The sequence below is a fragment of the Desmodus rotundus genome, chromosome 12 (assembly GCF_022682495.2).
Source record: "Desmodus rotundus isolate HL8 chromosome 12, HLdesRot8A.1, whole genome shotgun sequence".
In the NCBI taxonomy this organism is placed as follows: domain Eukaryota; kingdom Metazoa; phylum Chordata; class Mammalia; order Chiroptera; family Phyllostomidae; genus Desmodus; species Desmodus rotundus.
In genome coordinates, this window is record NC_071398.1 from 51,612,583 (window position 1) to 51,682,934 (window position 70,352).

Genomic DNA, 70,352 nt, shown 5'->3' on the forward strand with positions numbered 1-70,352 from the left:
CTGTCCAGCCCTCCTGTAGACGGGCCCATCCAAAAGCCCCTCCCACAGCACCAGGCCTGTGGGTCCGGCTGCCCACTGAATTATTGCACTCAGCTCTTCTATCAACATTAGTAACACTCAATCAAATCTGTGGAGAATTTCAATGAATTTATTTGAGGCAAACTGACGACCGTTGTCTGGAAGCAAAACCTCAACAGAATGAGAAACTGTTCCAGAGAATGGCAGTTATGCACCTTGTTTTATACGTTACAATCGAAGGAAGAGCTGGAAGTGGGTTACATAAATCCAGTGGAGATAGACGACGGGGGTGGGAGGAAGCAAAGGGGGAAAATCTCTGGCATTGGACAAAAAGTAAAATGATAGACATGTACTTCCTTCACACAGGTGGGTACAGAATAGTTAGCAGTCAACAGATAACATGATGACGATGATGATGAAGGGATCTGTGATCTCTGGTGTAGTGCCTCTGCTTTGAAGGGTCTGGAAAAAGAGAAATTACTTTGTTTTTGCGAAGGCATGTTTGTCAGGTAATGTATCCTAGATGAGAAAAGACAACACATAGGCGTAAGTTTATGTGAAGTACGACATTTGTTAGGAAAGATTTCAGCCTAGGACATGACAATCTGCTATCGACTTATTTTATTTTATTGATTTATTTTATTGAAATATTTTGTGTATTTTTTATTTTTTAGAGAGAGGAGAGGGAGGGAGAAAAAGGGAGAGAAACATCAATGTGCAAGAGGTAAATTGATAGGTTGCCTCTCCCATGCTCCCTACTGGGGGCCTGGCCCACAACCCAGGCACGTGCCCTGGCTGGGAACCAGAGTGGTGACCCTTTGGTTCATAGGCTGGCACTCAATTCACTCAGCCACACCAGCCAGGACTCTAGTCATTATTTTTAAAAAAACAATATAAATTCGGCCTTCACGGCCCCGAGAGTGGCGAGGACCGAGCGGGGAGGGCGGGCAAGCGCTCCAGCCTCGGCTGCATTACACCGTTTCCCATCTGCCCGCGTCCGCCGCCAGAGCTGGAGCCGGCATGTTCAGGATGCCGGGATGTTCAGGATGCTGAGCAGCGGTTTTGAGGATGATCCCTTCTTCTCTGATTCTTTTAATGCTCACCGAGAAAGTATGAGACAGATGATGAGAAGTTTTTCTGAACCTTTTGGGAGAGACTTGCTGAGCATCTCTGATGGCAGAAGAAGAGCTCACAATCGCACAGGACGTGATGATGGGGAAAATCACTTGACTCGTACAGATGTCAACCCTTTTCAGGCCATGGACCGAATGATGTTAAATATGCAAAACAGTATGCAGGAATTACAAAGAAATTTTGATCACCTTTCAATGGATCCAAATGGACATTCGTTTACTTCTTCCTCAGTTATGACTTATTCCAAAGTAGGAGACGAACCACCAAAGGTTTTCCAGGCCTCAACTCAAACCCGTCGGGCTCCAGGAGGAATAAAGGAAACTAGGAAGGCATTGAGAGATTCTGACTGTGAACTAGAAAAAAATGGCTATTGGCCATCATCTCCACGACCGAGCTCATGTCATTAAGAAATCGAAGAACAGCAAGACTGGAGATGAAGAGGTCAACCAAGAGTTCATCAATATGAATGAAAGTGATGCTCATGCTTTTGATGATGAGTGGCAAAATGAGGTTTTAAAGTACAAACCAGGGGGACAGTGGCGCAATCTAGAAAACACCAGGATGCGAGGTGTTGGGCGTGAGAATTCAGGATCTCGAGAACTTAAAAGAAGGGAGAAACCTCATCAAAGCCCAGCCATTGAACACGGAAGAAGAGCAGACGCTTTTGTGGACAAACTCAACGTCAAAGGCTCACCTGTGAAAATCAACAAAAAATAAATAGCCCTGCATTTGAAGTGTTTAGTTTGGGTTGTTTTAACAGAGAAAATAATGGTGCTGGGTAATACACATAAGACCAATCTCTTGTTGTTAAATCAATGCTGTATTTCACAACTTTCTTCTGATATCTCAATGTAAAGGAAGTGCTAGCTTTATAATTGTCCCTACTTGAGGAATAAAACTTTGATTTTCAACAACATGGCAGAGTTGTTAAACATTCTATCGAACTCTTTACTTTAAAACATACTAGTTTTTAAAGTCCTCGTGCTTGATTTTGCTTTCCCAGTAATTTTCCAATTGGCTAGGTATTCTTTTACACAAGACTGAATGTGGGGCTAATTCTATATAATTAATTATAAGAAAGTTAAATTGTTAAAAAGTGGTCTCAATTTTCAGTAATATTACACTAGAGTCATGTTAATAAAGGTTAAAATTATTTAGCTCAAATTTTGTAATGTGTTGTATAGCCAGCTAGCTTAAAGAGTTTTTTAAAAAATAAAGCAAAACTATACTAGTACTGCCTTATGAGAAAATAGTTCTTATTTTGATAAAGAAAATAAAGGACAATCAAATAGTTTGTTTTTAAAGAAATATTTTCAATGGCTAATTTTCATGAATTTCCTTCTTGTAGTTTTTTATATAGTATTTTTTGTTCTATATTCTTAACATTCATTAGACTTCACATGACCTTTCTGAGTAACTTCTTAAGGTAGCATATTTCTACGCTCCTTTCTCACAAACAGCTTAATCTGGCTCCGCGGTTAACACTCCAAAGCTGGAGCGTCCTTGAAGAAACTCTGCTCAGCCTTTGTGTGACATTTAGGAAACGCATTTGGTGTCTGCAAACCCAGGTGGTGGGTTGTCTCAGAATTTCTTAGGTGATGTGTGTGTCTGAGCAAGGTATTTAATAATTCAGTTGTTCCCTTTTAATGATACCATTCACAAATTCAGCTCTAGCATTTTTATTCTAGAATTCAAACATTAATTTGTTCTTATAAAAGTTAGGTTTGAACTTTATTAAAATCTAAAACTATCCCTTATGTCTTTGTTGTTTCAAGGGGAAAAATAAAACAGAAAATCCACTATCGCTCTATAAAAAAAACAAACAAAAAACACAATATAAATTCTATGTAAATAGTTTTTATAGAGAGGACTATAAAAAACTATGTAGAATTTATATTGCATCACATATCATAGGTAGTACAGAAGATTATAATGTACAGAAAGATATGTGTAGGCTATATGCAAATCCAGTGCCATTTTATATGAGGGACTTGAACATCCACGGACTTTGATATGTGCAGGGTCCTCTGCATTGAACCAATCTCTGGTGGATACTGAGGAACAACTGTATATCTAAGAATATGGAATAAGGCCCTGGCTGGTGTACGTAGCTTAGTGGATTGAGTGTGGGCGTGTGAATCATAGGGTCGCTGGTTCGATTCCCAGTCTACGGCGCATGCCTAGGTTTCAGGCCAGGTCCCCAGTGGGGGAGCATGTGAGAAGCAACAACACATTGATGTTTCTATCCCTCTCTTTCTCCTTCCCTTCTCCTCTCTCTAAGAATAAATAAAATCTTTTTTTTTTAAGAATATGGAGTAAGAAATATGTATACAGTAGTGTTCTTCAATGGGTAGGCACTGACTCTATAGGAAAGAGAGAGGTGTCTATGGGAACTGTTGGTAGAATGTGTCATCATACGAAATTCCAACGCTATAGAGAATTTGTTTTTTATCTTCACCCAAGAACATTGTTTTCATTGCTTTTCAGAGAGAGAGAAAGGAAGAGAGAGAGAGGAGATAGAGACATTGATGTGACCAGGGAATCAAAGCCACAACCTGGGTGTTCCCTGACCTGGAATCAAACCCATGACCTTTGGTCTACTGGAAGATGCTCCAACCAACTGAGCCACAGCTGCTATGGCAAGAATTTTTGTAAAAGTTTATTTGAGTCAATATTATGAAATATGCCTGGGAGGAAGATCTCAACTGATTCCTGGAATAAGAGTTTTTCAGTTTCTTTATGCTGTAGAAATTAAGGAGGGAATGTAAGGACAATAACATGGAGTTTGAGGACAGCAAAGTGGGAACTGGATTACAGGAAAGTTACCAAAATTGTGTGCTCCCTTGACAGTTTCTGCTTCCTTCAGCATTATTACTGCTGGTATTTCAAAGGTGTCTTAATCTACATGGACAAGAACAATTAACTGGGTTGTCCTATAACATTTCACTGAAATTTCAGGCCTAGGGTGTGACTACCCACCATGCCATGCTCAGTTAGGCATTTATGATCAGAACACCCAGAAAGACTCCTTACCATAAACTCTCTTTTTTCCAGCACTTACTGCTGTTTGTTCACCTAATTTGGAATATCCTTCTTCTTTCCTTCCAGCCACGGCTCTGTATGGAGTCATTTCCATTGCTTTTAGCCAATCATTAAAAAAAAAAAAAGACATATTAATCTCAGACTCCATGCATTTGAAGAGCCACAGCAATACCAACGTGGCCAGGAGTACAGATGGACATGGGGTCCAGGTTATTGGTGGCTGCAAACAAAGAATTGAATGGACTACACGAACAGAATTAAGTGAAGCAAGTGAGATTTATTAAGAAAAGTATGCTTCCAAAGATACCTGAGTGGGCCACCTCTGACCAGAGACTGGCCCCCTTCCGCCAAAAGGCTGTAGGCTCCTACTGCATGTGTGAGTGGTTATATAACTTCTTCGTTACTTTGCGTGTGTTTTCCAATAACTTTCCTTGATTGCCCACTCCGGGGCATCAAACTATAGTGCTAATGTATTATGATGATATTAGGCAAAAAACGTGCAACTTTGGGCTCTCGGTGTCCTTAGGCACAGGTGCTTCCTGCCTCGTGCTTTCGAAAAGCCAGAAGTGTCAAAGGCTATCAGGGCACAAGGTTCTTGATAAATCGGATGCGCAGCTCTGCAGGTGTCAGCAGGCCTAGTCCCAGAGACTTCCTCTTCCCTATTCTCTCTCTCGCCTCACAGCGATGCCTGGACTATTTATGCGTGTGAATGACTCTATAGAAGGATATAGAGAATGACTCTATACATAGATATGCCCTTTTAGATTAAAGATTTGAGAACATCTCAAATTTTTTTAAAATTATTTTTTATTGATTATGCTATTACAGTTGCCCCAATTTTTATCTTCTGGGAGCAGATGAGCTTCACGCATCATTAAATTATGTCTTTGGCTTCAGTAAACAATAAGCAAAGCCTCTCTCTGTAGATAAGAATACTTAACTTTTGCGTGATTCCTAGCATAGCAAACATTTTAGTGGCTCAGGACGAAGTTTTTTCTTGAGGCCTCTGGATCCCTGGAAACTACATTACCCAGAAGATTGGGCGCTGAGTTGATCCAATGAAAGAGTAGGAAACAGTATTTCCTGAGAGTTCAGTTATTGGGAGGGACATCCGTTGTCCTTCTTCTGGCGGTATTTTTTACCTAAAGAGGTTCATCGGGCAGGTTTGTCAGACCTCGGAGGCGAAAAGGGGTCCAGTTCCCTTCACTCGCGGGTGGAAGGCTCTGCGACGCTCCACCCCTTAAAGTGACTGGCACCTGGGACCAAACAGACCCAAGTCCCCTGCACCCCATCCGCACCCGCCCAGCTCCGCCCACAGAGCCAGATGGCTGCTGCTGCGCTGCAGCGCCGGACTGAGGTGAGTGCGTCTCCCCCCCCACCCATCTCCGATCCTCCCCTCTCACCTCACCGAGCGCTGCAGCCGGGATGCGGATGCGGGGCGTCTGTCACTTCCTGCAGCCCAGGCCTCGGTGTACCGGACGTGAGGGAGGCTGAGTGGAGACAGGTGTGTTGTGGCTCCTGCGGGGACAGCAAGTACAATGCAGAGGGGACCAGGGTTATTTGCATCTGAAATGTACGTGCTCTTCTGGGTGTCTAACAATGAAGTGAAGGTCAGAGGCTGGCAGGGAGGACTGCAGAGTCTCATTGGGCTTTCCCCGGCTGTGGGACCCGGCAGTGGATGGCGTTGTGCTGGGTGGTGGTGGAGTTTCTCCAGCACTCTCTCTGGGTGCCGTGGGCCGCCCACCGGGTGAGTGGAGAGAGATGCCGGTGATGCAGAGCAGAATGGTCGCAGAGCTGTGGGGGTGGGACTGTGGGAACCCAAGGTGTTAGAAGGTAGTGTGTACACAGTGGTGCACACATGTGTAGGTCGTGTGAGCTGATGGCCCCAAGGCCCTGGGGTGGGACCAGGTGAAGCAGGAGCCCACGTTTGCTGAGTGTAGCAGGTACAGTCTGAGAGACTTTGGGGCAATTGCTCTGCAGGAAGGATGGGGTCCTGCAGGTATGGCCCGCAGCTTGGATGAGGTCTGTGTGTCCCCACTGCCTGTTGCTGAGGGCTGAATGCAGTCATTACTGGTCCCTGAGCAGTGAACAGGCATCCCAGTCTCCAGGGCCTGATATCTCCTCTGATGCGGGAGCCCTGGAGGAGGATGAACAGGCAGGAGATGTGTGAGGTGGTGGACTGTGAGGTTCTCAGAAAGACAAAGTTTGTGGTTTCCTCTGTCCCCATCTTGACAGGCCAGTGTGACCTTTGTCGACGTTGCCGTGCACTTCTCCTGGGAGGAATGGAGGCTGCTTGACGAGGCTCAGAGACGCCTGTACCTTGATGTGATGCTGGAGAACTTTGCTCTTACATCCTCACTGGGTAAGACTTTTACAGTTTCACCAGTGATGTGGACTGGGCTCTGTCCTGCCCCACTCTCCTCTCCCCAGAGGGTGCTCTGTCCTTCTCACATGTGGACCACAGGCCCTGCTTCCCTCTGCAGCCCGCTGTGTTTCTAGGGCTGGGTGGCTGCACTGCCCTCTTCTCTGGGCTGCAGCCCCAGTACCTGCTGGACTGACCTCTTCTCCTAGGGACGGATGGCAGTGAGCCTGATGCATTCCACTGCGCTTGCCCCTCCCTAGTCGGCTCACTGTGGCTGGATCCCTGGTACTTGTTTTGATCCCTTCCTTTAGCTGACATTTCCTAGGGCCTCCCTTTGACACAAATCTCAGGCATTGTCATCATCACCATTTACCTGAATCATGGGCCTCTTTTCAAGACCCTTTTGCACAGTTTTTAGAATTTTCAATAGATATCTTTTCTTTTTGTTTTTGTTCCAGCATTGCTGATATGTAAAATGGTATAAATTTGAGGTATAAAATGTGACCATTCTCTATATGTAAACATGGTGAATTAATTGTGAAATCAAGTTAATGAACACTTTCCTCACCTGGTATAATCACTTTTTTTTTTGTAATAGCACTTAAAATATACTTTCCTAGTAAATTGTATGTGTAAAATATAGCATTATTAACTGGAGTCACAAGGCTTTACATTAGATCCTCAGAACTTACTCATCTTAGATATGAAGTTTTGTATCTTTTGACTGATAACTACCTATGTCCCCCTTTCCCTGACCCTCTCATTCTATTATTCCGCGAGTTCAACTTTTTTTTCAAAGATTTTATTTTATTTTTTATTTTATAACGAAGGGAAGAGAGAGGGAGAGAAACATCGGTGTGGGAAATGAACATCAGTCTGTTGCCTCTCACGAGCCGCCAGCTGGCATCCTGGCCCACAACCCGGGCATGTGCCCTGCCCAGGAATCAAACCCGGGACATATTGGTTTGCAGATTGGCACTGAGTCCACTGAGCCACACCAGCCAGAGAGAGTTCAATTTCTTTTTGTTTAAAAGACTCCGCTTCTAAATGATATCATCCAGAATTTATCTTTCTGTGACTGGCTGATTTAATTTAGCATAAGGGTGTCCAGGTTCGTTCAACTGGTCATATACAGCAGGATTTCTTGTCTTTTTAAACTTTTTCTTATTTTGTTAAATTCTTTTTATTTATTTATTGAAATTTCAGGGGAATTTCCTTTATTAAGGCTAAATAGTATTCGAAAGTCGTGTGAGCACTTGCTCGTGCGGGCGTGTGAGGAAGCATGTTAGTTTGATGCCGTGCTACTCGGTTATTTTAGATGCCTTTTCCTCCGTTACTTGTGGTGTCATATCCAAAAAAATCTTTGACCAGGACACCAGCAAGTTTCACCTGGACAACTCTTGTTAGTATTTCCGGTAAGGCATGATGAAATTTCTCAGCTGTTTTTAACCTAGAGAAGTATGTATTTCGCCTACATTTCGGAAGGACAGCTTCCTGGAAGTATTCTTTTTTTTTTTTTTTTTTTTTTTAATATATTTATTGATTATGCTATTACAGTTGTCCCATTCCCCCCCCACTCCACTCCATCCTGCCCACCCCCCTCCCTCCCACATTCCCCCCCATAGTTCATGTCCATGGGTCATACTTATAAGTTCTTTGGCTTCTACATTTCCTACACTATTTTTACCCTCCCCCTGTCTATTTTCCACCTATCATCTATGCTAATTATTCTCTGTACCTTTCCCCCTCTCTCCCCCTCCCACTCCTTTAATGACAACCCTCATGTTCTAGTTGTTTGCCTAGTTTGCTCTCGTTTTTGTTTTAGGTGTGGTTGTTAATAACTGTGAGTTTGCTGTCATTTTTACTGTTCCAATTTTTGATCTTCTTTTTCTTAGGTAACTCCCTTTAACATTTCATATAATAAGGGCTTGGTGATGATGAGCTTCTTTAACTTGACCTTATCTGAGAAGCACTTTATCTTCCCTTCCATTCTAAGTGATAGCTTTGCTGGATACAGTAATCTTGGATGTAGGTCCTTGCGTTTAATCTTGGGTAATGTAATTATGATGTGCCTTGGTGTGTTCCTCCTTGGGTCCAGCTTCTTTGGGACTCTCTGAGCTTCCTGGACTTCCCGGAAGTCTATTTCCTTTGCCAGATTAGGGAAGTTCTCCTTCATTATTTGTTCAAATAAGTTTTCAATTTTTTGTTCTTCCTCTTCTCCTTCTGGCACCCCTATAATTCGGATGTGGGAACGTTTCAAGGCGTCTGGGAGGTTCCTAAGCCTCTCCTCATTTTTCCAAGTTCTTGTTTCTTCATTCTTTTCTGTTTGGATGTTTGTTTCTTTCTTCTGGTCCACACCATTGATTTGAGTCCCAGTTTCCTTCTCATCACTATTGGTTCCCTGTACATTTTCCTTTGTTTCTCTTAGCATAGGCTTCATTTTTTCATCTGTTTTTCGAATAGATTCAACCAAGTCTGTGAGCATATTGATAACCAGTGCTTTGAACTGTGCATCCGATAGGTTGGCTATCTCTTCCTCGCTTAGTTGTATTTTTTCTGGAGCTTTGAAGTGTTCTGTCATTTGGGCCATTTTTTTTTTTTTTTTTTGTCTTGGCGCGTCTGTTACTTTAAGGGGCGGAGCCTTAGGTGTTCACCAGGGCGGGGTAACGCTGGTTGCTGCGCTGTGACGCTGTACGAGGGGGAGGGGCCGAATGGGAGCAATGGCGCCCGCCTCACTCTCCTCCGGATTTCAATCTTTCACTCCGTTACCCACAATCAAACTGGGCCACTCTGGTGCTGGTTCCCGAGTAAGTGGGCCTGTACACACTCTAGGCCCCTGTGGGTCTCTCCAACAACCTCTTCTGTGAGGCTGGGAGTCTCTCCTGCTGCCGCCCCAGGGGTGCTTTCAATCAGAGGTTTGAGGCTTTATTTCCGGGAGCTGGAGCCCTGGGTTGCACGGTCTGCTTCGTTGCCTGCCGTTCGTCAGGTTTATCTGTGGGCGAATTTGGTGCCGCAGGGTGCTACCCGCTGCTCTGCCTGCCCCACTCTCCGCCACTCTGAGTCCGGCCCTCTCGGTTTATCTGCGCAAATGTGGGGCTGCAGGGTCTGCTAGTGCTCGGACTGCCTGCGCCATTTGTCCCACACTCCGCCAGTCTCAGTCCCGCCACAGCCACGCGAGTCATCTCCACCCCGGTGCCCGTCTCCGCCCCTCCTACCAGTCTGGATGAATGGTTATTTTCTATTTTCTTGGTGTTGGTCCCCCTTGCTGTTCGATTCTCTGTCAGTTCTGGTTGTGCGAGGAGGCGCAGTGTGTCTACCTACGCCGCCATCTTGGTTCTCCGGAAGTATTCTTATTTGGCATTTTTTTCTTCACTATTTTAAATTTATCACCCATCCCTCCAGGTGTGCAGTTTCTGCTCATAAATTCACTCGTACCTGATAGAGGTTCTCTGTGTGCAACCAGTTTCCTTTTTCTTCAGCTTTCAAAATTCGGTTTTTGATTTTTGAGGGGTTCGTTATAAAGTGTCTCACTGAAGTCTCAGCGAAGATCTTTTTGTTTTGAATTTGTTTGTGGACCTGTCGGCATCTCTCCTGATTTGGGAAGTTGTCTCCCTCCCTCCCTTTTTTTTTTTTTTTTTTTGGAGAGAAAGGGGGATGGGAAAGAGAAGAGGAGGAGAGAAATGATGATCTGAGAGAAAAACATTTGTTTGTTGCCTTTCTTATATGCCCTGACCAATAACAAAAGCAGCACCCTGGGCGTATGCCCTCACATGGAATCAAACCGGTGAACTTTGCAAGATGACCCCCAACCGACTGCAACACAGCAGTCAGGCTCGCCATTATTTCCTTAAATAAGCCTCCTGACCCTTTCTCCCTCACTTCTCCTTCTAGCGCTCCCACACTGCCAATATTATTTCCCTTGATGACATCCATAAACTATGTAGTCTGTTTCCAGGCTTTTTTCCCCCTTGACTGGATGATTTGCAGTGACCTGATGATGGGTCACATCAGAGATTGTTCTCCTGCTTCAGTAACTTGCCATTGACGTTCTCTATTGTGTTTTTCATTCCATTCTTTGTATTTTGGGGTCCTGAGTTTTTTCGAACTCCTTGAACTATATATTTTTTTTGTCTCTGAACTTGATGTGTTCATGCACTGTTTTCTTGATTTTCCTGAGTTGTCTCTCTGTGGTCTCTTGGACCTTGGTGAGATTCTGTAAAACAGGTATTTTGATTTCTTTATCCAGAACTTTGTTGGCTTCACTTGGTGGAAACTTACTGTGCTGTTTTGGTGATACCATGGTTCCATGATTCTTTGCGTTGCTAACAGCCTTTTATTGCTGGCTTTCATTTGACAGATCAGTCACCGCTCCTGTCTTTAACTGCTTTTTTCTCGGTGTAGAAAGGTCTCCCCATTGGGTCGGTTGCAATGTCATTGGACTGCCAAGGTGTGGCAGTTTGGGCTCTGGGGAGGAACCAGCATGTTACCGCCAAGCGGCTCTGTGAGCTGAGGTCAAGCATGGCAAATAAAGTAGAGAATCTCAATGCCGAGGCAGCAAGGTTAACGCTCAGCTATTTATTCATGTTGAAGCTGTGTATGGTGTGAACCAGGACTGTGTTCTGATCATACCAGAAACATTTTCCATTTAACAAGTGTTTTTGTCATGGCCACTTTGCTGACTAGTCCATTTTAGTACTTTGTCATCTCTATTCTCACTTTTAGCCCATAAAGAATCTCCGCCTCTCTGGGCTTCGTATCTCACACATTTCTCTCATCTCTCTGTTTATTGCTCTGTGACATCAGTGCACAATGGGCATCCGTACATTGGCCTTGAATGACAGCTACTCTGCTGCAATTGGTTTTTCCTAGGTTTGGACAAGTGCTTCTACATGGCCTCACATCACCAGTCATAGTTTTTACAGGAAATTTGGCAGATGAATAAGTTTTAGAGCATGCTTCTCTTCCTTGTGATGTACATTACACTTGTGTCTTCTCTCTGTGAGGTAATGCTCAGGAGCCACTTCACCAACCAGATTTTAACTCCCCTGATTGAAAACCATTCCATAGACTCAATCCCAGATGTGACAAATGCACATCTGTGGTGACATTGCTCCATTCCTATAGTCAGCATGTACTTCACCATCATTTATTTATGTTCAGGTTGCTGCTCTGGACCAGAAGATGTAGAAGCCCCCGTTGAACAGAGTGTTTCTGTGGGAGTGTCACAGGCCAGCACCTCCAGGGCAGCTCTCTCTTCCCTGAAGACCCACTTCTGTCAGACTTGTGGTCCAGTCTTGAGAGACATATTCCAATTGGCTGAGCACCAAGGAACACCACACAGCCACACAGTGTTCAGGTGTGGGGTGTGTATGAAACAATTTAATTGTAGTACAAACCTCCAAACACACCAGGAGCAGCACCTGGGAGTGAAACCCTTAAGAAGCAGTGTGGACAGGGCCTTGTTTGTGAAGAGCCATAGATTCTATGTTTCAGAAAAGCCCTTCATTTGTGATGAAATCGGGAAGAACATCCTGGCCACCTCAGAACATCTACAGCAGCAGAACACTCGGGTCAGAGAGGAGCCCAACAAAGTCACCCAGCGTGGGGCAACAGTACAAAAGAGAAAAACTGGTTCCACCCCGGCAAAATGTAGAAAAGCCTTCAGCCACAAAAATTCACGCAATCCAAGACAGGATGTTCGCGCTGGAACACAGTGTTTTCTGTGCCGTGAATGTGGGAAAGCGTTCAGGTATCGATCCTCATTACTTGTTCACCAGAGGATTCACACCAGTGAAAGACATCATGCGTGTAGCACATGTGGCAAGTCTTCCAGGCCAAACTCAGCCCTCAGTCAGCATCAAAGAATTCATCGTGGGGCAAGGCGGTGCACATGCAGCAAATGTGGGAAGTCCTTTAACCAAAAATTTGTCCTCCTGTATTCCAGGAGGGGTCATAATGGAAAAACGTGTGACTTGTGCCATGAATGTGCACAATCTTGTAGCCGTAGATCCATCCTTATTAGAGAACAGACGGCTCACTCTGGAGAACAGCATTATGAGTGCACGCAATGCGGGAAGGTCTTTAGACGAAAATTTTGCCTTATTGTGCATATGAGAGTTCACTCTGGAGAAAAGCCTTATCAGTGTAGTTCATGTGGGAAATGTTTTACCAATAGTTCTGTCTTTCATTATCATAAGAAAGTTCACACTGGAGCGAGGCCTTATCAATGCAGTGAATGTGGGAAATCTTTTGCATTTGGTTCTAATTTCAGGGCTCATCAGAGAGTACACACAGGAGAAAGACCTTATGAGTGCAGTGACTGTGGGAAATCCTATTTCCGAAGGCATCACCTTCTCACACACCAGAGAGTTCACACTGGAGAAAGGCCTTATCAGTGTAATGAGTGTGGGAAATGTTTTACCACTAGCTCTGGCTTTTATTGTCATAAGAAAGTTCACACTGGAGAAAGACCTTATCAGTGCCATGAATGCGGGAAATCTTTTGCATTCGCTTTCATCCTCAGTAATCATCAGAGGGTACACACAGGAGAGAGACCTTATCAGTGCAGTGAATGTGGGAAATCATTTATTCAGAGACATCACCTTCTTCTGCACCAGAGAGTTCACACAGGAGAAAAGCCTTATCAGTGTAGTGAATGTGGGAAATGTTTTACTACTAGCTCTGTGTTTCATTATCATAAGAGAGTTCATACTGGAGAAAGGCCTTATCAGTGTACTGAATGTGGAAGATCTTTTGCATTTGGTTCCAACCTTAGGGCCCATCAGAGAGTACACACAGGAGAAAGACCTTATAAGTGCAGTGACTGTGGGAAATCCTTTTTCCGAAGGCATCACCTTCTTACACACCAGAGAGTTCACACAGGAGAAAGGCCTTATCAGTGTAATGAGTGTGGGAAATCTTTTGTATCTGGTTTTAGCCTCAGAAATCATGAGAGAGCTCACACAGGAGAAAAGCCCTACAAGTGCAGTGTGTGTGGGGCATCTTTCGCCACTAAGAGGAAACTCCGTTACCATCAGGAAGTCCACAGTGGAGAAGGGCCTCATGAGTGCCGTGAATGTGGAAAGTCTTTTACCTCTCGTTACGCCCTCCGTGATCACCAGAGAAATCATACAAGCAAAAGGCCTTATGAGTGTACTAAGTGTGGGAAGTCCTTTACATCAAATTCTAACCTCATTGCACACTGGAGAGTTCACACTGGAGAAAAGCCTTATCAATGTACTGAATGTGGGAAATCTTTTTCCTCGGGCTCTGGCCTCCGTTATCATCAGAGTGTTCACACGGGATTAAGTCCTTATGAGTGTAAGGAATGTGGGAAATCTTTTCCCAGGAGCTCAGCACTCATTCGACATCAAAGAACTCACACGGGTGAAAGGCCTTATGTGTGCAGTGAGTGTGGGAAGTCTTTTATCCAGAGAAATCACCTTCTTGTACACCAGAGAGTTCACACAAGATGAAGGCCTTATGATTGCAACAAATGGTCAAAATCCTTTAAGGATAGTTCCCAGTTCACTGGTCAGTTCACAATGGTTTAGGGCATGTGAGTGCAAAAATGTAGGAAATCCTTTAGCCACAAATCTCATATTCTTACTACCTTAGATTTCATATTTGAAAATTGTTTTTGGGTGTGGGAATTGTAGGGAGTGTTTTAACTGTATCTCTGGTGTTTGTTATCGTCTGAGAGTTCGCACAGGATGAGGCTTGAGGTAGCAAAGATGAAAAATCTTTTGCTGGCTCTTGACAGTCTCTTCACCACCATAGAGTTCACTCAGGGGCAAGGCCTTATAAGTAAGTGCATGGAATATGAGAAATCCTTCGAGTTTACCTCATCATCCAGCACAGCATTTACACTGGAGAAAGAACTCACATGCGCGAGGGAATACTACGCACTTCCGTTGTTCAGTGCGGTGACACTGGAAGAAACCACTAGGAGCCGTCCCTCTGAATTCGTTCTCGTATGTCCAGTTGTCCACAGGTGGGAGCATATTGACGAGTAGTTTCTTGTATTTATTAGCTCTCTCTGCATGTGGTAATATGTCTGCTCATACTTTTCCCTTTTATGAACTGTCATTTTCCTTTAACAGTAGGACAATGAAAAAACATATGTATATTGGAATTTTACTCATTTTTGAATATGAGTGAATTTTTTGCTTAACAGATTGTTTTCAATATTAGAAAAATGTTAATTTTTTAAAAATTTTATTTAGTTATAGAGACTGGGGAAGGGAGGGAGAAAGAGAGAGAAACTTCAATGTAGGAAAGAAACATTGATTGGTTGCCTCCCACACTCCAAACCCGGTACCAGGCCTGCAACCCAAGGCGAACGTCTTGACTGGGATCAAACATGCAACCTTTAGGTTTGCAGGATGACGCCGAACCCACTGAGCCACCTCAATCAGCACTATTTTTTTATTCAACTTTTCTTTAATCCACAGGTTGTTCAGTAATGTATGGTTTAATGTCCACATATTTGTGAACTTTCTAGCTTTTATCCTCTTAGTGGTTTCTAGTTTCCAACCCTTGTGTTCAGATAAAATTCTTGAGTTAATTTCAGTCTTATTAAATTTATAAGTAGTTTTTTTAAATTTACAAGTGTTTTAATGAAACCTAGGATCTCTCCTAGAGAATGTTTTCTGACCACTTGAGAATGTACATTCTGTGATAGATCTACGAAAATGACCTATATATACATTTATTAGGTCCATTTTCTATAAATGTTCAAATAAAAAAAAACCTGTTGAAATCAAATATCTTTTTACCAATTTTTCTGTCTGGATTTTCTACTCACATTTGAAAGATTAGTATAGGAGTGTACTATTATGAATCCATTCGCTTTCTTTTTTCAAAAATTTTTACTTATTTAATTACTTTTTTGGAGAGGGGAAGGGAGGGAGAAAGAGGAGAGAAACATTGATGTGCAGTGAAACACTGGTAACATCGATTAGTTGCCTCTTGTATGTGCAGCAACCGGGCACCGAATCCACTATCCAGGCATTGTGTCCTGATCGTGAATTGAACTCGGGACTTTTCCTTTGCAGGATGATCCCCAGCCTACTGAACTACACCAGTTAGGGCTTGTTAGCTGTCTTTTTTTCATCCTCACCAAAGGAAATGTTCATTTTCCCTAGAGAAAGATGAGGGAGGGGGAGAGAGACAGAAAAACATCAACTTGAAAGAGAAACATTGATTGTTTACATTCCTTTTATACCCCAGCTGGGGGTCAAGTCAACAACCTAGGTTTGTGCCCAGAGCGGGAGTTGAAGCTGCACCCTTTTGTACTGGATGATGCTCCCACCAACCGAGCCATCAGGCCAGGGCTGTCTTTTCTATAGACCAGTCTGTTAATATTTGCTAAATATAATTAGCAAGTATAATCAGTCGCATCTGTGTTTGGTGCATATACATTTTAATTGTGATATCTTCTTGATGAATCAATTTCTTATTTTTTTATTTATTGAATTCAGAGAAAGAGAGTAACATCGATCTGTTGTTTCACCTGTTATTCATTGATTGATTGATTCTTGTGTATGCCCTGACCAAGGACTGAACGCGCAACCTTGCTGTATCGGACTATGTTCTAAGCAGCTGAGCCACCTGGCCAGGATCTGAATGAATTTATCTTTTTTTTTTTTTGGATATTTTAGTTATTTATTTTTAGAGAGAGGGGAAGGGAGGGAGAAGGAGACAGATATATTAATGGATGAGAAATACATCAATAGGTTGCCTCTCACATGCCCCCAACTGGGGACCTGGCCTGCAACCCAGGCATGTGCCCTACTGGGAATTGAACGGTCAACCTTTCAGTTTGCACACCAGCAATCATTCCACTGAGTTGCACCAGCCAGGCCATCTTTATCTTTTTTTTTAAAATAAAATTTATTTATATTTAGAGAGAGGGCCAGGGAGGGAGTAAGAGGGAGAGAAACAATGTGAGAGACACGATCAGTTGCCTCTCATATACCCCCACTCAGGGAACTGGCTTCCAGCAATCACCACAATAACAGGCAAAAAAAACATCCTCTCTTTCGGCCTCAGTCTTCTTGTGTAAGATGGGGGTAAAGATTTGTCCTTCTCTGGGCCTCATTGCCCATTCTGGGAGTAGTGGCTACACCACAGCCATCATATATGGGTACCGACCCCACTGACAAGTATCCTCCCTGTTAACCTCCCGTCTCAGTGACAGAGCTTCCATCCTTCTAGCAGCTAACAATATAAATCCTGGAGTCATCCCTGACTCCTACCTTTTACTCCCTCACTGTTACAATCAGAAGATTTGCGTTGCCCAGGCTGCTGTGGCTCATTGGGTTGAGTGCTGGCCTGCAAACCCAAAGGTCACCAGTTCCAGTGCTGGTCAGGACACATGCCTGGGTTGCAGGACAGGTTCCCACTAGGGGGCATCTGAGAAGCAGCCAATCAATGTTACTCTCCTCCTTTCTCCATTCTTCTGACTAAAAAATAAATCTTAAAAAAAAATTTTCTTTAATTTTCTTTATTGATTTTAAAGAGTGAGAGGAGAGAGAGAAATACCAATTTGTTGTTCCATTTATTGATGCATTCATTGGTTGACGCCTGTATGTGCCCTGACCGCGGATCAAACTTGCAACCTTGGCGTATCTGGACAAAGCTGTAACCAACTGAGCTACTCAGCCTGGGAGAAAAAAGACATCTTTAGGGAAAACTTTGTGTTACTGTACTTTTAAAAACTGATTAAAAATCCATTTATTTTTCCTACCTCCATTACAATGAGCCATACATACCATCAACATGTACCTCAAATTCATGTGGATGGAACGGTTGTGGGAAAAACTCAGTTCTTGCTGACACAGTAAAGAATTACAAATTAGCAAGTCAGTTAGTACACAATCAGGGTTCATTCGTGTGAGAACCAGCCTTGCCAAGGTGGGGGAGAAGGGTGTAGGCAAAAAGCAAGGCAGGCAAGGATGGCAAGGCACCAGGTCCTTTGTCCTGAGGGCTTACACAGTTGGGATGGGGTGAGGGAGTTCCATGTTGATTGGTGGGTAACTAATGCCAGCTTCCCCCCGGGGGGTCATCACCACCTAAATGTAGGTATGTGTGGGGGTCTGTTAGCCCAACTCTTACCTTGCTCCAGACCACATTTGTTCATCTTGTAAACCAGATGTGTGACAGGAGGCAGTTAATTAAAGTTGAAGCAGTTACACAAAGTCGTTCATGGTCTCTTTCTGTGAGCACTAGGGACCTCCTTGTAAAACACAGTGACCAGAGGCAGGCAATTAACCAAAGTTGTTTTGTAGGCTTCTCCTTTGGACACTGGGGATCCCCTCTGACTGTCCCCCTCCTGCATTTTCTAACTTCTACCTAACAGAACCAGCCGGTGCATGTGCACTGAGCCCTGGGTGTAGGATTCCACCAGGCCAATCGCTGGGGGCAGGGACAGGACCACTGTCCCTGTGGGTCTAATGGAAAGACCTTTAAGTTAATAAAGATTATTCAAGAGCCATATGATCTCATGAAGTTTACTTTTCTTGATTTTGAATCTTCTTTGGACACCTCATCCCTTCTTTATTTTTCATTTTCCCTTGTTGGGAAGAAAATGTTTATCTCCTGACTGCTCCACAGTTGTCTTTGGAAGCACGTAGCTTTTGGTTTCACGTGTTTATAGCTGGAAGGGAATTTTGCTCAGGATGAATTAGATCTTGATTCTCACTCCTACCTGACAGAGATGATATTTAGATGTTTTGATTTCTTTATATCAAATTTAACTTACTGTACAGTCACACACTTTTTCCTTTATGTTTCCTGTCTTTGTCCACCGAAGAATTTAAGTTGCTTGTGCTCAGGGGTCTTTGTGACATTTCACATGTTCCTACAACAATGTCTGATGCTGAGTATTTGCTCAGTGAACATTTATTAGAACCATGTGTAAACATGACACCGCAAGTTCTTGTGCATTTTTACTACTTGGGTTGCTCTAAATGTGATCTGCAAATTCTTAAGACTGGTACTGCTTAATGTTTTGGGGAATCAAAACCCTTCTGAGACTTTTCTCATATGTGAACATTCTTCAACATCCTCTGTTATTTCCCTGAAACTATTTCTGCCACAGTTTTTTACATAACTATATAAACATGTTAATATGTTCCTGAAACTAGCATTTCAAAACGGTTTTCCTGATATAAACTCAGTTCTGCATTAAGAGCTGTACCTGCAATCAAAGGAAAATGAGCCACTAGCGCCGGAGAGGGAATGCTTTGCTTAAGAGGGTCCCTCCATGTCAGTGTTCAGATGCTCCCTTTGCTCACGTTCTGTGGCTGACAGTTGCACCCACTGACCTGTACCAAAATAGCATTATTTTAGTCACTCTCCATTTGTAGATGTTTGTTCCTAAAACAAAATTGAGTACAGTAATCCCATAGTATCCATGGATTTTGCATCCTTGGATGAAACTAACCTTGGATGAAAAATATTCTAAAAAATATCACATTGCTGCTGAGGTGCACTACGTGGTTAGGCCATGGTGCCCATGATGGTTGCTTGGTTGAGTGTGTACTGAACATAGACAGACATTTTTTTCTAGTCATTTATAAAAAATACAATATAGAACAATTTACACAAAATTTATATTGCATCACATGTGATAAGTAATATAGAGAGAATTTAAAGTATGTCCAGAAAGATATATGTAAATCCTATGTTATTTTATATAAGTGATCTGAACATCCACAGACTTTGGTGCGTGCAGGGTCTTGGAACCAATCCCTGGTGGATACTGAGGAACGACTGTGTATCTCAGAATATGGAAAAGAAATATGTGGAGCCCCAGCTGGTGTGGCTCGGCGGGTTGAGTGCCAGCCTGTGAACTGAAAGGTCGCTGGCTTGATTCCCAGTCAAGGCATAAGGCTTAGGTTGTGGGCCAGGCCCCCCGGGTTTGGGACATACCAGGGGCAACCAATTGGTGTTTGTCTCACACATTGATGCTTCTCTCCCTTTCTTTCTCCCTCCCTTCCCTTCTCTCTAAAGAATAAATAAAATCATTAAAAAATAAAAAGAAATATTATGTGGATAAAAGCGTTCCCCAATGGGCAGTACATAATCACTGATAATACAGGAAACAGGGTTTCTATGAGAACTAGGGGTAGAACTTGTCAACATAAGAAATGTCCAAATTGTAGAGAATTTGTTTTACACAGTTCTTTTAAAAATCTTTACCTAAGGATATTTTTTTCATTGCTTTTTAGATAGAGAGGAAGGGAGAGAGAGGAGAGAGAGAGATCTGTGTGTGACAGAGACATCTCTTGGCTGCTTTGTTGTGTTTACCACAAACGGTGACCGAACCCACAGCCTGTTTATGTGCTGTGACTGGGAGTTGAACCCGTGACCTTTTTGTCTACCAGAAGATACTTCAACCAACTGAGCCACACCAGCCATGGCGAAAATTTTTATAAAAGTTTATTTGATGGGGTGGAGGGATGGGGAGAAAATGCAGACAATTGTAACTGAATAAAACTAAAAAAATTTTTAAAGTTTATTTCAGCCAATAATATGCCATGCCTGGTAGCAAGATCTCAACTACTTGTAGAATAATCATTGTGCAGCTTCTATCATGCTGTTGAAATTTAGGAGGGAACGTAAGGACAATCACGTGAGTTTGAGGACAGCAAAGTGGGGATTGGATGGCAGGATAGTTAACAGAACTGTGAGCTCTCATTAGGGTTTATGATTCCTTCCACAGTTACTACTTTTGCTATCTCAAAGCTGTGTTAACCACGATGAACAAGAACAATAGACAAGACTGCCCTAAAATCTTTCACTAAAGTTTTAGGCTGGAGCCGTGACTATCCACCAAGCCATGCTCAGTTAGGAATTTATGATCGGGACACCCTGGGCGATTACTTTCCATAGAACGCCTCTTATCCCCACCCCGCACATACTGCTGCTTGTTCACCTGATTCAGAATATCCACCTTCTTCCTTCATAACCATGGCTCTGGATGGAGTCATTTCTACTTTCTCGACCAATCATAATACAACAAAAGACAAGTATTCACCTCACACTACGTGCATTTTGAGAGCAATAACAACGTGTCCAGCTATGACTGCACTTTCGTGTGTGAATGTCTCCATAGAAGGATACGGCCATTTAGATCAGTAGATTTGAAAGCATCTCAAAAATTATGTCTTTAGCTGCAGTAAACAATGAGCAAAGCCCCTCTCCTGGAGGTAAGAATACTTACTTTTGCGTGATTCTTGGCAAAGCAAACATTTTAGTGGGTCAGGATGAAAAACGTCTTCCTTGAGGCCTCTAGATCCCCGCGAACTACATTACCCAGAAGACATGGAGCTGAGTTAAGCCAATAAAAGAATAGGAAACATTTTCGTGACTTTTAGCATTTAGGAGGGACTTCTGGTGTCCTAGCGGCGTTTTTTTGTGTGTGGGTTTTTTGTTGTTGTTTGTTTTAACCTCACGGGGTTCAGCAGAGACATTCGACAGAAGATAGGAGGCGCAAAGCAGTTGCGGTCTCTCACACGTGGCTGCGAGGCTCCGCGACGCCGCACCCCTTAAGGTGACCCGCGCCTGGAACAAAACACACCCAAGTGCCAGGCTCTTCCCTGCTGCTCCCGCCTCCCCTGCCCACAGAGTCCGATGGCCTCCACGCTGAGGGGCCTGGCTGAGGTGAGTGCGTGTCCCCTGGGCCCTCCCTCCTACCCCCAATCCCTTATCCCTTACCCCTTACCCCACCCCATGGAGCCCTGCAGCCCCGGTTTCTTCTGTCCCCATCTTGACAGGCCAGTGTGACCTTCGACGATGTTGCCGTGCACTTCTCCTGGGAGGAATGGAGGCTGCTTGACGAGGCTCAGAGATGCCTGTACCTTGATGTGATGCTGGAGAACTTTGCTCTTACATCCTCCCTGGGTAGGACTCTCACAGTCACACCTCTGACGTGGACTAGGCTCCTTTCTGCCTCACCCTCCTCTCCCCAGAGGGTGCTCTGTCCTTCTCACATGTGGACCACAGGCCCTGCTTCCCTCTGCAGCCCGCTGTGTTTCTAGGGCTGGGTGGCTGCACTGCCCTCTTCTCTGGGCTGCAGCCCCAGTACCTGCTGGACTGACCTCTTCTCCTAGGGACGGATGGCAGTGAGCCTGATGCATTCCACTGCGCTTGCCCCTCCCTAGTCGGCTCACTGTGGCCGGATCCCTGGTACTTGTTTTGATCCCTTCCTTTAGCTGACATTTCCCAGGGCCTCCCTGTGCCACGAGTCTCAGGCATTGTCATATTCACCTTTTACCTGGACCATGGACATCTTTCCAAGATGCTTTTGCACATTTTCAGAATTTCCTGTAGATCTCTTTTTGGTTTTGTTCCAGCGTTGCTGATATGTAAAATGGTGTATTTGAAGTGTAAAATGTGATGATTTGATATATGTAAATATGGTGAATTAATTGTGAAATCAAGTTAATGAACACTTTGGTCACCCGATACAACTTTTTTTTGTTGGTAATAGTGCTTAAGCTATACTTTCCTAGTAACTTTTAGGTGTAAAACACAGTATTATTAACTGAAGTCACATTACAGTTAATAAATTCTGAGGTTTTACATTAGATCCTCAGAACTTATTCATCTTATAAATGTAGTTTTGTATCTTTTGACCAATAACTACCCATTTTCCCCTCTCCCTGGCCCTGTCATTCACTGTTTCTGTGAGTTCGACTTCTTTTATTTTACACTTCACATCTGAGTGGTATCATACAGCATTTGTCCTTTTTTGACCGGCTCATTTCACTCAGCGTAACGGCACCCGGGTTCATTCCAGTTGTCACATATGCAGGATTTCCTTTTCAAAAAAATATTTTTCTTACTCTATTATATTCATTCTATTTATTTATTTTTTAATTTTGGGAGGATTTCCTTCTTTATTAAGGCTAAATAATATTCAAAGGGTGTGTGTGTGTGTGTGTGTATAAAGAAACATTTTAGTTCGATGTAGTTCCTCTTGGTTATTTTAGATTTTTTTTCCTCTGTTACTTTTGGTGTCATACCCAAAATAATCTTTGACCAGGACACTGTCAAATTCATCGTGAAGAACTCTTGCTAGTATTTCTGGTAAGGCAGGCCAAGCGGTGTAGTACTTTTTCGGCTGTTTTTAATCTAGAGAAGTCTTTATTCTCCTACCTTTCTGAGGGACAGCTTTGCCAGGAAAAGCATTCTTAGTTGGCATTTTTTCTCTTCAGTTATTGATTTCATTTCCCATTCTCTCCTGGTGTGCTCAGTTTCTGCTGACAAACTGACTGATAACTAATTGTGGTTTCCTTGTATTTAATGACTTTCTTTTCTTTTTCTGCCATCAAAATTCTTTTTTAAAACATTTTATTTATCTATTTTTTAGAGAGAGGGGAAGGGAGGGAGAGAGGGAAAGAAACATCAATGTGTGGTGGCCTCTTGTGCACCCTTACTGAGGACCTGGCTGGCAAGCTGGGCATGTGCCCTAGACTGGGAATCTAACCAGTGACCCTTTGGTTTGCAGGCCGGCACTCAATCCACTGAGCCACACCAGCCAGGGCTCAAAATTCTCTTTGTGTTTGATTTTGAAAGGTTCATTATGAAGTGTCTCAGCAAAGATCTCTTTGTTTTGAATGTGTACATGGACCTGTGAGCATCATGTACCTGGATGTCAGCATCTTTCTCCTGATTTGGGAAGTGTTCAGCCATTATTATTTCTTTTTCTTCTTGTTCTTCCTTCTTCCTTCTTTCTTCTTCTTTTTGTTCTTCTTCTTGTTCTTCCTTCTTCTTTCTCCACCTCCTCTACCCCTTTCCCCTCCTTCCCCTCCTCCTTCTTCTTCATTATTATTCTTCCTCTTCTTCCTTTCTCCTCCTTCTCCTTCTTCTTCCAGGAAGACAGAGAAGAAGAGAGGGAGAGAAACATCAGTGTGAGAGAGAAACATCCATTTGCTGTATCTCTACAATGCCCTGGCAAAGAACAGAACCAGCACCCTGGGCGTGTGCCTTCATGTGGAATCAAACCAGTGAACTTTTCTTTTATGACACCCAACCAACTGAGACATACTGGTCAGCGCTCAGCCATTATTTCTTTCAATAAGCTTCCTCGTGGCTGGTGTGGCTCAGTGGACTGAGTGCCGGACTGCGATCCAAAGGGTTGTGGGTTCAATTCCCTGTCAGGGCACATGCTTGGGTTACAGGCCAGGTCCCCAGTATGGGGCATGCAAGAGGCAACCACACATGATGTTCCTCTCCCTCTCTTTCTCCTTCCCTTCCCTTCCCCTCTCTCTAAAAATAAACATATAAAATATTTGTAAATAAATAAATAAATAAGCAAGCTTCCTGACCCTTTCTCCCTCACTTCTCCTTCTAGACCTCCCACACTGCCAATATTATTTCCCTTGATGACATCCATAAACTATGTAGTCTGTTTCCAGGCTTTTTCCCCCTTGACTGGATGATTTGCAGTGACCTGATGATGGGTCACATCAGAGATTGTTCTCCTGCTTCAGTAACTTGCCATTGACGTTCTCTATTGTGTTTTTCATTCCATTCTTTGTATTTTGGGGTCCTGAGGTTTTTTTCGAGCTCCTTTAAAAATGTTTTTTTTTGTCTCTGAACTTGATGTGTTCATGCACTGTTTTCTTGATTTTCCTGAGTTGTCTCTCTGTGGTCTCTTGGACCTTGGTGAGCTTCTGTAAAACAGGTATTTTGATTTCTTTATCCAGAGCTTTGTTGGCTTCACTTGGTGGAAACTTACTGTGCTGTTTTGGTGATACCATGGTTCCATGATTCTTCGTGTTGCTTACAGCCTTTTATTGCTGTCTTTCATTTGACAGATCAGTCACCGCTCCTGTCTTTAACCGCTTTTTTCTCGGTGTAGAAAGGTCTCCCCATTGGGTCGGTTGCAATGTCATTGGACTGCCAAGGTGTGGCAGTTTGGGCTCTGGGGAGGAACCAGCATGTTACCGCCAAGCGGCTCTGTGAGCTGAGGTCAAGCATGGCAAATAAAGTAGAGAATCTCAATGCCGAGGCAGCAAGGTTAACGCTCAGCTATTTATTCATGTTGAAGCTGTGTATGGTGTGAACCAGGACTGTGTTCTGATCATACCAGGAACATTTTCCATGTAACCAGTGTTGTGTGTGTGTGTGTGTGTGCCATTGCCACCTTGCTGACTAGTCCATTCTATTACTCTGTCATGTTCACTCTGATTGTAATCCATAGAGAATCTCCACCTCTCTGGACTTCATATCTCACACATTTTTCTCATCTCTCCCCCCACTGCTCTGTGACATCAGTTCAGTACACCATGAGGTTAGCATGCATCTGTGCATTAGCCTTGAATGGCAGCTACTCTGCTGCAGTTCGGTTTTCCTGGGTTTCGACATGTGTTTTTATACAGCCTCATGTCACCAGCAGTAATGTTTTTACAAAAATATTGGCAGAGGGCTTTTTAAAACCCTTTACTAGTATATATTTTATGCTGCATTTACTCCTTGGCCATACGCTTTTTTTTCTTCAGTTTCTTCTGGAATATCTTTTTGTTCTGTGCAACTTCCTCTTTTGGTTTAGGAACAGTCTGCTGTTTTTCGGTAGGAATCATCTCCATGTGGCAGGGAGCGCTCATGTGTGTGCTGATCCACCCACGGGCTCTGTAGCTTCAACTCTGCCTCTTGCGAGCTTTGTTCACCTGGATGTGCACAAATCACTGACCGGATAATCTACATCTAAACCTTTAAGTTCAGCATTACTCTGTATTTTAAGCACGTGCAGCAAAAAATCAGTACTCTTTTTGGGCCACTGGACTCTGTGTCCAGCCCTACTGTCTGGCCCGGGCACACCTACCAATGGCACTATTGTAACAGTGGAAGGGCACACATTGTGTTTGCAAAACGACATCCTTCAGGTACTTGGTGGCTTTTCATATACACATAACCTCGATGACCTGGGCTGCTGCGTGGGTGTTCTTAGAGTAAACACAAAGATTTGAATCTCTTGATTTGTATGATTTTGTGGGGGGTTCTGGGTCAAGTGAATAGCAAACCATTTTCAGAGGTCACGTCTGGTGGCTTTTGGGAGGGAGAAAAATAAGTTTTAGAACATGCTTATTTTCCTTATGTTATACCTTATTATTGGGTCTTTTCCAACATGAGAACTTCACCATTTTTTTGTCTTAGAGGTGTAGTAATGCTCAGGAGCTACTGCCCCAACTGGATTTTGACTCCCCTCATTGAAAACTGTCCCAAAGACTCATTCCTAGATGTAACAAACACATTTGTGATGACATTGCATTCCTCTAGTCAACATGTGCTTCACCAGCATTTATTTGCATTCAGGTGGTTGCTGTGGACTGAAGGACAAAGAAGCCCCTTTTAAACAAAGTGTTTCTGTGGGAGTGTCACAGGCCAGCACCTCCAGGGCAGCTCTCTCTTCCCTGAAGACCCACTTCTGTCAGACTTGTGGTCCAGTCTTGAGAGACATATTCCACTTGGCTGAGCACCAAGGAACACCACACAGCCAAAAAGTGTTTAGGTGTGGGGTGTGTATGAAACAATTTAATTGTAGTGGAAACCTCCAAACACACCAGGAGCAGCACCTGGCAGAGAAACCCTTGAGAAGCAGTGTGGACAGGACCTTATTTGTGAAGAGCTATGAATTCCATGTTTCAGAGAAGCCCTTTACCTGTGACAAAGTTGGGAAGGACTTCCTGTCCACTTCAGAACATCTACAGCAGCAGAACACTCAGGTCAGAGAGGAGCCCAACACAATCACCCAGAGTGGGGCAACGGTACAAAAGAGAAAAACTGGTTCCACCCTGGGAGAATGTAGAAAAGCCTTCAGCCACAAAAATTCACACGATCCAAGACAGGATGTTCGCACTGGAAGACAGTGTTTTCTATGTGGTGAATGTGGAAAAGCGTTCAAGTATCGATCTTCATTAGTCGTTCACCCGAGAGTTCACGCTGGTGAAAAACGTTTTGTATATGGTGAACGTGACAAGTCTTTTAGGGAAAACTCAACCCTTGATCAGCATCAGAGAATTCACTGTGGGGCAAAGGATTACACAAGCAGCAAATGTGGGAAGTCCTTTAACAAAAAATTTGTCCTTTATCCCTGGAGGAGTTATATCGGAAGAAAATGTGACTTGTGCCACGAGTGTGCGCAGTCGTTCACCCGTAGATCCATCCTTATTCCACAAAGGACATGTCATAAGGGAGAACGGCGTTATGAGTGCAGACAATGTGGGAAATCCTTTAGACGAAAATTTTGGCTCATTTTCCATATGAGAGTTCACACTGGAGAAAGGCCTTATCAGTGTAGTGACTGTGGGAAGTCTTTTACCTCTCACCATGCAGTCTGTGATCATCAGAGAAATCATACAGATAAAAGACCTAATGAATGTACGGAATGTGGCAAGTCCTTTACAACAAAGTTTAACCTCACTGCACACTGGAGAGTTCACACTGGAGAAAAACCTTACCGATGTACTGAATGTGGAAAATCTTTTTCATATGTCTCTGGCCTTCATTATCATCAGACTGTTCACACTGGGTTAAGTCCTTATGAGTGTAGGGAATGTGGGAAATCTTTTCCCAGGAGCTCAGGACTCATTCGACATCAAAGAACTCACACAGCTGAAAGGCCTTATCAGTGTAATGAATGTGGGAAATGTTTTACTACTAGTTCTGTCTTTCATTTTCATAAGAGAGTTCACACTGGAGAAAGACCTTATCAGTGCAGTGAATGTGGAAAATCCTTTCTTCAAAGACATCAACTTCTTCTACACCAGAGAGTTCACACAGGAGAAAAACCTTACCAGTGTAGTGAATGTGGGAAATGTTTTACCACTAGCTCAGTCTTTCATTATCATAAGAGAGTTCACACTGGAGAAAGGCCTTATCAGTGTACTGAATGTGGAAAATCCTTTATTCAAAGACATCACCTTCTTCTACACCAGAGGGTTCACACTGGAGAAAGGCCTTATCAGTGCAGTGAATGTGAAAAGTCTTTTGCATGTGATTCCCACCTTAGGGCCCATCAGAGAGTACACACAGGAGAAAGACCTTATGAGTGCAGTGACTGTGGGAAATCCTTTTCCCGAAGGCATCACCTTCTTACACACCAGAGAGTTCACACAGGAGAAAGGCCTTATCAGTGTAATGAGTGTGGGAAATCTTTTGTATCTGGTTTTAGCCTCAGAAATCATGAGAGAGCTCACACAGGAGAAAAGCCCTACGAATGTAGTGTGTGTGGGGCATCTTTCGCCACTAAGAGGAAACTCCGTTACCATCAGGAAGTCCACAGTGGAGAAGGGCCTCATGAGTGCCGTGAATGTGGAAAGTCTTTTACCTCTCGTTACGCCCTCCGTGATCACCAGAGAAATCATACAAGCAAAAGGCCTTATGAGTGTACTAAGTGTGGGAAGTCCTTTACATCAAATTCTAACCTCATTGCACACTGGAGAGTTCACACTGGAGAAAAGCCTTATCAATGTACTGAATGTGGGAAATCTTTTTCCTCGGGCTCTGGCCTCCGTTATCATCAGAGTGTTCACACGGGATTAAGTCCTTATGAGTGTAAGGAATGTGGGAAATCTTTTCCCAGGAGCTCAGCACTCATTCGACATCAAAGAACTCACACAGGTGAAAGGCCTTATGTGTGCAGTGAGTGTGGGAAGTCTTTTATCCAGAGAAATCACCTTCTTGTACACCAGAGAGTTCACACAAGATAAAGGCCTTATGATTGCAACAAATGGTCAAAATCCTTTAAGGATAGTTCCCAGTTCACTGGTCAGTTCACAATGGTTTAGGGCATGTGAGTGCAAAAATGTAGGAAATCCTTTAGCCACAAATCTCATATTCTTACTACCTTAGATTTCATATTTGAAAATTGTTTTTGGGTGTGGGAATTGTAGGGAGTGTTTTAACTGTATCTCTGGTGTTTGTTATCGTCTGAGAGTTCGCACAGGATGAGGCTTGAGGTAGCAAAGATGAAAAATCTTTTGCTGGCTCTTGACAGTCTCTTCACCACCATAGAGTTCACTCAGGGGCAAGGCCTTATAAGTAAGTGCATGGAATATGAGAAATCCTTCGAGTTTACCTCATCATCCAGCACAGCATTTACACTGGAGAAAGAACTCACATGCGCGAGGGAATACTACGCACTTCCGTTGTTCAGTGCGGTGACACTGGAAGAAACCACTAGGAGCCGTCCCTCTGAATTCGTTCTCGTATGTCCAGTTGTCCACAGGTGGGAGCATATTGACGAGTAGTTTCTTGTATTTATTAGCTCTCTCTGCATGTGGTAATATGTCTGCTCATACTTTTCCCTTTTATGAACTGTCATTTTCCTTTAACAGTAGGACAATGAAAAAACATATGTATATTGGAATTTTACTCATTTTTGAATATGAGTGAATTTTTTGCTTAACAGATTGTTTTCAATATTAGAAAAATGTTAATTTTTTAAAAATTTTATTTAGTTATAGAGACTGGGGAAGGGAGGGAGAAAGAGAGAGAAACTTCAATGTAGGAAAGAAACATTGATTGGTTGCCTCCCACACTCCAAACCCGGTACCAGGCCTGCAACCCAAGGCGAACGTCTTGACTGGGATCAAACATGCAACCTTTAGGTTTGCAGGATGACGCCGAACCCACTGAGCCACCTCAATCAGCACTATTTTTTTATTCAACTTTTCTTTAATCCACAGGTTGTTCAGTAATGTATGGTTTAATGTCCACATATTTGTGAACTTTCTAGCTTTTATCCTCTTAGTGGTTTCTAGTTTCCAACCCTTGTGTTCAGATAAAATTCTTGAGTTAATTTCAGTCTTATTAAATTTATAAGTAGTTTTTTTAAATTTACAAGTGTTTTAATGAAACCTAGGATCTCTCCTAGAGAATGTTTTCTGACCACTTGAGAATGTACATTCTGTGATAGATCTACGAAAATGACCTATATATACATTTATTAGGTCCATTTTCTATAAATGTTCAAATAAAAAAAAACCTGTTGAAATCAAATATCTTTTTACCAATTTTTCTGTCTGGATTTTCTACTCACATTTGAAAGATTAGTATAGGAGTGTACTATTATGAATCCATTCGCTTTCTTTTTTCAAAAATTTTTACTTATTTAATTACTTTTTTGGAGAGGGGAAGGGAGGGAGAAAGAGGAGAGAAACATTGATGTGCAGTGAAACACTGGTAACATCGATTAGTTGCCTCTTGTATGTGCAGCAACCGGGCACCGAATCCACTATCCAGGCATTGTGTCCTGATCGTGAATTGAACTCGGGACTTTTCCTTTGCAGGATGATCCCCAGCCTACTGAACTACACCAGTTAGGGCTTGTTAGCTGTCTTTTTTTCATCCTCACCAAAGGAAATGTTCATTTTCCCTAGAGAAAGATGAGGGAGGGGGAGAGAGACAGAAAAACATCAACTTGAAAGAGAAACATTGATTGTTTACATTCCTTTTATACCCCAGCTGGGGGTCAAGTCAACAACCTAGGTTTGTGCCCAGAGCGGGAGTTGAAGCTGCACCCTTTTGTACTGGATGATGCTCCCACCAACCGAGCCATCAGGCCAGGGCTGTCTTTTCTATAGACCAGTCTGTTAATATTTGCTAAATATAATTAGCAAGTATAATCAGTCGCATCTGTGTTTGGTGCATATACATTTTAATTGTGATATCTTCTTGATGAATCAATTTCTTATTTTTTTATTTATTGAATTCAGAGAAAGAGAGTAACATCGATCTGTTGTTTCACCTGTTATTCATTGATTGATTGATTCTTGTGTATGCCCTGACCAAGGACTGAACGCGCAACCTTGCTGTATCGGACTATGTTCTAAGCAGCTGAGCCACCTGGCCAGGATCTGAATGAATTTATCTTTTTTTTTTTTTGGATATTTTAGTTATTTATTTTTAGAGAGAGGGGAAGGGAGGGAGAAGGAGACAGATATATTAATGGATGAGAAATACATCAATAGGTTGCCTCTCACATGCCCCCAACTGGGGACCTGGCCTGCAACCCAGGCATGTGCCCTACTGGGAATTGAACGGTCAACCTTTCAGTTTGCACACCAGCAATCATTCCACTGAGTTGCACCAGCCAGGCCATCTTTATCTTTTTTTTTAAAATAAAATTTATTTATATTTAGAGAGAGGGCCAGGGAGGGAGTAAGAGGGAGAGAAACAATGTGAGAGACACGATCAGTTGCCTCTCATATACCCCCACTCAGGGAACTGGCTTCCAGCAATCACCACAATAACAGGCAAAAAAAACATCCTCTCTTTCGGCCTCAGTCTTCTTGTGTAAGATGGGGGTAAAGATTTGTCCTTCTCTGGGCCTCATTGCCCATTCTGGGAGTAGTGGCTACACCACAGCCATCATATATGGGTACCGACCCCACTGACAAGTATCCTCCCTGTTAACCTCCCGTCTCAGTGACAGAGCTTCCATCCTTCTAGCAGCTAACAATATAAATCCTGGAGTCATCCCTGACTCCTACCTTTTACTCCCTCACTGTTACAATCAGAAGATTTGCGTTGCCCAGGCTGCTGTGGCTCATTGGGTTGAGTGCTGGCCTGCAAACCCAAAGGTCACCAGTTCCAGTGCTGGTCAGGACACATGCCTGGGTTGCAGGACAGGTTCCCACTAGGGGGCATCTGAGAAGCAGCCAATCAATGTTACTCTCCTCCTTTCTCCATTCTTCTGACTAAAAAATAAATCTTAAAAAAAAATTTTCTTTAATTTTCTTTATTGATTTTAAAGAGTGAGAGGAGAGAGAGAAATACCAATTTGTTGTTCCATTTATTGATGCATTCATTGGTTGACGCCTGTATGTGCCCTGACCGCGGATCAAACTTGCAACCTTGGCGTATCTGGACAAAGCTGTAACCAACTGAGCTACTCAGCCTGGGAGAAAAAAGACATCTTTAGGGAAAACTTTGTGTTACTGTACTTTTAAAAACTGATTAAAAATCCATTTATTTTTCCTACCTCCATTACAATGAGCCATACATACCATCAACATGTACCTCAAATTCATGTGGATGGAACGGTTGTGGGAAAAACTCAGTTCTTGCTGACACAGTAAAGAATTACAAATTAGCAAGTCAGTTAGTACACAATCAGGGTTCATTCGTGTGAGAACCAGCCTTGCCAAGGTGGGGGAGAAGGGTGTAGGCAAAAAGCAAGGCAGGCAAGGATGGCAAGGCACCAGGTCCTTTGTCCTGAGGGCTTACACAGTTGGGATGGGGTGAGGGAGTTCCATGTTGATTGGTGGGTAACTAATGCCAGCTTCCCCCCGGGGGGTCATCACCACCTAAATGTAGGTATGTGTGGGGGTCTGTTAGCCCAACTCTTACCTTGCTCCAGACCACATTTGTTCATCTTGTAAACCAGATGTGTGACAGGAGGCAGTTAATTAAAGTTGAAGCAGTTACACAAAGTCGTTCATGGTCTCTTTCTGTGAGCACTAGGGACCTCCTTGTAAAACACAGTGACCAGAGGCAGGCAATTAACCAAAGTTGTTTTGTAGGCTTCTCCTTTGGACACTGGGGATCCCCTCTGACTGTCCCCCTCCTGCATTTTCTAACTTCTACCTAACAGAACCAGCCGGTGCATGTGCACTGAGCCCTGGGTGTAGGATTCCACCAGGCCAATCGCTGGGGGCAGGGACAGGACCACTGTCCCTGTGGGTCTAATGGAAAGACCTTTAAGTTAATAAAGATTATTCAAGAGCCATATGATCTCATGAAGTTTACTTTTCTTGATTTTGAATCTTCTTTGGACACCTCATCCCTTCTTTATTTTTCATTTTCCCTTGTTGGGAAGAAAATGTTTATCTCCTGACTGCTCCACAGTTGTCTTTGGAAGCACGTAGCTTTTGGTTTCACGTGTTTATAGCTGGAAGGGAATTTTGCTCAGGATGAATTAGATCTTGATTCTCACTCCTACCTGACAGAGATGATATTTAGATGTTTTGATTTCTTTATATCAAATTTAACTTACTGTACAGTCACACACTTTTTCCTTTATGTTTCCTGTCTTTGTCCACCGAAGAATTTAAGTTGCTTGTGCTCAGGGGTCTTTGTGACATTTCACATGTTCCTACAACAATGTCTGATGCTGAGTATTTGCTCAGTGAACATTTATTAGAACCATGTGTAAACATGACACCGCAAGTTCTTGTGCATTTTTACTACTTGGGTTGCTCTAAATGTGATCTGCAAATTCTTAAGACTGGTACTGCTTAATGTTTTGGGGAATCAAAACCCTTCTGAGACTTTTCTCATATGTGAACATTCTTCAACATCCTCTGTTATTTCCCTGAAACTATTTCTGCCACAGTTTTTTACATAACTATATAAACATGTTAATATGTTCCTGAAACTAGCATTTCAAAACGGTTTTCCTGATATAAACTCAGTTCTGCATTAAGAGCTGTACCTGCAATCAAAGGAAAATGAGCCACTAGCGCCGGAGAGGGAATGCTTTGCTTAAGAGGGTCCCTCCATGTCAGTGTTCAGATGCTCCCTTTGCTCACGTTCTGTGGCTGACAGTTGCACCCACTGACCTGTACCAAAATAGCATTATTTTAGTCACTCTCCATTTGTAGATGTTTGTTCCTAAAACAAAATTGAGTACAGTAATCCCATAGTATCCATGGATTTTGCATCCTTGGATGAAACTAACCTTGGATGAAAAATATTCTAAAAAATATCACATTGCTGCTGAGGTGCACTACGTGGTTAGGCCATGGTGCCCATGATGGTTGCTTGGTTGAGTGTGTACTGAACATAGACAGACATTTTTTTCTAGTCATTTATAAAAAATACAATATAGAACAATTTACACAAAATTTATATTGCATCACATGTGATAAGTAATATAGAGAGAATTTAAAGTATGTCCAGAAAGATATATGTAAATCCTATGTTATTTTATATAAGTGATCTGAACATCCACAGACTTTGGTGCGTGCAGGGTCTTGGAACCAATCCCTGGTGGATACTGAGGAACGACTGTGTATCTCAGAATATGGAAAAGAAATATGTGGAGCCCCAGCTGGTGTGGCTCGGCGGGTTGAGTGCCAGCCTGTGAACTGAAAGGTCGCTGGCTTGATTCCCAGTCAAGGCATAAGGCTTAGGTTGTGGGCCAGGCCCCCCGGGTTTGGGACATACCAGGGGCAACCAATTGGTGTTTGTCTCACACATTGATGCTTCTCTCCCTTTCTTTCTCCCTCCCTTCCCTTCTCTCTAAAGAATAAATAAAATCATTAAAAAATAAAAAGAAATATTATGTGGATAAAAGCGTTCCCCAATGGGCAGTACATAATCACTGATAATACAGGAAACAGGGTTTCTATGAGAACTAGGGGTAGAACTTGTCAACATAAGAAATGTCCAAATTGTAGAGAATTTGTTTTACACAGTTCTTTTAAAAATCTTTACCTAAGGATATTTTTTTCATTGCTTTTTAGATAGAGAGGAAGGGAGAGAGAGGAGAGAGAGAGATCTGTGTGTGACAGAGACATCTCTTGGCTGCTTTGTTGTGTTTACCACAAACGGTGACCGAACCCACAGCCTGTTTATGTGCTGTGACTGGGAGTTGAACCCGTGACCTTTTTGTCTACCAGAAGATACTTCAACCAACTGAGCCACACCAGCCATGGCGAAAATTTTTATAAAAGTTTATTTGATGGGGTGGAGGGATGGGGAGAAAATGCAGACAATTGTAACTGAATAAAACTAAAAAAATTTTTAAAGTTTATTTCAGCCAATAATATGCCATGCCTGGTAGCAAGATCTCAACTACTTGTAGAATAATCATTGTGCAGCTTCTATCATGCTGTTGAAATTTAGGAGGGAACGTAAGGACAATCACGTGAGTTTGAGGACAGCAAAGTGGGGATTGGATGGCAGGATAGTTAACAGAACTGTGAGCTCTCATTAGGGTTTATGATTCCTTCCACAGTTACTACTTTTGCTATCTCAAAGCTGTGTTAACCACGATGAACAAGAACAATAGACAAGACTGCCCTAAAATCTTTCACTAAAGTTTTAGGCTGGAGCCGTGACTATCCACCAAGCCATGCTCAGTTAGGAATTTATGATCGGGACACCCTGGGCGATTACTTTCCATAGAACGCCTCTTATCCCCACCCCGCACATACTGCTGCTTGTTCACCTGATTCAGAATATCCACCTTCTTCCTTCATAACCATGGCTCTGGATGGAGTCATTTCTACTTTCTCGACCAATCATAATACAACAAAAGACAAGTATTCACCTCACACTACGTGCATTTTGAGAGCAATAACAACGTGTCCAGCTATGACTGCACTTTCGTGTGTGAATGTCTCCATAGAAGGATACGGCCATTTAGATCAGTAGATTTGAAAGCATCTCAAAAATTATGTCTTTAGCTGCAGTAAACAATGAGCAAAGCCCCTCTCCTGGAGGTAAGAATACTTACTTTTGCGTGATTCTTGGCAAAGCAAACATTTTAGTGGGTCAGGATGAAAAACGTCTTCCTTGAGGCCTCTAGATCCCCGCGAACTACATTACCCAGAAGACATGGAGCTGAGTTAAGCCAATAAAAGAATAGGAAACATTTTCGTGACTTTTAGCATTTAGGAGGGACTTCTGGTGTCCTAGCGGCGTTTTTTTGTGTGTGGGTTTTTTGTTGTTGTTTGTTTTAACCTCACGGGGTTCAGCAGAGACATTCGACAGAAGATAGGAGGCGCAAAGCAGTTGCGGTCTCTCACACGTGGCTGCGAGGCTCCGCGACGCCGCACCCCTTAAGGTGACCCGCGCCTGGAACAAAACACACCCAAGTGCCAGGCTCTTCCCTGCTGCTCCCGCCTCCCCTGCCCACAGAGTCCGATGGCCTCCACGCTGAGGGGCCTGGCTGAGGTGAGTGCGTGTCCCCTGGGCCCTCCCTCCTACCCCCAATCCCTTATCCCTTACCCCTTACCCCACCCCATGGAGCCCTGCAGCCCCGGTTTCTTCTGTCCCCATCTTGACAGGCCAGTGTGACCTTCGACGATGTTGCCGTGCACTTCTCCTGGGAGGAATGGAGGCTGCTTGACGAGGCTCAGAGATGCCTGTACCTTGATGTGATGCTGGAGAACTTTGCTCTTACATCCTCCCTGGGTAGGACTCTCACAGTCACACCTCTGACGTGGACTAGGCTCCTTTCTGCCTCACCCTCCTCTCCCCAGAGGGTGCTCTGTCCTTCTCACATGTGGACCACAGGCCCTGCTTCCCTCTGCAGCCCGCTGTGTTTCTAGGGCTGGGTGGCTGCACTGCCCTCTTCTCTGGGCTGCAGCCCCAGTACCTGCTGGACTGACCTCTTCTCCTAGGGACGGATGGCAGTGAGCCTGATGCATTCCACTGCGCTTGCCCCTCCCTAGTCGGCTCACTGTGGCCGGATCCCTGGTACTTGTTTTGATCCCTTCCTTTAGCTGACATTTCCCAGGGCCTCCCTGTGCCACGAGTCTCAGGCATTGTCATATTCACCTTTTACCTGGACCATGGACATCTTTCCAAGATGCTTTTGCACATTTTCAGAATTTCCTGTAGATCTCTTTTTGGTTTTGTTCCAGCGTTGCTGATATGTAAAATGGTGTATTTGAAGTGTAAAATGTGATGATTTGATATATGTAAATATGGTGAATTAATTGTGAAATCAAGTTAATGAACACTTTGGTCACCCGATACAACTTTTTTTTGTTGGTAATAGTGCTTAAGCTATACTTTCCTAGTAACTTTTAGGTGTAAAACACAGTATTATTAACTGAAGTCACATTACAGTTAATAAATTCTGAGGTTTTACATTAGATCCTCAGAACTTATTCATCTTATAAATGTAGTTTTGTATCTTTTGACCAATAACTACCCATTTTCCCCTCTCCCTGGCCCTGTCATTCACTGTTTCTGTGAGTTCGACTTCTTTTATTTTACACTTCACATCTGAGTGGTATCATACAGCATTTGTCCTTTTTTGACCGGCTCATTTCACTCAGCGTAACGGCACCCGGGTTCATTCCAGTTGTCACATATGCAGGATTTCCTTTTCAAAAAAATATTTTTCTTACTCTATTATATTCATTCTATTTATTTATTTTTTAATTTTGGGAGGATTTCCTTCTTTATTAAGGCTAAATAATATTCAAAGGGTGTGTGTGTGTGTGTGTGTATAAAGAAACATTTTAGTTCGATGTAGTTCCTCTTGGTTATTTTAGATTTTTTTTCCTCTGTTACTTTTGGTGTCATACCCAAAATAATCTTTGACCAGGACACTGTCAAATTCATCGTGAAGAACTCTTGCTAGTATTTCTGGTAAGGCAGGCCAAGCGGTGTAGTACTTTTTCGGCTGTTTTTAATCTAGAGAAGTCTTTATTCTCCTACCTTTCTGAGGGACAGCTTTGCCAGGAAAAGCATTCTTAGTTGGCATTTTTTCTCTTCAGTTATTGATTTCATTTCCCATTCTCTCCTGGTGTGCTCAGTTTCTGCTGACAAACTGACTGATAACTAATTGTGGTTTCCTTGTATTTAATGACTTTCTTTTCTTTTTCTGCCATCAAAATTCTTTTTTAAAACATTTTATTTATCTATTTTTTAGAGAGAGGGGAAGGGAGGGAGAGAGGGAAAGAAACATCAATGTGTGGTGGCCTCTTGTGCACCCTTACTGAGGACCTGGCTGGCAAGCTGGGCATGTGCCCTAGACTGGGAATCTAACCAGTGACCCTTTGGTTTGCAGGCCGGCACTCAATCCACTGAGCCACACCAGCCAGGGCTCAAAATTCTCTTTGTGTTTGATTTTGAAAGGTTCATTATGAAGTGTCTCAGCAAAGATCTCTTTGTTTTGAATGTGTACATGGACCTGTGAGCATCATGTACCTGGATGTCAGCATCTTTCTCCTGATTTGGGAAGTGTTCAGCCATTATTATTTCTTTTTCTTCTTGTTCTTCCTTCTTCCTTCTTTCTTCTTCTTTTTGTTCTTCTTCTTGTTCTTCCTTCTTCTTTCTCCACCTCCTCTACCCCTTTCCCCTCCTTCCCCTCCTCCTTCTTCTTCATTATTATTCTTCCTCTTCTTCCTTTCTCCTCCTTCTCCTTCTTCTTCCAGGAAGACAGAGAAGAAGAGAGGGAGAGAAACATCAGTGTGAGAGAGAAACATCCATTTGCTGTATCTCTACAATGCCCTGGCAAAGAACAGAACCAGCACCCTGGGCGTGTGCCTTCATGTGGAATCAAACCAGTGAACTTTTCTTTTATGACACCCAACCAACTGAGACATACTGGTCAGCGCTCAGCCATTATTTCTTTCAATAAGCTTCCTCGTGGCTGGTGTGGCTCAGTGGACTGAGTGCCGGACTGCGATCCAAAGGGTTGTGGGTTCAATTCCCTGTCAGGGCACATGCTTGGGTTACAGGCCAGGTCCCCAGTATGGGGCATGCAAGAGGCAACCACACATGATGTTCCTCTCCCTCTCTTTCTCCTTCCCTTCCCTTCCCCTCTCTCTAAAAATAAACATATAAAATATTTGTAAATAAATAAATAAATAAGCAAGCTTCCTGACCCTTTCTCCCTCACTTCTCCTTCTAGACCTCCCACACTGCCAATATTATTTCCCTTGATGACATCCATAAACTATGTAGTCTGTTTCCAGGCTTTTTCCCCCTTGACTGGATGATTTGCAGTGACCTGATGATGGGTCACATCAGAGATTGTTCTCCTGCTTCAGTAACTTGCCATTGACGTTCTCTATTGTGTTTTTCATTCCATTCTTTGTATTTTGGGGTCCTGAGGTTTTTTTCGAGCTCCTTTAAAAATGTTTTTTTTTGTCTCTGAACTTGATGTGTTCATGCACTGTTTTCTTGATTTTCCTGAGTTGTCTCTCTGTGGTCTCTTGGACCTTGGTGAGCTTCTGTAAAACAGGTATTTTGATTTCTTTATCCAGAGCTTTGTTGGCTTCACTTGGTGGAAACTTACTGTGCTGTTTTGGTGATACCATGGTTCCATGATTCTTCGTGTTGCTTACAGCCTTTTATTGCTGTCTTTCATTTGACAGATCAGTCACCGCTCCTGTCTTTAACCGCTTTTTTCTCGGTGTAGAAAGGTCTCCCCATTGGGTCGGTTGCAATGTCATTGGACTGCCAAGGTGTGGCAGTTTGGGCTCTGGGGAGGAACCAGCATGTTACCGCCAAGCGGCTCTGTGAGCTGAGGTCAAGCATGGCAAATAAAGTAGAGAATCTCAATGCCGAGGCAGCAAGGTTAACGCTCAGCTATTTATTCATGTTGAAGCTGTGTATGGTGTGAACCAGGACTGTGTTCTGATCATACCAGGAACATTTTCCATGTAACCAGTGTTGTGTGTGTGTGTGTGTGTGCCATTGCCACCTTGCTGACTAGTCCATTCTATTACTCTGTCATGTTCACTCTGATTGTAATCCATAGAGAATCTCCACCTCTCTGGACTTCATATCTCACACATTTTTCTCATCTCTCCCCCCACTGCTCTGTGACATCAGTTCAGTACACCATGAGGTTAGCATGCATCTGTGCATTAGCCTTGAATGGCAGCTACTCTGCTGCAGTTCGGTTTTCCTGGGTTTCGACATGTGTTTTTATACAGCCTCATGTCACCAGCAGTAATGTTTTTACAAAAATATTGGCAGAGGGCTTTTTAAAACCCTTTACTAGTATATATTTTATGCTGCATTTACTCCTTGGCCATACGCTTTTTTTTCTTCAGTTTCTTCTGGAATATCTTTTTGTTCTGTGCAACTTCCTCTTTTGGTTTAGGAACAGTCTGCTGTTTTTCGGTAGGAATCATCTCCATGTGGCAGGGAGCGCTCATGTGTGTGCTGATCCACCCACGGGCTCTGTAGCTTCAACTCTGCCTCTTGCGAGCTTTGTTCACCTGGATGTGCACAAATCACTGACCGGATAATCTACATCTAAACCTTTAAGTTCAGCATTACTCTGTATTTTAAGCACGTGCAGCAAAAAATCAGTACTCTTTTTGGGCCACTGGACTCTGTGTCCAGCCCTACTGTCTGGCCCGGGCACACCTACCAATGGCACTATTGTAACAGTGGAAGGGCACACATTGTGTTTGCAAAACGACATCCTTCAGGTACTTGGTGGCTTTTCATATACACATAACCTCGATGACCTGGGCTGCTGCGTGGGTGTTCTTAGAGTAAACACAAAGATTTGAATCTCTTGATTTGTATGATTTTGTGGGGGGTTCTGGGTCAAGTGAATAGCAAACCATTTTCAGAGGTCACGTCTGGTGGCTTTTGGGAGGGAGAAAAATAAGTTTTAGAACATGCTTATTTTCCTTATGTTATACCTTATTATTGGGTCTTTTCCAACATGAGAACTTCACCATTTTTTTGTCTTAGAGGTGTAGTAATGCTCAGGAGCTACTGCCCCAACTGGATTTTGACTCCCCTCATTGAAAACTGTCCCAAAGACTCATTCCTAGATGTAACAAACACATTTGTGATGACATTGCATTCCTCTAGTCAACATGTGCTTCACCAGCATTTATTTGCATTCAGGTGGTTGCTGTGGACTGAAGGACAAAGAAGCCCCTTTTAAACAAAGTGTTTCTGTGGGAGTGTCACAGGCCAGCACCTCCAGGGCAGCTCTCTCTTCCCTGAAGACCCACTTCTGTCAGACTTGTGGTCCAGTCTTGAGAGACATATTCCACTTGGCTGAGCACCAAGGAACACCACACAGCCAAAAAGTGTTTAGGTGTGGGGTGTGTATGAAACAATTTAATTGTAGTGGAAACCTCCAAACACACCAGGAGCAGCACCTGGCAGAGAAACCCTTGAGAAGCAGTGTGGACAGGACCTTATTTGTGAAGAGCTATGAATTCCATGTTTCAGAGAAGCCCTTTACCTGTGACAAAGTTGGGAAGGACTTCCTGTCCACTTCAGAACATCTACAGCAGCAGAACACTCAGGTCAGAGAGGAGCCCAACACAATCACCCAGAGTGGGGCAACGGTACAAAAGAGAAAAACTGGTTCCACCCTGGGAGAATGTAGAAAAGCCTTCAGCCACAAAAATTCACACGATCCAAGACAGGATGTTCGCACTGGAAGACAGTGTTTTCTATGTGGTGAATGTGGAAAAGCGTTCAAGTATCGATCTTCATTAGTCGTTCACCCGAGAGTTCACGCTGGTGAAAAACGTTTTGTATATGGTGAACGTGACAAGTCTTTTAGGGAAAACTCAACCCTTGATCAGCATCAGAGAATTCACTGTGGGGCAAAGGATTACACAAGCAGCAAATGTGGGAAGTCCTTTAACAAAAAATTTGTCCTTTATCCCTGGAGGAGTTATATCGGAAGAAAATGTGACTTGTGCCACGAGTGTGCGCAGTCGTTCACCCGTAGATCCATCCTTATTCCACAAAGGACATGTCATAAGGGAGAACGGCGTTATGAGTGCAGACAATGTGGGAAATCCTTTAGACGAAAATTTTGGCTCATTTTCCATATGAGAGTTCACACTGGAGAAAGGCCTTATCAGTGTAGTGACTGTGGGAAGTCTTTTACCTCTCACCATGCAGTCTGTGATCATCAGAGAAATCATACAGATAAAAGACCTAATGAATGTACGGAATGTGGCAAGTCCTTTACAACAAAGTTTAACCTCACTGCACACTGGAGAGTTCACACTGGAGAAAAACCTTACCGATGTACTGAATGTGGAAAATCTTTTTCATATGTCTCTGGCCTTCATTATCATCAGACTGTTCACACTGGGTTAAGTCCTTATGAGTGTAGGGAATGTGGGAAATCTTTTCCCAGGAGCTCAGGACTCATTCGACATCAAAGAACTCACACAGCTGAAAGGCCTTATCAGTGTAATGAATGTGGGAAATGTTTTACTACTAGTTCTGTCTTTCATTTTCATAAGAGAGTTCACACTGGAGAAAGACCTTATCAGTGCAGTGAATGTGGAAAATCCTTTCTTCAAAGACATCAACTTCTTCTACACCAGAGAGTTCACACAGGAGAAAAACCTTACCAGTGTAGTGAATGTGGGAAATGTTTTACCACTAGCTCAGTCTTTCATTATCATAAGAGAGTTCACACTGGAGAAAGGCCTTATCAGTGTACTGAATGTGGAAAATCCTTTATTCAAAGACATCACCTTCTTCTACACCAGAGGGTTCACACTGGAGAAAGGCCTTATCAGTGCAGTGAATGTGAAAAGTCTTTTGCATGTGATTCCCACCTTAGGGCCCATCAGAGAGTACACACAGGAGAAAGACCTTATGAGTGCAGTGACTGTGGGAAATCCTTTTCCCGAAGGCATCACCTTCTTACACACCAGAGAGTTCACACAGGAGAAAGGCCTTATCAGTGTAATGAGTGTGGGAAATCTTTTGTATCTGGTTTTAGCCTCAGAAATCATGAGAGAGCTCACACAGGAGAAAAGCCCTACGAATGTAGTGTGTGTGGGGCATCTTTCACCACTAAGAGGAAACTCCGTTACCATCAGGAAGTCCACAGTGGAGAAGGGCCTCATGAGTGCCGTGAATGTGGAAAGTCTTTTACCTCTCGTTACGCCCTCCGTGATCACCAGAGAAATCATACAAGCAAAAGGCCTTATGAGTGTACTAAGTGTGGGAAGTCCTTTACATCAAATTCTAACCTCATTGCACACTGGAGAGTTCACACTGGAGAAAAGCCTTATCAATGTACTGAATGTGGGAAATCTTTTTCCTCGGGCTCTGGCCTCCGTTATCATCAGAGTGTTCACACGGGATTAAGTCCTTATGAGTGTAAGGAATGTGGGAAATCTTTTCCCAGGAGCTCAGCACTCATTCGACATCAAAGAACTCACACAGGTGAAAGGCCTTATGTGTGCAGTGAGTGTGGGAAGTCTTTTATCCAGAGAAATCACCTTCTTGTACACCAGAGAGTTCACACAAGATAAAGGCCTTATGATTGCAACAAATGGTCAAAATCCTTTAAGGATAGTTCCCAGTTCACTGGTCAGTTCACAATGGTTTAGGGCATGTGAGTGCAAAAATGTAGGAAATCCTTTAGCCACAAATCTCATATTCTTACTACCTTAGATTTCATATTTGAAAATTGTTTTTTGGGTGTGGGAATTGTAGGGAGTGTTTTAACTGTATCTCTGGTGTTTGTTATTGTCTGAGAGTTCGCACAGGATGAGGCTTGAGGTAGCAAAGATGAAAAATCTTTTGCTGGCTCTTGACAGTCTCTTCACCACCATGGAGTTCAGTCAGGAGAAAGTCCTTATAAGTAAGTGCATGGAATATGAGAAATCCTTCGAGTTTACCTCATCATCCAGCACAGCATTTACACTGGAGAAAGAACTCACATGCGCGAGGGAATACGCACTTCCGTTGTTCAGTGCGGTGACACTGGAAGAAACCACGAGGAGCCGTCCCTCTGAATTCGTTCTCGTATGTCCAGTTGTCCACAGGTGGGAGCATGTTGACGAGTAGTTTCTTGTATTTATTAGCTCTCTGTGCATGTGGTAATATGTCTGCTCATACTTTTCTCTTTTATGAACTGTCATTTTCCTTTCCTTACCAGTAGTACAATGAAGAAATATATTGGAATTTTACTCATTCTTGAATACACAAGTGACATCTTTGCTTAGTAGATTGTTTTCAATATTAAAAATGTTAATATTTTTAGAAAGATTTGATTTATTTGTTTTTAGACAGAGGGGGAGGGTAATAAAAAGAGAGGAAGAGAAACATCAATGTGTGGTTGCTTCTCATGCACCCGCTACTGAGGACCTGGCCCGCAACCCAGGCATGTGCCCCAATTGGGAATCGAACCAGCGACCCTTTGGTTCACAGGTCGGCACTCAATCCACTGAGGCACGCCAGGCACATGTGTTTTTTTTTAATATTTTATTTATTTTTAGAGCTTGAGGAGGGGAGGGAGAAAGAGAGGGAGAGAAACTTCAGTGTAAGATAAACATTGATTGCTTGCCTCTTGCACGCCCCAAACCCTGGACCTGGCCTGCATCCCAGGCATGTGTCTTGATTGGGAATTGAACCTGTTACCTTTAGTTTGCAGGGTGATGCTCAACCCACAGAGCCACACCAGTCAGGACTCTTTTCCTTATTTTTTAATTTTGAATATTTCATTAATCCACAGGTTGTTCAGAAATATATGGTTTAATGTCCACATACTTGTGAACTTTCTTGCTTTGATCCTATTATTAGCTTCTAGTTTCAAACCCTTGTATTTAGATAAAATTCTTGATTTAATTTCAGTCTTATTAAATTTATAAGTGTTTTAACGAAACCTAGGATCTCTCCTAGAGGATGGTCTCTGTCCACTTGAGGATGTATATTCTGTGATAGTTTGACAAAATGACCCATATATATTTATTAGTTCATTTTGGTATAAAATGTTGTTCAAATAAAAAAACCTGTTGTTGAAGTCAAATATCTTTTTACTGATTTTCTGTCTGTATGATCTGTCCACACTTGGAAGATGAGTATAGAACTGTGCTATTATTATTGTTCCATTGGCTTTCTTCTTGAAAAATGTTTTACTTATTTATTTAATTATTTTAGAGAGAGAGAAAGGGAGGGAGATGGAGAGGGAGAGAAATATGCTTGCATCTTGTATGCACCCAAGTGGGGACTGAACCCTCTACCCATGCACGTGTCCTGACTGTGGATTTAACCCGGGACTTTTAGCTTTGCAGGACCATGCTCAACTATCTGAGCAACACCAGTCAGAGCTCTTTAGCTGCCCTTTTTTTTTTTCCAATCCTCACCAAAGAAAATATTCACTAACCCTAGAGAGAGAGGAAGGGAGGGAGTGAGAGATAAACATCAATTGTTTACATCCCATTAGTGTCCCAACTGGGGATCAAACCCACATCCTGGATATGTGCCTAGACTGGGAATTGAACCTGCAACCTTTTGTACCAGAGGATGCTCCCATAAACTGAGCCATCAGGCTAGGGCTGTCTTTTCTATAGCCCAGTCTTTTAATATTTACTAAATAAAATTAGTGGCGTCTATGTTTGGTGCATTACATTTTAATTGTTACATCCTCTTGATGCATCAATTTCTTCTTTTATTATTGATTTTAGAGACAGTAACATCGATCTGTTGTTCCCCCTATTCATTTATTGATTGATTCTTGTATATGCCCTGACCAAGGATTGAATCCGCAACCTGCTGTATCAGAGTATATTCTAAGCAACTGTGCCACATGGCCAGGGCCTGAATCAATTTATCTACCCTTTTTAAAAACAGAATTTATTTATTTTTAGAAGAGGGGAAGGAAGGGAGGAAGAGAGGAAGAGAAACATGGATGTGTGAGAGAAACATTGATCAGTTGCCTCTCATATGCCCCCACCCAAGGAACTGGCCTAAAACCCAGGGATATGCCCTGAGCAGGAATCCGACCAGCGACCTTCTGCTTTGCAGGGTGATGCCCAACCCACTGAGCCACGTCAACCTGGGCGATTTGTTTATCTTTATGTAATTATTTTCTTTGTCTTTTGTGCTAGGTTTTTAGTTAGTCTATTTTGTCTAGTATAAGTATAGCTACTTGTAAGTGTAAGGTACTCTTTTGGCTTTTACTTGCATGAATCACTCTTTTTGATTTCTATGTTTTGAACCTATTTCTGTTTTTAAAGCTGAAGTAAGTTTCTTGCAGGCAATATATACAAGGAGGGGGGTGATATCCAATAAAACCTCCCAGAATGTATTTATTAAAAATTGTGTATTCTTACATGTTTAAATTTTAGTCACATTCAAAGTGCTCTCCATTTGATGCAATACACCTATCGAGACGATTTTCCCACTGATCAAAACAGGTTTTGAACTCAGCGATTTTGGTGACTTTTAGTGCTTCTGCCAGTTTTTGTTTCACCTGTCCACATCAGCAGAATGTTTCCCTTTGAGGACTTGTTTCATCTGGGGAAACAAAAGAAGTCACTAGGGTGAGATCAGGTGAATAGGGAGGGTGGGGCATGGGGGTCACGCTGCTTTTAGTCAAATACTGCTGAATACTCAGTGTGGTGTGGCTAAGTGCCTGCATAAACCCACCCATCATGAAATGGGCAAATGCATTGAAATCTTTAAAAAATAACTCACTGAAGCCCAATGCAGCCACTCACAACAACGCCGGCTGATACACTGATACAGAGGGGCTCCTAGAACAGGCACCTAGTGGGAGAAGCCTGTACTACAAGGGTCCCACCATCCAGAAGATAATTTCAGCTTTTTTGGGTCCCCCCTACTAGTTTGGATTTAATTTTTAATTTTAATTTTAATTTTTAAAAGATTTAATTTAGCCCTGGCTGGTGTTACTCAGTGGATTGAGCATGGGCCTGTGACCAAAAGGGTCACCAGTTCGATTCCCAGTCAGAGCACATGCCTGCGTTGTGGGCCAGGTCCCCAGTAGGGGATGTGCAAGAGGTAACCACACACTGATGTTTTCTCTCCCTCTCTTTCTCCCTCCCTTCCCCTCTTTTTAAAAATAAATAAATACAAGATTTTTAAAAATAAATAAATAAATAAAAGGTTTTATTTATTTATTTTAGAGAGAGGGGAAGGGAGGGAGAAAGAAAGAGAGAGTGATACATCAGTGTGTGAGAGATACATTGATTGGTTCCCTTTTGCAGGCCCCCAACCAGGGACCTGACCCTCAACCCAGGCAAGTGCCCTCACCGGGAATTGAACCAGTGACACCAGTGACCTGTCAGTTTGCAGGCTGGTGCGTAATCCACTGAGGCACACCAGACAGGGCCTCCTTATCTTTACCTTTGGCAATTTAATCATGATAAGTCTTGATATGACCTTCTTTGTGTCCAACTTGGTTGGGATTCTCTGAGCTTCCTGGACTTGTATGCCTATTTCCTTCACCAAATTGGGGGAGTTTTCTTTCATTATTTTTTCAAATAAGTTTTTAATTTCTTGCTCTTCCTCTTCTCCTTTTGGCACCCCTATGATTTGGATGTTGGTATGTTTAAAGTTGTCCCAGAGGTTCCTAAGCCTCTCCAATTGTTTTGAATTCTTGTTTCTTCATTCTATTCCACCTGAATGTTTATTTCTTCCTTTTGTTCCAAATCATTGATTTGAATCCCGGTTTTCTTCCCTTCACTCTTGGTTCCCTGTATATTTTTCTTTAGTTCACTTTGTATACCCTTCACTTGTTCCTTTATTTTGTGACTGTACTCAATCAGTTCTCTGAGCATCCTTATCACCTGTGTTTGAACTCTGCAACTGATAGGTTAGCTATCTTCGTATTGCTTAGTTCTTTTTCTGGAGTTTTGATCTGTTCTTTCATTTGGGCCATATTTCTTTTTCTCCTCAATTTGGTAGCCTCCCTGTGTTTCTGTGTATTAGGTAGAGCTGCTTTGATTCCCCATGTTAGCACACCGGTTATGTTGTAAGGGGCAGAGCCTTAGGTTTTTTCCGGAGTAAGGCAACCCACTTTGCCACTTTGTGGTGCTGTATGTGGGGAGGGGTCAGAGAGGTAACGATGCCACTTGCTCGGCTCTTGCCCCATTTCCAGTCACTTCCCCTACTTCCTGTAAGCAACTGGTGCTCTTCTAGCTGCTGCCCTGGTGCTGATTTCCCAAGTGGGTGGGTTTGTGTACATTCTAGGACCCTGTGGGCACTTTAAGTGGACTCTCCTAAGTGACCAGTAGTTTCTTCCACTGCCCCAACAGCCACTGGTTTTTACACCCAGAGGTTATGAGACTTTTGTTTCCCAGTGCTTGAACCCTGGGCTGCAGTCTGGCCTGAGGCTGGGATCACTCACTCCCCGGTTGTCCCTCCCAGTTTTTATCTGCCGCATGTGAATGTGGGACTGCCCTATCCACAGGCCTCCACTGTCACTGCCTCTGCCACCTCACCATACCAAGGTCCATCCTCTCTGGCATGGCTGTCTGTCCCTGCCCTCCTGTTCATTTGGATGAATGTTTCATCTTTAAGTCCTTTGTTGTTGGACTTCCATGCACTTCGGTTTTCTGGCAGTTCTGGTTGTTTTTTGTTTTTAGATTGGTTGTTATCCTTCTTATGGTTGTGTGAGGAGGCAAAGCATGTCTACCTATGCCTCCATCTTGGACGGAAGTCCTATTGGCATGTATTTTAAGAGTGTCTTGGTTGACTAAATCCATAAGGAAGTTTTAACAACCACCTTCATCAAAGACATGTTAGTAAAATACGCTCCATTTGTAACTTCCACTTCAAAAATGGCAAATATGCATATTCAGCAATTGTTCTAAAGACACTAAGGTTCACTCAAAAATAAATGAAACAACCCTGACTGGTGTAGCTCAGTGGATTGAGCATGGGCTGCGAATGAAAGGGCTGCTGGTTCGATTCCCAGTCAGGGCACTTACCTGGGTTGCAGGCCAGGTCCCCAGTAGGGAGCACGTGAGAGGCAACCACACATTGATATTTTTCTCCTTCTCTTTCTCCTTCCCTTTCCCTCTCTCTAAAAATAAATAAATGATTAAAAAATAAATAAAGCACATTACCTTCATCCTTTTCATTTCATGGAATACAAAGTTTTTAGAGTGAACATCAGGAGATCCAGTGTATTCACTCAGTGATCAGAGCAAGAGCATTGCAGCCAGGTGCAGAAAACACATGGAGGAGAGAGATATTATGCAGCAATAAAGGAAGTAGATGAGGTGTCACCATGCCTTTCAGTTCCTCACAGCATATTCCATCTGGCTCTTTCATATGTTCCACATTTTTAAAGAATGTGACATGTATCTGGGAATATGGTTATGTAGCAAATTTATATTGGCTGCCAAGCTGTTGAAATTTTTGCAGCCATAAAGGTTTGGAAAGTAAGCATCTGAACTTGAGATAAGGGTTTTGGATTCAATCATGTAATGTCTTCACTGGGAAATAGTGAACATTCCTCCTGTGAATGCAGTGACTGTGGTTCCATGGGGATGGGAGATTATTTCTGGAAAAAGTGTTATGGAGTGAACAAACTACAGAAAGGTATTAATGTTCACACACACGCACACAAAGATTATGTTTCTTGGGGGGTAAAAAGATAAAGTAAAAAAAAAGTTTATGTTCCTGAGAGAGGTTGAAACTGCAATTATATCAGGTATTGAACTAGGTTTAGTATCATGGGCTTGCAGGATGAGTGATGCCATTTTTGCTTGTGGTTTTCTTTTTATTATTATTTACTGATTTTACAGAGAAAGAGAAACATCAATATGGTGTTGCACTTATTTATGCATTCTTTGGTTGATTCTTGTATTTGCCCTGACTGGGATTTGAAAATGCAATTTTGATGTGATGGTCTAACCAATTGAGTAAGCCAGCCAGGGAGGATCTGTGGTTTTCTGTTTATAATATGTTGTATGGAGACTTTCGGTCAAGATGGAGACATAGGTAAACATGGCTTATCTCCATGCACAACCGCAGCAAAATTACAACTAAACTACAGAACAACTGTCACTCAGAACCATCAGAAAATCAAGGTGTGTGGAGTTGGACAACTAAGGAATTAAAGAAACCACATTCATCCAGATGGGTAGGAGGGGCAGAGCGGTAGAACAAGCTGGTCCCACACCCACATGTGATGGATAAAAGTTGGAAGGGACATCTAGGGAGTGAGGGGTGCCCCACATCAGACCACCCATCCCCTTACCAGACCAACCAGCCCAGGGTTCCAGTGCCAAGAACATAAGTCCCATAACTTCTGTCTGTAAAAATCAGTGGGGGTTGGGTTGACAGAGAAACTGAGGTATTTGTAGGCCTCTGCTCTTAAAGGGCCTTGCACCACACACAGACTTTCTCAAACTCACTTCCTCTGGACTCCAGCACTGGGCCAGCACCCTCAAGGGCACTAGTGACATACAGAAAGGAACTGAAATGTCTGGCATCAGGGTGAGAGCTGGGGGACAGCTTCCTCCTGGACAGAACTGTAGGCAGCGGCCATTGTTTCCTTTTTTGAGCCCTAACCCACACAGAGATTAAGTGCAGTGACACCACATCTGAGACTCCATCAATCTGGTTCACACAGTTTGCCCTACCCTGGCGATTACTTAAGGCTCCAACTGATCCAACTTATGGGCCAACTCAAGATGTTAAAAGTGGCTTTTCCATAAGAATGGCTTAGCTGAGTGCAGGTTTCAGACTTTCCTAAATCCACTTAAACAAGCAACAGCTGATCCCAACAAACCCCCCACCCTGTACCTCTTGCTATGTGGCTCTGGGCTTGGCACTAGCAACAGCCATCTGCAGACTGCTTTATTGCTTACACCAAGTGGCACCAGACAAACACAGGTGGTGGCTAACCTTGGCCTGAACCACCCGGGAAAACCCAGAGCTTGTACACCCAACAGAGAGTTACAGACCATGATGGAGGACCACCATCCAACCACCTCCACAAGCCACAGAGGGAAGTGGTTGGTAGCCAGTGGTCACAGCCAGTCCTACCAGCTTACTGGCATGGGTAAATCCCTCCCATTATCCTGTCAACAGCAATCAAGACTCAACTACAAGAGGAGGGAGTGTTCAACCCACATGGAGGGTACACCTTGAGTACTCGGCTTGGGTAAAGGTGGAGGCTGAGCCAGTGGACCCTACAGGACACCTACTACATTAGGCCATGCTACCAAGACAGGGAGTCAAAGCAGCTCTACTTAATGTTGGGAAACATCCTGCCTGGTTTCAGAAGCTGTAACCCCACCAACAGGCAAAAAAGCCCCACAGCTAGGGGAACTTGGGACCATAAGCCACTTAGGAGACAAAACTGATTCTCCTGGCAGGGGCATAGCCTCTGCCTCCTTTACTTCTGCTTGGCCCCTGGATGATGGCTGGATAGTCAATGATGGATAAGATTCCTCAAGAAAGGAACAACATAAGACAGGCACAGTCACAAAGGGGGCATCAGAGAAGGACTTAGGAGATTGTGGAGACGGGACAAAAAATCCTCTCCCCTCGTCTTTATCATAGCCTGAGTCCTCGTTCTACCTGTAAAAAGTCTCCTAATCTCTTGGCTGCCTTCCTTCCCCATCCTGATTCAGTCCTGAAACAATGCCAAAGGGGGATGCAGCCTTGTGCTGGAACTGGCAGATCCCAGCAGGGGGCGATCAGGCCTAAGAAAGAATTCATAAAGTCCTGTGAAAACTGCTTTGCTAAGAATGTCCTCAATTTAAATATTAAGGGTCTGAGCACAAAATAAGTTTGTTTCCCAAGGTTTTACAGCCAATCAGTGTCACCCTGTCTACCAGACCCTGATTCAAAAGGACCCCTGGGACCCCAGAAATATTATCTGTAAACCATACCTCCTTTCTTTGATATGCATCCCTATGCAAGCTAAACTCAATAAAAGCCCATTGGGAGAGGCGAAACACCTTTCTCCTCTGAGAGACTGGTTAGCCTTTCCTCTCCAAGCAGATCATTTCTTGGTAGATTTATTCTCATCCACGGCAGCTGGGGGGAGCTCTGTGGGCAGAGCCGCCCCACAACTTAATACATAGAAACTAACACAGAGAGGCTGCCAAAATGAGGAAGCAGAGAAATATGGCCCAAATGAAAGAACAGAACAAAACTTTAAAAAAAGAACTAAACAAAATGGAGATAAGCCAGCTATCAGATGCAGAGTTGAGAACACTGGTTGTAAGGATCTCAAGAAATACAGTGGACACTTCAACAGCTTAAAATGATCCAATCAAAAATGAAAGATACACTAATTGAAATAAAGAACAATTTACCGGGAATCAAGAGTGGAGTGGATGAAGCTGAGAATCAAATCAGTGATTCGGATCATAAGAAAGCCAAAGACTCCCAAGGAAAACAGCAAGAAGAAAAAGAATCCAAAAAAATGAGCATAGTGTCAGGAGCCTCTGGGGCATCTTCAAGCATACCAACATTCACATCATAGGGGTGCCGGAAGGACATGAGAAAGACAAGAAATTGGAAGTTATTTGAAAAAACTAATAAAACAAAACTTCCCTAATTTGGTGAAGGAAATAGACATAGAAGTCTAGGAAGCGCAGAGTCCTAAACAAGATGGACAGAAGACGACCACACCGAGACACATCATAATTAAATTGCCAAAGATTAAAGATAAAAAGAGACTATTAAAAGCACCAAGAGAAATGCAGTTAGTTACCTACAGGGGAGTTCCCATAAGACTGTCCCCTGATTTCTCAAAAGAAACTTTGTAGAATAGAAGGGACTGGTACAAAGTATTTTTTAAAAGATTTTATTTATTTGTTTTTAGAGTGGGGAAGGGAGGGAGAAAGAGAGGGAGGGAAACATCAATGTGCCTCTCATGTGCCCACTACTGGGGACCTGGCCCACAACCCAGGCATGTGCCCTGACTGGGAATCGAACCAGCGGCCGTTGGTTCGCAGGCCGATGCTCAATCCAGTGAGCCACACCAGACAGGGCTGGCAAAAAGTATTTAAAATAATGAAAAGCAAGGATCTACAACCTAGATTACTGTATCCAGCAAAGCTATCATTTAGAATCAAAAGGCAGATAAAATGCTTCACAGACAAGGTAAAGCTAAAGGAGTTCATTACTAAACTATTATTATATGATTGTTTTTTAATTATATTTTATTGATTATGCTAATGCAGTTGTCTCAATGTTCCCCCTCTGACCCCATCCACCCAGAACCCCCCATATGAAATGTTGAAGGGATTTACTTAAGAAAAAAGATCAAAATTATGAAAATTAAAACGGTAATAAATACATAACTATCAATAATTGAATCTAAAAACAAACTAAGCGAACAGGAATCATGGATATGGAGAGCATTTGGAGGGTTGCCAGGGGGCAGGGGTTTTGGGGAAAAGGTAGAGAGATTAAGAAATACAAATCGGTAGCTACAGAACAGGCAGGAGGATGTTAAGAACAGTGTAGGAAATGGAGTTGCCAAAGAACTTATATGTGTCACCTATGGACGTGAACTAAGGTGGGGTGGGGGACTGCCAGAGAGGGGTGGTGTTGGGTGGAGGAGGGCAAAGGAGGAAAATTGGGACAACAGTTATAGCACAATCAATAAAATATAATAATAATTTTAAAAGCCTGCTGTGCCCTAGCCAGGTGGCTCAAGTGGTAGGAGCAGGATCCCATACACAAAAGGTTGCGGGTTCTTGGCCAGCCTACTTCCCTTTGTTGCAGGTTCTATCCCTGGTCAAGGTCCATACCGGACAGAACCGATGGATGTTTCTCTTTCCCTTCCTCCCTAAAAATTAAAAAAAAAATAATAGTAAACATATCCTTGGGAGAGAATTACACAAAATAGTAAATAGCCTGTCGTTCTGAAGCACAGGTAACACCTGGACTTGCAACTGGTATCCGAAGTAGTGGGGGGCAGTCCTGTGGGCCTGAGCCCTGACCCTGACTTCGGGCAGATGGCGTCAGGGTTGTGTTTTGGCTGCAATTAGCAACAAGGAAAGCCCTTCCGTCGCTGTAGCAGCGTCGCTTTACAGCATCCTTCCAGTGGCACACATTCCAGTGGCTTAGGGTGAAGAATCCCCACCCTGTCGCCTTTAGAGCAATGAGAACTACATTACCCAAAAAACTCTGTGCTGAGTTGAGCCAATGACAGATCAAGAAGAAAGCATTTTCCTGAGATTCAGCGACTTGGGGAGGGACTTCTGGCATCTTTGTCCTGGCAACAATTCTTGCTGCCATTCTTGTGCGTGTATTCTGCCTTCAGAAGGCTGTGACGGTACTGAGGTGACAAAACGGAGAAAGCGGGAGAGACACCTAGTCCTCGCCGCGCGGCCGCGGAACGACGCTCAGAAGCACCGCCACGGTGGGACCTGCGCCCAGGGCCCCGGCGAGGAGGACGGCCGTGCTGGGCGCCCTCGCCCCCGCCGCTCCCGCTCAGAGCGCGATGGCGGCGGCTCCGCGGCGGCGCCCGGCCGAGGTGAGTGCGCGTCCCCGGGCCCTGCCCCTTCCCCCCACCGAGCCCTGCAGCCCGGGGGGCTGGGTCCCAGTCACGTTCAGCAGCCCGGGCGTTTAGGTGGCGGAATGCGGGTCCTCCTGGCAATGCTGCTTGGTCAGAAAGAACAGGCTGCAGAATAAGGTTTTTTTCCCTTGTTCTGCCCCTGATGAGGGTGCCGCACACAGAAATGCAAGTGAAGGAAGGAGGTGGTCACGGTAACTGTGTGGCAGGTGACGAAGGCTTCGATGGGACGAGTGGACGCGATGGTTCTGGAGGCAGAGGAGTAACTGAGATGACTTGACACTGAGGGCAAAGCTGCTTGTTCGCTAGAGCTGGATCCCCCCGTGTGTGTGCTCTGCTGTGATGGGGTCTGGGGGAGTTTCAGATTTGCTGGTGGCTAAGGTCTGGGACACGTATGGTTATTTTTGAGTGTCACTGGGCCTGGCATGGAGACCATTGGGACTGGGATTTGGGTAGAAGGTTGTGTGGAGAGAGCCCGTTGAGGCTTCTGAGAACAGCACACCAGTGGAAGGGGGTCGTGGGCATCTGAAGTTCACATGTGCTTTTGGGAGGCGAATACTGAAGCAAGAGCCAGATGTATAGAGGAGGGTTTCAAAGCAGCATCTCCACAAATGTGTACCTGTGGGAGCTCAGGTGGGGACTGAAGGTGTCAGAGGGACAGTCTACAGAATGCTGTGCGTGTTGAGAAAAAGTGAGTTGTTGTTCCAGAGACCTAGTGTTGGGCACTGAAGGGTGAAGCATGAGCCCACATTTGTCGGTACTTTGTCACAATGCAGAGATGCCAAAGGGAATTAATGACAGGATGGATGGATGGGACCCTACAAGCCAGGACCAGAACTGGATTACATCTCTGTGCCTCCCTGCTTTTTGAGGCTGAGGGCTGAACATAATGAATAAAAAGGGACCTGAGGGTAGGGCGGGCATGAGTGGAATTCCTCTGAGGAGGCAGCTTTGGAGGAGGGTGGGTGTGGGACAGATGTGTGGGGATGTGGGTTGTGGGTTCTCAGAGACAGAAAGCTCATGTTTTTTCCTGTCCCCGTGATAACAGGCCAGTGTGACCTTTGAGGACATTGCCATGCACTTCTCCGGGGAGGAATGGAGGCTGCTTGATGAGACTCAGAGACGCCTGTACCTCCGTGTGATGCTGGAGAACTTTTCACTTATATCTTCTCTGGGTAAGACCCACGGCCTCACCATCCCCACCCCTCTTAGTATTCAGGTGCGGACCATAGGCACTGTTTTCTGGGTAGTTGCTGTATTGCTGGGGCTGGTGTGTTTGCACTGCCCTCTTCTCTCTCTGCAGTCCCAGTCCTGAACCCTTTTAGGGAAGGATTCAAGGTCAGTACTGTGGCATTGAGCTTAGTGGATTCACCATGCTTGCCCTCTCAGTGTCTGGGTTAATGTGTCCAGATCCACATCACTTCTGTATCTCAGGGCTTGAGTCCTTTTTTTTTCTATAAGGACTTTTATTTATTTATGTTTTAGATACATGGGAAGGGAGGGAGAAACATCAATGTGAGAGAGAAATATTGATCTCTTGTCTCTTCAACGCGCCCCAACCTAGGACCGAACCCACAACCCAGGCATGTGCCCCGACCAGGAATCAAACCTGCGAGTTTTTGCCTTGCGGGATGTTACCCAAACCACTGAACCACCCCAGTCACGGGGGATCCCTTCCTTTGCCATCATCTCCTCCCGCCTGCCCGGGCCAGGAGTCGCAGGTGTTGCCATGGCCATGCTTATCTGAACCATGGCTTTTTATTTAACACTCTACTGAACAGTGTGTAGTGTTTAAATCTGTTTTTTTTTTTCAGCCTTGTTGAGATATTAACTTGTATATGTTAAAGTATATAATGTCCTGATTTATGTGTGTGTGTGTGTATGGTGGAATACTTGTCACAGTGAAGTTAATAAAACATCCATCACCATGTAAAGTTACCTTATTATTATTTATTATTTTTTAAATCTTCACCTGAGGATATATTTCCTTACTGATTTTACTGAAAGAGGAAAGGACAGAGAGAGAGAGAAACATCAGTCGGTTGCCTTCCATGTGCGCCCCAACTGAGCAGCAAACACACAGCCTAGGTATGTCCACTGACTGGGTGCGACCGTCAGTGTCCAGTACAGTGCTCCAACCGCCTGAGCCACCTGGCCGGGCACCCTATTTTTTTATGCTAAGAATGCTTAAGGTCTACTTTCAGCACATTTCAAGTATAGAACATTACATATAGTTATCACACTCCTACTTTCATCCTCAAAACTCCTAAAGAAACATTTGTACTTTTTGACCAAATTCCCATTTTCCCCTACACCCCTGGCATTCTATTTTTCTATTCTTTTATTTATTTTTTTTACATTCCAGCTGTAGTGTACAAGTGTTTTATTATATCTACGTCATCACCAACACTTATTTCTGCTCTTTTGATATTAGCCATCTTATTAGGCGAGAGGTAATATCATTGTGGTTTTGATTTGCATTTCCCTGATGATTAGTGATGAAGAATATTTTTTATATATCTGTTAGCGGTTTTTAGATTTTTCACAACATTAAAAAATAAAATTGTATTTTCTTGGAAGCATTTAGAATGTCACAAAACAGCTGCAGCTTTGATTTGCAATCACAAAGTGGTATTCAGTTACAAAACAACAATTATTTCATATAAGCTGCACCAGAGACCATTGAAGATGAAGTAGTACCATCCCCACGTATGACTAATTAGGGCTGAGCACCAAGAAAAACCTGCTTTTAATTTCCATGCCAATTTACAAGCCCATGGTCTACCAGACAAGGACGGTACTATTAAAACGAGCACCAGGCCCTGGCTGGTGCGGCTCAGTGGATTTTGCACTGGGCTGTGAACTGAAAGGTTGCTGGTTTGATTGCCCATCAGGGCACATGCCTGGGTTTTGGGCAAGGTCCCCAGCTGGGGGCGTGTGATAGGCACCCAATTGGTGTTTGTCTCACACATCAATGTTTCTCTCCCTCTCTTTCTCCCTCCCTTCACCTCTCTCAAAAAATAAGTAAATATAATCTTAAAAAGAAACTTTTCAGTAGTGTGTTAACTACATTTAAAAAGGATACTGTATAGTTTAAAAACAAATCTTACACAGCTTTACATTTCCATTTTTTTCTTTAAAAGGAGTGAGTTATGTACAAGGGTGTTAAATGCTTTATAGACAAGAAAAATATGCTACAACCACCACCATTTTCATCATTTTTTAATCTTCATTTTCTGCATCTTCCTTTTCCTCATCATCCTCTTCAACTTTCTCATCTTCTTCCTCTTTCTACTTTTTCTTTTTCTTTTTTTGCTTTTTTGTAGACTTGGCAACTCCCTTTTCACTGCATCAGGCTTTCCTTTGGCTCAGTATGCAGCGATATTCCTTCCATGCTCCACTTTCAGCTTAGCATCCTTCTTTTTAGTAAGGCTGCTGGCCACCTGTAGCGGTATTATTCCACATCTCCCCCAGCTTCTCTGCAACATCACCAGTGGACAGGCCAGGACGCTGTCCTTTGATTTGGGGTGGTACTCAGAACAAAACAAGAAGGCCGAAGAAGACCTGTTGGGGGCATTGGGATCCTTGAATTCCTTCTTTGTTTCCCCTTTAGGAGGGATATAAGGTCTGATTTCTTTTTCATAGTGGGCCTTGCCCACCTTTGGCATGTCTTCAGATTTCCTTTTCTCCTCTAGTGAACATGGTCTTCCACCTCTCTGAGCACTTCTTAGAACACTCTGAGAAGTGGACTGAAGCATCTGGGTTCTTGCTCCTGTGTTCCTCCTGGCGGGTTTGCACAAAGAAAGCTCATGCTGACACTTTTCCTCTCGGCTTCTTAGGATCTCCTTTGCCCAGGTTTAATTACTTTTCCTCAGCGAGCGCACTGCCACCCGAGTGCCTGCCTGGCTCACACTTGCCCTGGCACTGTCTCTGTGGAGCTCATGGTACTGCAGTGGCTGTCTATTTTGGGGTCTTTGAAAAATGTTTATTTTTTTAATTGGATTTTCATTACTATTACTTTTTTTTGCTATTGAGTTGGACAAGCATCTTATATATTTTAGAGAATTACCCCTATGAGACAGTATTTACAAATATTTTCTCATTTTATTGATTGCTTTCTTTGCTATGAAGGAGCTTTTTAGCTTGATGTAGTCTGGCTTATTTATTTTTGCCTTTGTTGTCTGCTTTTGGTTCATCCAAAAAATCACTGCCAAAACCAATGTCAAGAAGCCTTTTGTTTTTCCAAGGAGTTTTACATTTTTATGTGTTACATTTAAGACTTTAATGCGTTTTGAGTTAATTTTTGTGAGTAGGGTAGGGTAGGACTCCAGTGTCTTTTCTTGCAGGTGCATATCCGGTTTTGTCAACACTGTTTGTCACAGAACCCACCTTTTCTTTATTGTGTGTTGTGGGTGTGCTTGTCAAAGGGTAGTTGACCACACATGTGGGTTAATTTCTGTGCTGTCTGTATTCTCTTTCTTAGGTCTGTGTGTCTATGTGTCTATTTGTGTCTGTTTTGATTACTGTTGTTTTATTATATGGTTTAAATCATGAGGTATATTGCCTCTGACTCTACCATTTGATCATCTTGCTCAAAATTGCTTTGACTGTACAGATCATTTGTGGTTTGAATTTTAGGATTCTTTTTGTATTTCTGGTAAAAATGCCATTGGAGTTTGGTAAAGATTGCATTGAGTGGTTAGGTTGCTTCAATTAGTAGAGATATTTTAACAATAATAATTCTTCCAATCCAAGGACATAGGATGTCTCTTTATTAGTTTGTGTCTTCAGTTTCTTTCCTCACTGTCTTACAGGTATTGGAATCCAGATCATCTACCTTGTTGATGAACTCTATTCCTAAGTGTTTTATTGTTTTAATGCTGTTGTAAATGAGACTGATTTCTTAACTTTTTATTTGGATATTTTGTTGTTAGTGTACAGATCAGCTGATTTCTGTATGTGGATTATGGGTTCTGCAAATTTACTGGGCTTGTTTATTCGTTCTGGCGCGTTTTTTGGTGGAGTTCTTTGGATTTTCTTTATATAAGATCATGTAATCTGCAAGCACATAAAGTTTTACTACTTTTTAGTTAGGATCTCTTTCATTTCTTTTTGTGTCTTATTGTTCAGGCTAAAACTTTCACTACTATTTTGACAAGCCGTGCTGAGGGTGTACATCCTCTACTTGTTCCTGATCTTAAAGGAAAGCATTTAACTTGTCACTATTGAATGTGCTGGTAGCTGAGGGTAATCATATATGGCCTTTTTGATATTGAAATATATACCTTCTACACCTAATTTTTTTTAATTTAATGACTATTTTAGAGACAGGGAATGAGAGTAAGAAGGAGAGAGAGAAAGAAATCAATTTATTGTTCCATTTCTTTATGCATTCATTGGCTGTTTTTCGTATGTACCGGGACCAGTAATCAAACCCCTATCCTCGGTGTATCAGGATGATATTCTAACCAACTGAGCTGCCTGGTCAAGGCCATATTATTTTTTTATTTGTGTAGTTATATTGTTTGCTCTACTGTGCTGCGGTAGTATCTTAATCATACTGTTGAGACTTCAAGAACCAGTTTTGTTTGTGGATAGTTGTCTTAATGTTTTGTTGTTGGTAACGAAAGCTGGTTTCTTCCACCATTGTGCTGACATGACTCACCTACATGTCTTTTCTGGGTCTGTTCTCTGCTTTGTTGCTCTGGGACAGTGCTGGCCATTCATTGTTCTTGTTTTTTCCTTTCATCCTTCATGTTCTATGTAGCTGCCCTGCTAGGACTTTCGGGGAAGGGTCCTTTCTGCACATACCACAGGATGGATCTCTCTCCAGCCATGGCACAGTGGGCTACCAGGGGGTGTGGTCCTGGTGAGTGACAGCTGTGGAGATTATGAAGTCAGGACCTCGTTCAGATCATACCAGGAACCTAACTTTTTTAATCCAGAGTTTTAGTGTCATTACCAGTAGCCACACCAATTTCTGCTCTTCCTTTTCCAGCTTTGACACAGTCCTCACTTGTCAGTTCTACTACCGGTCACTTCCCCAGTGTTTTCCAGCCCCAGGGATATTTCCACCTCTGTTGACCCCACATTTCACCTGCTCTCTCATCCCTCTTTCTGTAATACTCCTAAACGTTGACGCTCACGTATTGTGCTCTGAGTTGTTCACAAATCTATATATTGACCTTGTACAGCAGCTGATATCTTGCAATTGGATGGTAACGGGCTTGCATGCATGCTTCTACCCAGCCTCACGTCAGCAGCGGAGAGGGATGTGCAGGAAGCTGTTGGCAGAGGAAATATACTGTAAGCCCTGCCTCTCTTCTGTGTGTCATGCCCTGTCTGTGTATCCTTCCCATGGCGTGGTTTCCATTATTTTGCGACTCACAAGCCCTGTACCATACAACAGTGAGCCAGTTCTTCAACTGAACATCCTTGTTTTGAAAAAGAGTTTATGTATTCATGCCTACGTATGACATGTGGATGTGTGTGATCCTCTCCTTTCTATTGTCAACAGGTACTTCTACAGCATTTATTTATTTATTTTGTCCAGGTTGCTGCTGTGGAGCAGAGGATGTGGAGGCTCCCACTGAAGAGAACGTTTCTGTACAATTGTCACAGGCAAGGAATGTCAAGGCAGCTGTGTCTTCCCAGAAGAGCCACCCCTGTGAGAGTTGTGGGCCTGTGCTGAGAGACATTTTCAACTTGGTTGAGCAGCAGGGCACACAACAGAGCCCACCACTGCTGAGGTGCGGGGCATGTGCAAAACGATTTTATTTCAGTGCAGAGTGTCAACAACACTGGGACGTGCACATGGGACAGAAACCCTTTGGAAGTAGTGTGGACAGGGCCTCATTTGTGAAGAACTGTAGAATCCACGTGCTGGGGAAGCCCTTTACTTGCGGCAAGGTTGAGGAGGACTTCCTGGCCAGCTCGGGACATCAGCAGCGGCAGGACACCCATAAAGCGCAGGAACCGAACAAAGGCACCCAGTGGGAAGCAACATTACAAAGCAGAAAAAGTCTTTACACTTCGGGGGAAAGCAAGAAAGCCTTTAACTCCCAACACATATTTGAGGACCAGGCTGTTCATACCGGGAGACAGTGTTTTGTGTGCAGTGAATGTGGAAAAACATTCAGGTTCAAATCCTCATTTGTCACACACTGCAGAGGCCACACTGGGAAAAGTTTCCTTGTGTGTGGCAAAAGTGGAAAATCTTTTACTGAAACCTCCACCTTCCATCGGCATCAAAAAATTCAAACAGGACCAAGGCAGTGCAAGTGCAGCAAATGTGGAAAATCCTTAAGCCTCAAATCTGTCATTCATTCACGGAAACGGCATAATGGACAAGGAAATTACATGTGCGGTGAATGTGCACAATCTTTTAGTCACAGCTCAATTTTTAATCAATATCAGAGAGTTCACACTGGAGAAAAGCCTTATCGGTGTAGTGAATGTGGGAAATCTTATATCACTTTTATTGCCCTTTGTTATCATCAGAAAGTTCACACAGGAGAAAGGCATTATGACTGCAGCGAGTGTGGGAAATCCTTTAACAATAGGTGGAAACTTGTTCGACACCAGAAAACTCACACTGGAGAAAAGCCTTATGTGTGCAGTATATGTGGCAAATCTTTTACTAATAGCTTCACCCTTAAGTATCATGAGCAAGGCCATCTAGGAAAAAGGCCTTATGAGTGCAGCGAATGTCAGAAATCTTTTACCACTAGTTCTGCCCTTCGATATCATCATAGTGTTCACTCGGGGAAAAGACCTTATCAATGCAGTGAATGTGGGAAATCTTTTATCTCGCGGTCTACCTTCCAATATCATCTGAAAACACATTCAGGAGAAAAGCCTTATAAGTGCAGTGAATGTGGGAAATCTTTTACCAGGAACTATGGTCTTCATTGTCATCAGAGTGTTCACACTGGAGAAAAACCTTATGAGTGCAGTGAATGTGGGAAATCCTTTACCAGGATCAATGGCCTTCATTGTCATCGGAGAATTCACACTGGAGAAAGGCCTTATGAGTGCGCTGAATGTGGGAAGTCTTTCACCACAAGCAGTAGCCTTGCAAAACATCGGAGAGTTCATCCTGGAGGAAGGCCGTTTGAGTGCAGTGAATGTGAGAAATCTTTTGCCAGTAGTGACACCTTCTGTTCTCATCAGACAGTTCATAAAAGAGAAAAGCCTTTTAAGTGCAATCAGTGTGGGAAATCTTTTTCCTCTGGTTCCACCCTCCGTTATCATCAGAGAGTTCACACAGGGGAAAGGCCTTATGAGTGCAGTGAATGTGGGAAATTTTTTATTTATAGTTCCAAACTTCGTTATCATCAGCGACTTCACACTGGTGAAAGACCTTATAAGTGCAGTGAGTGTGGAAAATCTTTTATCTATAGTTCCAAACTTCGTTGTCATCAGCGACTTCACACAGGAGAAAGGCCTTATGAGTGCAGTGAATGTGGGAAATCTTTTATCTATAGTTCCCTATTGCGTTATCATCAGCGAGTTCACACTGGTGAAAGGCCTTATGAATGCAGTGAATGTGGGAAAACTTTTATCTCTAGTTCCAAACTTCGTTATCATCAGAGAGTTCACACTAGGAAAAAGCCTTAAATGTGTTGAGAACGTTCAATTTTCTGTTCAGTATAATAGCAACCCTGGAGGAAGCTCTTGGAGGACCCATCTGTCTGAAATGAAACTCTTACATCTAAATGTGCACAGTGGGGCAATTCCCCAGAATTTTCATTTATATGGGAAGTGTGTGTAAATATGTTGTATTTTCTGACTTGCCCTTGTTTTCTGACTTGCTTTTCCTGGTTTTATGTTAGAACTGCATTCTGTGGCTATAGTCCTTTCACCTTTACCACAGTACAGGTCCACAGAGTTGCATCAGTCAACACCCTAATGTGCTCAGGGAAGCTGACCTCTGGTTTCATGTGTCTGATTGGAAATAGAAATGCCTGGAGCCCTTAGCGGGTCAGTTTCCCTTTATGAATAATTTGGTCATGGACCTGGGTCCACGTGTTGGCCTGGAGAATATCGTGATTTCCGCACTCAGCTTGCACAGAAATGACCACGTGTTTTAGGGATGTTTTCATCTCATGTGATACTTGTGATGAGGTGTTTCAGCTTCCAGATCATGATCTTGGGACGTGCCTGCTGCACATTGCTTTGGCTTGTACAATAATAGAGGCCTTAATCTTTTAATGACTTTTAATCTTGGTTCTTTTTATTGTACTAGGTCGTTTATAAACTGATTTGAGCTCTGCAAGCATAAGGACGGGAACAACTTTTTTTTTTTATTTACTTTTTAGAGAGGGAAGGAAGGAGAAATAATGGGAGAAAAATATCAATAGGAGAGAGAAACACTGATCAGCTGCCTTGTGTGCAGCCCAGACTGAACCCACAATTCAAGCCTGTGCTCCGACCAAGAAAGGAAGCAGCAGCCTTTCTACTTGCAGCACAACCACCAACCAACCGAGCCACACTAGTCAGAACATGAGATGAACACCTTTTTAAGGGTCTCGAACCTTCTCTGCTTGTGGAGTGAGTATGATGGCAGAAAATAACTTGCCTGTTTTGCCCAAATTTACATGGCCGTCCACAGACGTCTAGAAAGGACTGAAGGGCTTTCCGGTCCTCGTGTAGGCACCATGTACTGTAGGAGTCTTAGAGGTGACCCTGAGGGGAAGGCAGGTGTGAGAACCTCAAGTACTTATGAAAGCAGCATGATTTATTTTTCCCCACAGCAGATATCACAGATTACACCAGCACTGTTGATGGGATATCTTTAGGTCTACAGAGAGTCATGTGCCCTGACATCCAAAATTTTCTGGGCTGGGTCAGTTGTTGAAAGACTAGGTACAGGGACAAGAATAGTTAGTGCAGACACGGAGGCCTATTAGGGAGTGGAGGAGCCTGCAGCCAGCTAGATGGAATGTGCCTCTTCGAATGTGCATCCAGAGCCCTGGCTGGTGCGGCTCGCTGGATTGAGCGCCGGTCTGGGAACCAAAGGGTCGCCAGTTCAGTTCCCAGTCGGGTCACATGACTGGGTTGCAGGCCAGCTCCCCAGTGGGGGGCACGTGAGAGGCAACCACACATTGATGTTTCTCTCCCTCTTTTTCTCCCTTCCCCTCTCTCTAAAAATAAATAAATAAAATATTTTTTAAAAAAACAAATGTGCATCCAGAAATGTTTCTGTGATCGTGACTGTGTGACAAGTGTACACAGATCTGAGGAACCCTAGGCATAGTTATTGTGCGTAGCTGAGGTTATTGTCAGAAAAAAAATAAAAATAATCAAAAGACCTCCTGGGTTCCTGTACCTGCTGGTGACGTCTGCCTCAGAGCCACTACTACCCATCAGGAAAGAAGAAGACGGAGACCTGTACTCTGGGGATGTGGTTCTTGACACAGGCAGCATTCTTGTTGACTCAGATGAAAATGTTTATTACTCGCTATATTTGATGCCATCGAGGCAATACTGCCCCCTAGAGGGCCTGAGAAAAAAGATGGTGGAGTCAATATAAGCTGGTCAGTCCTATTTTCCAAAAAGATTTGGTTACTTAATTTTAAGCCATGTTTTAAAAGTTCACTGCCAATTTGCATGGACTACCTGTATATATTTGAAGTGTACAATTGGACAAGTTTTGACATAGGTCTGAACCTGCAAAACCACCACCCCAGTCCTGATAGTGACCACACCTGTCCTTCATGGCTCACTCGCTCCGAGCCAAACGCCTCACTGGGACAGAAGAGCTTGTGGAATCCATACAGAGTTACCACAGCTTACTTTCTGAAAATAGAAAATCTACATTTTTGTTTTCTTTGTAATCCTCACCAAAGGATATGTTTATTGATTTTAGAGAGGGAGGAAAGGGAGAGAGACATCGATATGAGAGAGAAATATTGATAGGTTGGCTCCCGTCTGCACTCCAGCTGGGGATTGAACCCACAAGCTACGTATGTACCCTGACTGGGAATCGAACTTGCGACCTTTTGGTGTACAAGACAATGCTCCAACCAACTTAGCTACTAGCCATGGCTAGGTTTTTTATTTGAAAAATTCTTAAAGCTTTAGTAAGGTATAAATTATATGCAAAAAACTTATTACAGTTTACAGTTTGATATTACCTTGTATAAGAACCAGTGAACGCATCATAACCATAATAGTGAACATTTGTTAGTTGCATATTTGCCTTGTGTCCTCTTTTTTTTTTTCTCACCCAAGGATATATTTACTGATTTTAGAGAGAGAAACATCGATCTTGTGCCTCTGTGAAATGCCCTGACCAGGGATCCAACCCACAACCTATTGGTGTAAGGGACAACGCTTCAACAAAATGAGCCACTTATCCAGGGCCTTTTTTTTTTTTTTTAAGATTTTATTTATTTATTTTTAGAGAGAGTGGAAGGGAGAAAGAAAGAGAGGGAGAGAAACATCTATTGATTGCCTCTCGTGTGCCCCAACTAGTGACCTGGCCCATAACCCAGGCATGTGCCCTGCCTGGGAATCGAACCGCCAACCTTTTGATTCACAAGCCAGTGGTCAATCTACTGATCCACACCAGCCAGGACCAGGACGTTTTTTATAATCTCTCTCCATACCCTTCCTGGGCCTCACAGCAACCAGTGATTTAGAGTTTTTACAGATTACATTGCATTTTTCTAGACTTTTATATGATTCAAATTAAAAAGTGTTAAATCTTTTTTCCCCCTCCGTCTGTCATGCCTAATTTGTTGAGATTCATCTATGATGCCTACAGGAGTACTTCATTCTTTTGTTTGTATTATTTTGTTCTCTGAATGTATGGCACTATCCATTCGTCTGTTCGGGGTCAGTGGGGCTATTTTCAGTTTTGGAACTATTGCAAACAATGCTGCTCTAAACATTTTTCTTTACAATTCTATGTATGGTGGGAAACTCACTTCTCTGTTACAACTCATAAGTGAAATGCCTAAGTCACAGGGTAGGTAAGTGTTTAACTTTTTTTTTTTTTTTAAGATTTTATTTATCTTCAGAGAGGGGAAGGGAGGGAGAGAGGGAAAGAAACACCGATGTGTGAGAGAAACATTGATTGGTTGCCTCTCTGCACCCCTAACCAGGGACTTGACCCGTAACCCAGGCATGTGCCCTGACTGGGAATCGAACTGGTGACCTTTCAGTTTGCAGGAGCATGCCTAGCCCATTGAGCTACACCGGTCAAGGCAGTCTTTAACTTTTTAAGACGCTGCCAAACTCTAATCTAAAATGATCGTTCCTGTTTGCATTTCCACCAGCAGTTTATGAGAGCCCCTATTCTTTCCTATCTCTGCCGGTACTTCACGCAGCCTTTACAATTACCCTTTCAGTGTGCTGTCTCAGTGCGATTTTTATCACACTTGTCCGAGGATTTGTGGTTTCTGAGCTTTTTTCCATCTGCTTATTTGTCACCTGTATAGCTTCTTTAGTACAGTTTCTATTCATAGCACCTGTCTTTTTTCCTTTCTAATTTATGGCTATTTTCCTTCTCATTTATGAATAATACCCCGAAACAACAAAGACATGTTAAAATTTTACTCATACAACATCATCATTTTTCTGTTCAGTGCATTGTTTCTAAATTTTCTCATTTCCTCAAATTGCTTATGACACGCAGAACGTCATGGCCACAGGTTTTACTCTGCATATTAACAATTTCCATCACGTACGTCCAGGATTCTAGTAATACAATAAATCTAGACCTGCTTTGTATTGTTTGCCTGTTCCCAGAGTGTAAATTCTTGCACTGTGGAAGTGATGTTCTCAGAGAAGGAGCTGAAAAATTCTACTGTGTCCCATGACGTTAAGCCAAAAGCTAAAGTAAATGCCTGCAGGGGGAGACTTTGAAAACACCAGGCAGAGAACAGGTGAGGCTGCCAGCTGGCTGGAGGTTGCAGAGGCTCCACACACTGGAGACAGAAGAATCCAAACGTGCCAGGATGGAGAGAGCTGTTTGAACATGTGGGGTCTTAGAGATGCTGAGTGGCCTCACGTAACTGTCAGAGGAGACATGTTTTATTTTAAGTTGCTTCCTCTGGCCCATACCTGTTTTTTATTTTTTTTTATCCTCAACTGAGGACATGTTGCCATAGCTTTTTGAGAGAGATGCAGGAAGAGAGAGAGAAATACCAATGCAAGGGAAAAGCACCTATTGGTTGCCCTCCATACGCACCTGGACAAGATTGAATGTGCCAAGACGGAACAAAACCCACAACCCAGGCATGTGCCCTGACTGGGAATCAAACCCACAACCTTTTGGCTACAGAAAGTCCAACCAACTAAGCCATACCAGCCAAGGCCCCACCCCTACACTCTAAGGAGTTCTCGTCTTCTGAGCACTCCAGGTGATTTTCCTCTTTTCTTTTCTGTAATTGTTGGTCGGTCTCCAACAGGTTTTTCCCTTCCATGCCTTTCACCACCACTCTGGGTCACTTTTCCAGACGCCCTGATCCCAGGAAGATGCTCTGGCCACTGGGGTCACTGCTGATCTCTCCTGTCCCCAGTGGGGACTCTGAGGAGGACAGGCCCTGGAGCTGCTGAGGGATGAACCTCTGGGCACCCGGTGTCAGCTTGGTCCGCACCAGGCTCTCCCTAGTTTCTCATCCCTGAGGGTGAGTCCCTTTTTTTCTGTGGATGCAGATACTTCAAGTCACAGTGCCACATCTTATCTGAGACCACATCTTCAAGGGGACAGTGAGGGAGAGGGCCAGCCAGGCAGTGCTTAGGGTGGTGAATGCTGGGACGCAACAGTGAAAATCCAGAGGCTCACTGTTTCTGTGACACGGGCTGGTGCGCCCCAGGGGCCCCAGCAGACACCTAAAGGCAGTTGCTCCCTCACAGAAGTGATTTAGGAAGAATATTCCTCCCTGAGTTTTTGCTTCTCTGAAGTCTAAGAAGGAAGGAGAAAAAGAAACACTGATGATTGCCTCTCCTCCCATTCTCCCAACCAGGGACCCACCTGCAACCCAGGCACGTGCCTGGGAATCAAACCAGCGGCCTTTCAGTTTGCAGGCCGGCACTCAGTTCACAGAGCCCCACCGGTCTGGGCTCTCACCACTTATTTATTTTTTTTAAATACCTTATTGTTATTCTTCTACAGTTGTCCCAAATATTCCCCCTTTGCCCTCCTCCGCCCGGCCCACGCCCTCACCACTTTTTTACGTGACGCACAGAGCAGATCACGTTGGGATGGGCAAAAGTCAGGCTCCAAATTTTCAACAATTCCGTTTTCCAAAATATATTGTTAATGGAGAAAATCTCAGTGCAGATTGATAAAATGTGACTTTATTGTACTAAGAAATACAGCATAGGAACACATTCTAAAACCCACACATTCAGCAACCTGCATTTGCAGAAAGCTAAATGGACACTACCTTTGAAACCTTGGTTTTCTCCAGGATGTACAATAATTAGTGGTGCTTTTCAGTTTCAATGTTTATAAAGGGGTAGTAATCCATTAATAAACAGTAGAAATTTGGACATTCTATACATTGTTTTTTATTATTATTAAAATAACATGCCCTGCTAAACTTTTGCAACCTCAGTTGTGAAATTTTGCAGCTGTAAAAGAGACTCAGTACAGGAACTACTATAAAGGACACATGGACAAAATCAAGGGGGAGGGTGGAGGTGGGGGAGGGAGGTGGGTTCAGCTGGGGTGGGGTGGGGGGATGGGGAGAAAAGGCACACAACTGTAATTGAATAACAATAAAAATTAAAAAAAAAAAAAAGAGAGAGACTCAGATAAGTCACATGAATCTCAGGTGCCCTGTCCATAGCCCCACAGCAAGAGATGGAATTCCCTTTATTCTGCATCAACACCACCTGAAGGGGGTCTCACAATACGGATTCTTGCATCCTGCCCCCAAAGTGAGTGGATGGGTTTGGGTTTGGGGCTGAGACGTCACATTTCTAATGAGCCCCTAGGTGCTGATGGACTGGTCTGTGCAGAGCTGAGACCCTGAGAAGATTCCTAGGGAAGACCCGGCTGCCTCCCACCTGCTGCAGTCCATAGGGCTGCAGGTGTGCACACTCGGAGGCGCAGCAGAGCTACGCTTCCCACTGGGGACCCTCAGAGTGTCTGCAGCGAGCCAAGCTGGCTAACGGTGACAAGGGCTCGAGTCCCACGACCTCCACTGCCTGGGAGCCCTGTGAGGGCTCCAGACACTGAAGCCACCTAGCAACCTGCTTCTTTGGCTTGCAGATGTGATGAAACAAGGCAACCATTAGGCTGAGGTGGGTCCAATTCTATGCAGCTTGCATGAGTAAACGAAAAACCTAATTCAGAGTAAATTCTTGTGAATGTCTCAATGGTAAGACATGGAAAGCTAAGAACAACCAATCACAGTCAACTAGGCTTTTTGAAATGAGGCAATTCCTTACATTATAGCCAGTCCAGTCATGTCCTTGCTTTACTTTCCTTCTGCTCAACAAAAGCCCTTCCCCTAGTCTGGTTTGACGCTGCCTGATTGGACAATTGCTTCCTCAAATAAAACAATCTATGGTTCGCATTACCGTGATCATGGCAATGCCTGCCATTCGTAGCACAGGCAGCCGCCAGGAAACACCTGGAGGAAGGGGGCGAGACCGGAAACGTTGCTCTCTCCCACTGTGCCCAAGCCAAGGAAAATGCAAGCCAGGTGACACGCATTACGCCGACCCCAAGATTCCTGCCACCCCAACACTTGCCTTCTTGCTTTGAAGTAGGTGATGATGAGGCTCCTGTGGGAGAGATTTTCTGGGAGCAGAGCACACCCCTCAGCACGGGTGTCCTCAGCATGGATGCTGAAAGTGGACGTTACTAGAGCCATGGTCCAGCTGTGGAATGACAGAAATGACTGGGGAGGGAGGGAAGACAGAGATGAGCCCAGATTCTAGGAGGGATGTGAGGGTCTTACCTGTGGATACCGCGTCAAATCACAGTACGCCAACCTCTGAGCCTCCCCGAGGAGCCCCCATTTCTGGTTGAAGTTATTGGCCCTGCCCTCAAAGATCATGCTCCGTCATAATGGAGGTGGTTCATTCTCTTAGTAGCTTCTCTGCTGAAACCCTAAGTTGATACACCCCCCTCCCACAGACACACACAGACACACACACATCCATCCTCTGGTCAACAGCTCCCATCTCCCTGCCTCAAAGAAGATAAGAGGCCCCAGTGCCCGCTCTCAGCTCACGGCCACGTTATCGTCGTCTCAGGGCACAAGAAGAACAGGATAGTGGGCAGATGCTATTGTGTCTCTGGACCTGACATGTCAGGCCACATATTCTCTTACCATGTAAGACAGTAAACAAACAACATGCTTCCATGTCATTTTGCTTCAGTGACACCTGTGCTTCCCCCTCCATTTAGTCCTCAGAAGACTTGGCCACCTGCCAGATTATCCTCTTCCCGGCCCCACCGGGCGCCCAGGCTAGACACCCACCCTCCCTTCCTGATGGACGTTAGCATCGTGTCCAGATTTCCTCCTAATAATGTTACTAAGGACTCCCCTGCTCCACACACTGTCCAGCCCTCTTGTAGACGGGGCCACCCAAAAGCCCCTCCCACAGTACCAGGCCTGTGGGTCCGGCTGCGCACTGAACCGTTGCAGCCCTTTGTTCTCTGAAATATCTCATACACTGAACATGACCAAAAAGACAACTGCTGGTAACGCCAGCGGGATGTACTCCCACTGTGACCCCCCATCTCAGTGACAGAGCTTCCATCCTTCCGGCAGCTAACACCAGAAATCTCGGAGTCATTCTTGATGCTTCGTTTCTCTCTCACCATCTCAGGCAGAAAATCTGGGCTGTCCTATTTTAAAAACTAAT

The 70,352-nt window shown here is 43.6% G+C and overlaps 4 protein-coding genes and 1 pseudogene across 7 annotated transcripts; all 5 read left to right on the top strand.

Annotated features, from left to right (window-relative positions):
- Positions 1–1,047: 1,047 nt before the first annotated feature.
- Positions 1,048–2,383, top strand: LOC112313618 (myeloid leukemia factor 1 pseudogene; annotated as a pseudogene).
- A 3,209-nt stretch (positions 2,384–5,592) lies between these two features.
- Positions 5,593–18,309, top strand: LOC112313570 (zinc finger protein 256). 3 transcript variants are annotated; one of them, XM_071220071.1, is made up of 3 exons: positions 5,593–5,698; positions 6,430–6,556; positions 11,717–18,309. In XM_071220071.1, exons 2-3 carry the CDS (start codon positions 6,523–6,525, stop codon positions 14,029–14,031), a joined length of 2,349 nt encoding a protein of 782 aa, XP_071076172.1. In that variant the 5' UTR covers positions 5,593–5,698; positions 6,430–6,522; the 3' UTR covers positions 14,032–18,309. The 3 variants fall into 3 exon arrangements, with proteins under 3 accessions (XP_071076172.1, XP_045059355.2, XP_045059354.2); XM_045203420.2 differs by having other exon boundaries at positions 5,696–5,767; XM_045203419.2 differs by lacking the exon at positions 5,593–5,698 and adding an exon at positions 5,780–5,941.
- Positions 18,310–19,932: 1,623 nt separating this feature from the next.
- On the top strand, positions 19,933–32,559 carry LOC128779676 (zinc finger protein 256-like). Its single transcript, XM_053915297.1, has 3 exons — positions 19,933–21,226; positions 21,340–21,466; positions 25,886–32,559. Exons 1-3 carry the CDS (start codon positions 21,197–21,199, stop codon positions 28,279–28,281), a joined length of 2,553 nt encoding a protein of 850 aa, XP_053771272.1. The 5' UTR covers positions 19,933–21,196; the 3' UTR covers positions 28,282–32,559.
- Positions 32,560–34,182: 1,623 nt separating this feature from the next.
- Positions 34,183–44,006, top strand: LOC112313607 (zinc finger protein 256). The gene is made up of 3 exons (XM_045203418.2): positions 34,183–35,476; positions 35,590–35,716; positions 40,136–44,006. The coding sequence occupies exons 1-3, from the start codon at positions 35,447–35,449 to the stop codon at positions 42,529–42,531; spliced, it is 2,553 nt and encodes an 850-aa protein (XP_045059353.2). The 5' UTR covers positions 34,183–35,446; the 3' UTR covers positions 42,532–44,006.
- Positions 44,007–53,203: 9,197 nt separating this feature from the next.
- LOC112313576 (zinc finger protein 418) lies at positions 53,204–68,024 on the top strand. Of its 2 annotated transcripts, none has more exons than XM_024570166.3 (3): positions 53,204–53,477; positions 54,565–54,691; positions 60,070–68,024. In XM_024570166.3, the coding sequence occupies exons 1-3, from the start codon at positions 53,445–53,447 to the stop codon at positions 62,133–62,135; spliced, it is 2,226 nt and encodes a 741-aa protein (XP_024425934.2). In that variant the 5' UTR covers positions 53,204–53,444; the 3' UTR covers positions 62,136–68,024. The 2 variants fall into 2 exon arrangements, with proteins under 2 accessions (XP_024425934.2, XP_045059361.2); XM_045203426.2 differs by lacking the exon at positions 53,204–53,477 and adding an exon at positions 59,711–59,822 and having other exon boundaries at positions 54,575–54,691.
- The last annotated feature ends 2,328 nt before the right edge of the window (positions 68,025–70,352 follow it).

Coding starts and splice junctions, on each gene's coding strand:
- LOC112313570 (XM_045203419.2), top strand. CDS start 5,873: ATGGCGTTGTGCTGGGTGGTGGTGGAGTTTCTCCAGCACTCTCTCTGG. Junction 5,942..6,429: donor TGCCGTGGGCCGCCCACCGG/GTGAGTGGAGAG, acceptor CCATCTTGACAG/GCCAGTGTGACCTTTGTCGA. Junction 6,557..11,716: donor TGCTCTTACATCCTCACTGG/GTAAGACTTTTA, acceptor ATTTATGTTCAG/GTTGCTGCTCTGGACCAGAA.
- LOC128779676 (XM_053915297.1), top strand. CDS start 21,197: ATGGCCTCCACGCTGAGGGGCCTGGCTGAG. Junction 21,227..21,339: donor CGCTGAGGGGCCTGGCTGAG/GTGAGTGCGTGT, acceptor CCATCTTGACAG/GCCAGTGTGACCTTCGACGA. Junction 21,467..25,885: donor TGCTCTTACATCCTCCCTGG/GTAGGACTCTCA, acceptor ATTTGCATTCAG/GTGGTTGCTGTGGACTGAAG.
- LOC112313607 (XM_045203418.2), top strand. CDS start 35,447: ATGGCCTCCACGCTGAGGGGCCTGGCTGAG. Junction 35,477..35,589: donor CGCTGAGGGGCCTGGCTGAG/GTGAGTGCGTGT, acceptor CCATCTTGACAG/GCCAGTGTGACCTTCGACGA. Junction 35,717..40,135: donor TGCTCTTACATCCTCCCTGG/GTAGGACTCTCA, acceptor ATTTGCATTCAG/GTGGTTGCTGTGGACTGAAG.
- LOC112313576 (XM_024570166.3), top strand. CDS start 53,445: ATGGCGGCGGCTCCGCGGCGGCGCCCGGCCGAG. Junction 53,478..54,564: donor CGCGGCGGCGCCCGGCCGAG/GTGAGTGCGCGT, acceptor CCGTGATAACAG/GCCAGTGTGACCTTTGAGGA. Junction 54,692..60,069: donor TTCACTTATATCTTCTCTGG/GTAAGACCCACG, acceptor TATTTTGTCCAG/GTTGCTGCTGTGGAGCAGAG.